The following is a 72,089-nucleotide window of genomic DNA, read 5'->3' on the forward strand; positions in this document are numbered from 1 at the left end:
TGGGCGGACCCTAGACTCAGGATGGCAGCCTAACTTTGGATGTCACTGAGCAGGTTTGACCTGGTCTCTAGATCTCCATAGAAACCATTATCAGTAGTGTGTAAATCCCACATACAGGGCCCAGACTGATGGCCTCAAGCCTTTAGGGAGAAGTAGCCCATTGCCCTTAACAGCAAGGAGCGGCCCTACCTATAGTGGGTCCAGTCAGTAGTCTGGCAACTGACTGCCTTCAGGGAGGATGTCTTTAAGCATCTGACCTCCCACCGTATACTGGCAAATAGCCTCTAAGGTTTGGCACGTCTTTCAGGGAGACAAAGCTGGGGAAAAGTCTCTTTATAATCCCACAGATGTGAACAGGTTTCAGAGGTGCTTCCAAACGAGGAAGCACTAGGAAAGAAGCCCTGGCCATCTGCTTTTGAAAATAAGCTAATGACAACCCAATGGATAACATATTGCATTGATTATAGCTCTACTGTGGGATGGGGCAGGGTTCTTTCCTGTTGTGCATTGAGTTGCCATGAGTTCGGGGGTTACTATATGGGTGGTAACAACAAAAGTAAGCCAAGAGATTATGAGTATATTTCTAACTCTGTCCCTAATTCTGTATAACTTTGTGTAGAACCGACACCATGGTACCTAATGGTGACAGCAACAAAAAACATGCCATTTACTGTGTGTAGGATTTCATTTCCCCATGAGAAATGATTTTTAAGATCTCTTCCAGCTTGGGCATTCTATATCTAGGGACAGGTCCTTATCAGTCTCCTGGTCCATATCCTTTAAGGAGAAGGGTAGATCTTCTCCATCTTTCCCCAAGGCAATCCCTTTGATGTAAAGTCTTACTTTCACACCCCACTGAAGAAAGTGAAAACAGTCTGCGCAGAGGGCTCCTTTAGCTTCATGAAACAGGTGTCTGTTTTCTGAGCTAGGAGAGATGATACTTCCAGGGTGTGCATCTTTGCCATTTTGTAGAAATGCCCTTCCTGCATATAAAGAAGTCAAGGTCAACTCATGTTGAAGGGCCAGGCATTCATTTAGACTATGATCTGGAACTAGTGATCAGGATGGGTCTTTACTGGCAAATTTCATTTCAAGACTAGGATAGCTTGCAACAGGCCCATTTCATCTTTGAATTGACATTCTTGTATAGCAATGGTATATTCATTCCTATGTCATATTACATTGAAAGTGTTTTGTGAACTGATTTCTATTTCTCTCTGCCTACTCATTTCAATGACGGTTTTATTAGAAAGGCATTGGCTCACACAATGAAACTTGAAGGATCATTAGTGAATCAGCAACAAACACAACCATTCCTTCAACTCTCTCCAGCCCAAGGAAAGCAAATATAGCTGTCCACCTTACCATCTCCTCAGCATTGTTTTTGTGCTGTACGTAGAGGTAAGATCTGAATAAGTTGGATGGACACGTCTATATATAGCAGAGAACTAGAAAGAATGAAGGTGCATTGAGAAATGAGCTTATAATATTTACATAACAGCCATTTATGACCTTGGGGGATCCAAACAATGGAGAGAATTCTAGACACAGGGCTGAGGTTTCCACTGCAGGATTCCCAGGACCATTAATGAGAATCGTGTGCCTGAATCCTGTAACATCTGTTGAGAACTTAGCCTGGAGTGTTCTCATTACTGAAACTTCAGGAGCTCACCAACAATCTATTGAGTTGGCCTATCCTTTTTCAGATAGCATTTATGTGTTCATTTTCTGTCGAATCATTGCAACATCCATTCTTCTTTTGATCTGACTCAGATTATTTTTGAACTAGAATAATCTTCCTCTTCATACTTCCTCTTCCTGTAAGAAGAAGAAGGGGCTGGAAGGGAAATTACATTCATGGTGAATGTTGGTTTAACTTGTTTGACACTGTCTTTTATATGACTCAAAACTCAGGACCATCAATTGATTCTGACTCATAGCGACTGTCCCTGTAAATATTTACAGAAGTAGAAAGCCTCATTTCTCTCCCTTTTTGAAAGGAAGACCATTTTAATTGAGCCATACATGGTCGTATTGGGAATGGAGTCCCTTAGATTAGCAAAGATGGGTGGTTTGAACACACACACAGAGGCACCCAAAAGAAAGGCCTGGAGATGCGCTTCTGGGAGGTCAGAGCCTTGAAATCTCTGTGGAATGCAATGCTCTTCCACCTGCTAAAAATCATCATGCATCAGAATCCTCTAGATGGCAAGAGAGAGAGCGAGAAAGAGAGAGAGAGAGAGAGAGAGAGAGAGAGAGAGAGAGAGAGAGAGAGAGAGAGAGAGAGAAAAGATTTCAACGAGATTATTTCAAAGTCTGAACTAGATTTTTTTAATGAGAGCATAGCTCATGTTCAAGAGTCCATCATAAGGAGGCGTGAAGAAGAGTGCCACTGTGTGGCTCTGTGTGCTGAATAAACAAGAGAGGGCACCTTGCCTTCCTACTCAGCCAGGGGATGAACCACGGAACTGGGCCCTGCTTTGCCCGGGCCATGAGTGGGCCCATCGGAGAGAGCATTGACAATGGCTTATCCTGGTGCCGTGTAGTTTGCAAACAAAGCACTCTATTTAGCCCTCTCCCCTTCCCTCGAAGTCTGTATCTCTCATCCTTTTGATGCCTCATGTTGCACTTCTTACGTGGGCACACCCCAGTGAGCAACAATGAGGACAGGCCCCTCTCAGGAGCTCGCCAAGTTTCAGAGAATTTAATCAGATCACGGACACTAGGAGCTGGCCAGAACGCATGTGAGCATTTGCCTATGTGTGTGTGACGTGCTTTTTCTTTCCCCCGCCAAGTTCACTGCAGTTTCAGAATTTATTGTCAAGGTTTCTCGTCACTGGTTTTTTTTTAAATAGAAATTTAAGCAAAATTCATGGGACACATTTTTCAAACACAAATAGGTTCTGTGAAATAGACTTATTTTATTTGTCCATCCTTCACTCCAGGGGAGAGCCATAAAATGCAATTAGGAAATAAAAGGTTCTGTCTTCCAGCTTCCATGTGAACTCTTCTCAAATGTGTATCCTATTTCACAAAATCTAACAGAATACCACATTAGGAAACCACATTTAAAAACACATTTAGGCGATACTACCTAAAGGAATAAAGGGTAGCGCAAAGCCAAATGAAGCCAAGGGGCAAAGTGAAACTCATGACACACCCAGGGAATGGAGTCTCTAGGGCAAAGTGTCAGGTTCCAGAACTGGATCTCCAACTTTCTAGGGAGGTATTTCCAAATTTCCCAACTGCTGTGCCATCGCACTAATAAATAAATAAATGAGGTCAGTAAGAGAAAAACAAGTACACACACACACACACACATACACACAAAGGCATCTACTAAAGATTCAGTCACAGAAGCTTTGACTTTTTTGAATTTATAGACGTTATCTCAAAATAGGATGTTGTGCTCTGTGTTTTATTGCTGTGGAGGAAAACTGAATGAAAACAGCAGATATTTAACTTTAATTGAAGCACATTTAGGTATTCTCGCTTTTCAGCTTTTTGATTTTTAATAAAGAATTTCCATCATTTACCAGCAGTATTCTGCTCTCCAAGAACAAATACTATAAATTCAGATCCATGGGGAATCATCTCAAATCACATCAGCCTCCTAATGGGTCGGTCGCATACTGTCTTTCCCTGTTGTTTCATTTTTTTCCCTCATTGCATTTAAGGTCCCTTTTCCATAATAAAAATCCTGATCTTTTCTGAATAATGGTCTACACTGCTCCTTCTCCGTTTAGCACTCTGAGTGCCGAAAACACGAGTCTTCACCTTGCAGCCTCCCACCTCCACTCTCCCGTGTGTGCTGTGCCCTACAGCAGAAGCCATGTCCCTGCTCCTAGAAAACACGGAGTCACACGAAGGTGCGCTCTGCCCTTTGACCAACATACCCATCCTCCATGCTGACGTGAGAAACCACCCCAAAGCAAAACGAGCCACTCTGCCCTCTAGTATAGAGTGGTTACTATTTTTAATATGAATTGTCATTATCTGTTTGCTATTATTCAGGGTTCAGGCGTGCATCTAGGATCTCCAGCTCAGATCAAAAGGATATTTGGTAAAATAGTAAATGAGCACATGGACATCGATTTTGCAACCCTGATCACTGAGGTCTGAGGTAACCTATTTTACAAAATGTTTTCAATCCTTTCAATCGTTTTCTGAACTCTGGGTCTTCGTGAATTTTTTAAATATGCTTGGTAAACTCTTTCTTTAGCTCTCCCTCAATGGGCCAGGGCCCTTTTCTAACGAGAGAAGACGGAGACACAGAGATTTCACTTACATAAAGTGTGTTTTGACTCTTGGTCTGGATGCTGCTGTATTTCTTTAACAAGCAAGATGGGCCTTTGCATGAGTATTAAAAAAAATTCTTTTTATAAAAACAAGACCACAGATCTGTGGGACATTTTGACTTCTGTGACCCATAGAATTGATACATCTTTGTTTTTCCCTCCCTGGGAAACTGATGCGCATTTGCTTTGCAGATGGTTCAGTGTGGGCCACAAACGGGAAGAATGGCTGTTTAAGCCCTCCTGGAGCCATCTCAGAAAACAGGTTCGAAGCACCGCTTCAGGAGGATCACAGCCTTAGCAACCCAATGGGGCACAGCTCTATGCCGACACGCAGGCATCGAAGGGGACTCAAGACGGCGAGCAACAGCGAGGACTTGCGGGGTTGCTCAGGACCATGCTGGCGCCGTCTCTGACATAGAAGAACTACCCAGCAGCACTTGGCAGAGGGCAAGATCACGGAGTCCAAGGTGCTCGGTTCTGAGACCAAGACCCTGAGACCCTGCCTGCTGGATCCTGGTGCTCTCTGCGAGTCGCAGACTGCCCCGCGCGTCTCCTCTCTTCTTTCTGTTTCCCCTTCAGCAAAATGAGGAGAACAACTTGTAGCATATGGAAGCATTTCCACACTGCAAGTTATTCTGAGGACGAAAAATGTGATTTGCAAATTCTGTCAAATGAAACAAGCCTTTCCAAATGCTACTATGATGTTCAAACACATCCTTGTGTGTCAGAAGTGTCCTGCAGATGTTAGATGGGAAAAAAAAAACAAAACCCCACAACTCTGTGGCTGCTCTTGCTGGCGTCCTGGCTCTGGACAGCCGGGAAGACCTCTTCAGCTGCTGCTTCAGTATCAGCAGCCATCTCACCAGGGTGGCTTTATTATCCTCAAATAACCACATGTTGCAAACAGCTGTATCACAAAAAACAAAAAGAGCGGCACGGACTCCATTTATAGGCAAAACAATACCAGTGGATCTGGACAAAACAAACAACTTCTAGCAAGAGCCCCCCTGCTCTCTTGGGCTTAGTTTGGTAAAGAGTGGATGGACATTCTAGCAGGAAGCATGGCAAGGGTTTTGAGTGGGTCTCTTTGGGTGCTCGAAGGTGGAGGGCTGGTGATTTCGCTGAAAGGAAGAACAGGATCACTGCAATACCAGATTTATGGTCGGACAGTTTGTGCTGCAAAGGACACAAAATGATGTGATTGATAAGAATGGGTTTTTAGCTCATTTCTTTCATAGAAGAATTAACTAGACAGTGAAGTCATTAATGGCTACACGGGTCCACTGATAGATGATGGAGATTATGTAAATATATATGACTTTGTTTGCAGATGAAAGAATTGAATTAGCTTGATTAGGAGATAGCAGTTAAGTCAGAAACCTTTCATCTTGGTAAGGCAATAGAGCATTCTCTAGGATCTTACAAGGAATTTATTTCCTGACAGATCTACCAAAGAGGAAAATACTTATCAAAACTAAATCAACATACTCTTTTTATAAGTCTCTTTTTGAAGCCAGAAGTCGATATGATACAAAGGAAAATGGAATGGAAGTAAAACTGCATCTATCAGTACAAAGGAGTTCACTTGAGGATACATTATTCTCCTACTGCTCATCTCACTGTCATTGAGTTGATGTCCACACACAGTGACCCTAGGGGACAGGGCAGAACTGCCCCTGTGAGTTTCCCAGACCGGAACTCTTTACAGGAACAGAAACTCATCTTTCTACTAAGGATCGGCTTGTGGTTTCGAACGGCTGACCATTTCGATCACAGCCCAATGCATAACCACTACACCACCTGGGCTCTTTTTTGTACTAAAAGCCCTAATGAAAGAAAGCAATCATCCTCTCTGTTGGTTTGGTTGTTTTAAGCATACAGAATACTTGCTCTTATGAATGAAGAAGTAACTGAGACTGAAAATTGTAGTAATAATAGGCAGCAAATTTGCTGTAGATTCTGAAGCAGAAATCCAAAGTAAGTTAATTACTTCTATAGTTAACTGATGGCAGAGCAAGAAGAACACTTAGAGACTATATCCAAAAAATGATTACTATATTATAAAATTGGCATTACCTCCAGGTATGGAATTTAGACTACAGTAGTTAAAAATACATCAAGGATCTCACCAGCGATACTACATGGCTTATCTTAATTCTTACAAAAACCCTGTCCAATATGCAGAATGATTCCATAATTTATGTCTTTAACTCCTTAAGCTCTGGTGACACAGATTGGTAATCCCCAAGGCTGACACTTCGAAACCATCAGTCAGTCATTGATTGGAAAATGAGGCTCTCTGCTCCTGGGAACGTTTACAGTCTTGGAAACCCAATCCAGGGTCACTAGGAATCAATTGAATAGCAGAGGGTGGGTTTATGGGATTCTTATCTGAGAGTTTAAAAAAACTGTGCTTTCTTGTTATTAGTTGTTGTCAAGTTGGCTTTTTGTTTTTTGAAAAATATCATTTCTTTGGGGGCTCTTAGAGCTCTTATAACAATCCATACATCAGTGTGTCAAGCACATTTGTACATATGCTGCCATCGTCATTTTCCAAGCATTTTCTCTCTACTTGAACCCTTGGTATCAGCTCCTCTTTTCTCCATTCGCTCCCCTACCCTTCCACCTTTAAGAACTCTTGATAATTTAGAAATTATTTTTATTTTCATATTTTGCATTATCCACCGTATCCCTTTACCCATGTTTCTGTAGTTCGTCTTCTTGGTTAGGGAATTGGGGGGTGGGTTATAAGTCAATCATTGTGATCGGTTCCCCTTTCAGCCCCCTCTCCCCCAACATTCCCACTATCCTCATGGTATCCCTACTCTTACTATTGGTCCTGAGGGTTTTATCTGTCCTGCATTCTATATCTAGAGCTCATATCTGTTCAGTGTACATGCCCTGGTCTAGCTAGATTAGTAAGGTAGAATGGGTTCATGATAGTGGTGAGGAGGAAGTATTAAAAAACTAGAGAAATGTGCATTTCATCTTTGCTACACTGCACCCTGGCTGGCTCGTCTCTTCCTGGTGACCCTTGTGGGGGAATGTCCAATTATCTAGAGTTGGGCTTTGAGTCTCTATTTGATGCTCCCTCATTCAAATTGAAATGGTTGTTTGTTTTGGATTCCTGATGCCTGATTCCTGATCCCATCCACACCTCATGATCACATGATTTTCTGAACCTCTTCCATGTGGGTTTTGTTGCCTCCCTGCTAGATGGATGCCTGTTTAACTTCAAGCCTTTAAGACCCCAGACACTACATCTTGTAATAGCTGGGCACCACCAGCTTTCTTCACCACATTAGCTTATGCATCCACTTTGTCTTCAGTGATCGTGTCAGGAAAGGGAGAATCACAGATGTCAGGTTATTAGAACAAATTGTTCTTCAGTTGACAGATGACTTTAGTAGAGGCCCAATGTCTGTCCTGCTACCTTATTACTTAACACACACACACACATATATACATACATACACACAGAGACCTATATTGCCACCATGATATATATTAATATATTTACTTATGTACATGCCAATGTTTTTATCTCTAGCCAGGTTGGTTTTGACTCATTGCTCATGTGAAAAGAACAAAGCAGTATGTCATCCCGCACTATCTTCGTAGTCCCTGGTATACTTGAATCCATACCTATAGACACTGTAATAACCCATCTCGCTGAGGGCCTCACTCACATTTATTGGCCCTCCACTTTGTTTGGTACATTGGTCCCACCAGATTCTGTGTCCAAAGGAAGGCAGTTGGAGTCTCAGAAAATGTTCTGTTATCTAGAGGGATTTCTATTGGGTATATTTCATAAGTTGAAATCTGTTCATTATAGTTTTCAACATCAAAGTAACATGAAAGTGACCGCAGTGTGGCAAACTAAGAGATGGCTGGTAGAACTAGGAGGGGATACCCCCGAAAAACTGGAGTTGTGCTGCAAAGAGTAGAGTTTTCTTTTTAAAATTTTCCATTTATTTATTTATTTTAAAAATAATTTTGTTAGGGGCTCATACAACTCCTATCACAATCCATACATACATCAATTGTGTAAAGCACATTTGTACATTCATTGCCCTCATCATTCTCAAAACATTTTCTCTCCACCCAAGTTCCTGACATCAGGTCCTCATTTTTCCCCTCCCTTCCCACTATCCCCTCCCTCATGAACCCTTGATAATTTATAAATTATTATTTTGTAATATCTTTCTCTGTCCCACATCTCTCTTCACCCACTTTTCTGTTGTCCATCCCCCCAGGGAGGAGGTCACATGTAGATCCTTGAAATTGGTTCCCCCTTTCAAACCCACCCTTCTTCTGCCCTCCCAGTATCACCACTCACACCACTGGTCCTGAGGGAATCATCCGTCCTGGCCTCCCTGTGTTTCCAGTTCCCATCTGTATGCATTTTCCTGCTAAGTCAACACCCAGCAACATGCTCTCATTTGTGTACCCAGTGGCGTCACCTGGGAAGTTTCTCTCTGGTCACAGTGAAAGTTTTTGTTAAAAGCAGTTTCGCTTGAACCTCATTTTTTGTGATGGCCGACACAGCATGCAGCTGTGGAATTCAGCTTCCTGCTCGGGAAAAATGCTGCAGAAACTGTTGTGATGCTGAGCACAGCTTACAAGGACGGCAAACTTGAGAAAAACTCCAGTGTATGAATAGCCTTCTCATTTCAATAAGGGTGAAATGTCGATTGATGACAAACCTCATTCTGGACCAAAAATGTCAACTCATAGTGAATTTGAAGTTTGATCTACCAGGTCAGACTGCTAATCAAGATTTACTGGTTCTGAAAAGAATTGCATAACAGTATGTGATTTAAAAAAGGATTGATTTGTGGCAGACAGGGAACTGTTTTGCCACATGACTATGCACCTGTTTACACAACCATCTCAGGGCATCAGTTTGTGGCAAAAAACAAGCATGCCTCTCTTGCCCCCCTCCCCGCCACCACACACACACCTGATTCACCTTACATCGCTCCATACCATTTCATTTTGTTTCTGTGAATGAAGAGGGACATGAAGGGACAGCGAATTGGTGATGTAGAAGAGGTGAAGAAAAAAATGAGGGAAGTGCAGTCAGCCATCCAAACAGATGAGTTTGAAAAGTGTTTAAGAATGGAATCACAGATTGGACAAATGCCTTAAGTGTAATGGAGAGTACTCTGAAGGTGATAAGGTTGTTTTGTAATATATATAGATATATATACACACATATATGTACATATACATATATCTCTAAATAATATTAATATACATAATATACACAAGATAATATACATATCTCTATATATTAAATACATAGCTTTCAACAAAACTAGTCTGGAGGTTTTTGGGCACCCCCTCATGTAGTGCAGGGAGATGAAAATCAAAGAGCAGTCACAAGTCTCACTGAGGCTGAAACCCAGGTCACTCCCTGAACCAGCAGCATCCGGTGCTGACATTTTGTACCTACACTGTAGCATTCAGCATACTCAGCACTGAGCATCCTGCAGCTCTATGAGATCTTTCAGCTCTTATAAAACTCAAAACTCAACTGATTGCCATTGAGTCAATGTGAGCTCACAGTGTCTGTCCCTCCAGGACAGGGTAGAACCACCCCTTGTGTTTGGGAATGCAGACCTTTCAGATCACAGAGCAACACAAAACTACCACATCACGAGGGTGCTGTAAAACAATCTGACCTGTGTCTGGAAAGGTTCGCACAGAAGTAAGAAATAAGTTAATACCAGAAAGAGGATGAACATTGAAGTGAACTTGGACTTTACAGAAGTTCACCAAGTTTACACAGTCGAAGCATCAATGCAACAGGCCCTGATAATAGTAACTTCTCAGCAACAAAGCACCTTGAGGTTCCTGGTGTCTCCCACTTTATTCTATCTCACGGGTTTGCTCGTTTTGCTTCCTTGTTCATCCTCAAATTTTCCTAATGTAAAATGCGTCCTCCATCCACTCGACAGTGATGAATACTATATTCAGAAAGCAGAATCACTACCCTTGTGGCACTAATCACGCAGATGGTTTGCTCTGCTCAATGTATGTCTGTTTCCCATGAACTAGTTTAGAAGAAATGAGTTCAGCAGCGTGCATGTCCATTTGTAAAACAATTAAAAACACATAAAAGCAATTCTAATGAGTACATTTTAAAATAGCTTCTGAATAAGGAAAAATGCTTTCAGATTTTTCATGCAACAAATGGATCATTTGTAACTTAATTCATATCAAATATGTGTGGTTCTACTGAAATAGTGAGCTCAAAAGAACAAACACCCATATTCTATTCAAGAAGCTTTGGAAACCAAGCTCACTGCCATTGAGCATAAGTCTGCACTCATCTGTCTCCTGAGGGGTGGCCACTGGTTTCCAAGTGCCCACCTTGAGGGCGGTCACCCACTGTGTGACCACTGTGCCTCCAGCGCTCCTCAGCACACAGCAGCTTCTCCTTCTTTGTGATTTAAATGCTCCTGCACGGTTTAAAATCTTTAAGGCAAGTTCATGTGTAGCACAGCAAGTTAGACATGAACATCGACTTGCTTCTCTGTTCTCCACCTTCATGTCCAGTCATTTCCTTGATGGTGGAGATCCCCCCACACACACCAGCTGAGTGTAAACCATGATATTCTTGTATTGACTTTCTTTGGGGTTTTCTCTTATCTATTAATTTGAAGCTCTGATTTCAACCTCTGCAATCCCCAACCTCCTTCAACAATCATTTCAAAACAACTCTTCATTTACATCAAATGAACATCCTCACTGTCAACTACATAAAACATGCTTATGCAGCCTTTGGGATTTTTTTCCCAGTATTGTGACTATATCAAACAGATGCTCTGCCCCCCTTTTCTTTATATGAACTACTCATTCCAAAACATCCCTGCAGAGTCCAGCTTTTCCCGAGAGTCAAAAGCCGAAAGGTTTCCATCAGCCCCACACGTCGCCCTCTCCCCTTTGCCTTTATTCCTGCAGTGTTAGCCATCTAGAGTGGAGCCTTCCAGTGGTGATTGGCAGACATGGAGGCAAACTCCTACTGACGCACATTCAATAGTTCTATCTCTAACCCCAAGGATAATTATTAGAGTTTATCTTATCTCTTTCATTTTTACCTTTATACCCAGATTTCATGGGCACGAATGTAGACATAAGAAACTTTTGAAAGCCCCTGGAATCATAATATTTTTCTGTGACATTCAGGTTTATATAACACGTTAGTAATATACAACATGCTAATCTCTATTAATCTCATATTTTCGGTTTAAAGTCACAGCACTGAAAATTATCTCAAAGGTCATTCAAACTGGCCATTCTTTTGATAATCTCTAAGAAGGACTAGTTTGAATAAGAACTATGTTGTGAAGGAGAGTTATATTATTTTTGTAAGGCAATTTGTTATGGTTCTTAAACTGATAAAGTTTGACTTTTGACTCCCAGAGTTTCGATAAATCATTCATCTATATTTCTGATTTGTAAAAGGTGATAGGAAAAGGGGTAATATTTATGGATGTATAAATTCTTTGGAGGAATTAAATAAAAATAGGAAAGGAAACCATGATGGAAGGCGTGGATTATTTCCTGTACTATTGTCTATTATTTAAGAATTGTTTGGGGTTTATTAATTCAATTATAATAAATGTATATTGAGCATTTAGGTGTACTATGCAGTTTTACAGTTTTCTAGGGCCTGAGAATAGAGTGATCAAGGAAACAAACTATTCTTTCCTTATGAAGTTTATGTTCAAAGAGGAGAAATACTTAATAGGCACAGTAGATAACTGCCTGGGTTATCAAATGCAGCTATGACAGACATACTACCAGAGGGTGGCTTGAAGGAACAGATATATGTTTTCTTGCAGGGCAGAAGGATGGAGGTTAGGAAATTCCAGGTGCAATAGCTCTAGGGAAAAGCTCTCTGTGTCCACTCTGGGGAAGGCTGTTGTCTCTTTCCAGTTTCCTCTTTCTGGGCTCCTTGATGATCATGTGGCATCGATTATCCACAATATCTATTTCCTTCTCAAATCAGAAGCTTGGCTTAACACATATCCTACATTGATATGATCTTAGTAATGTAAGGAATATCCTATTCTCAAATGGTATTATAATCACAGATAGACAGATTAAGACACCCCCAATCCCCCATCCCCCCAGCCCAGATTAAGTTTTACCACACATAGTTTGGGAGACACAATTCAATCCATAACAATTAATAAAGCCCAGCATAGTGGACGGGAGTGAATGCCAGAGAGAAAAAGCAATAAAGAGGAAGACTGTGAGGAAGGAAGGGTGACATCATAAATTGTGTTCTCAGGAAAAACCTGTACTGAGAGAGTAGCATTGACCAAAAGGCCCAAAGTTGGTAAGAAAGTTAAGTCAGTCAATGCCCGAAAGAAGAGTTTTGCAGTAGAAGACCAAAGGAAGTACAAAAGCCTGGAAGAAGGTCCCTGCCTACTATGAGCAAGAAATGACGAGGAAATTTGTGTCCCTGTTGTCGAGCCACCAATGGGGGGACATCTGGATGCAAGGACACTAGTTATATGGGAGGGTCCAGTTTGTAGTGAAGCAGAAGACCTTCCTGAGATGAGGTGCCACTAGAATGTCTTTAGTAGAGAGAGGGAATTGGACCGCCTGATGGACGGCAATCATCCAGGCTACTATGTAGAGAATATTAAAATCCTCATTGGCTGAAACATTGGTAGGACAGAGAAGGAAGACTTGCTGAAAGAAGACCTATTGGATCAAGGAATAAATGAATGTGAACAGAAGTGGACAAAATTGTCCCTTACTCTGCTCAGGCTTCACAAACTGGCCAAACAGAATTAGATGACTTAGAACTCTGGATGCGACCTGATGCAAGGGGCTTAAGTGGAGAGCAAATGCTTTGAGAATGATTGGGGCAGGGAATGTATGGATGTGCTTTATACAATTGATATATGTATATGTATGGATGGTGATAAGAGTTGTATGGGTCCCTAATAAAATGTAAAAAAAGAAAAGAGGAGAAAAAATGATTAGGGCAGGGACTGTACAGATGTGCTTTATACAATTGATATATGTATATGTATGAACTGTGATAAGAATTGTATGAGCCCCTAATAAATTGTTAAAATAAAAAAAAAGAACTATGGATGCTTAAAAGGAGGCAGAACGGGATGTTTTTAGCATGTTCTTGATAATTTTGCTCCAGGATTAATTATAGTCAGTTGGAGTACAGTGTTTAAATATTATTTGAATCCATTTCATTGATTTCTGGCAGGTCAGAATTCTACTTATAGAGAAAAATTTGAGGATGATTATGTTTTTAATAAAAGCTTTAAAGGGAAATGAAAAATTAAAAGAAGGCAACACATTCTATTCCCATGTGTGATTTCAAGTTTGAGTACAAAAGTGACTGAAGATTTGCTTCCCTTACCCGTGCTAGAATAAATACAAGAAAAGAAACAAAAAGAAATTGTTTTAGAGACCATGAATTAATTATATTAGGCCAAACAGTTTTCTTTAAAGAAACCAGTGGGAGTACAGTGCCGCACATTCAGCATTTCTAAAAAGGAGACGGTGATAGAAACAGGGTTAATCCAGGTAGTAGGATCTTCTGGAAATATGATGCGAGCTACCACTATGGGCATACAAACTTAAACATTGCCTCATGGGTTTATCAAGTTGAACCCAAGCATTGACAGAATCCTTATAACTTGCGGTCTATGATGCTAACTAGCTAATTGTTCTAATTTACTCCTCCACTTTATATCAAAAGTCCATGAAACCTGTGGGGAGATAAAATTTCAGAGGCACTGAAAATCTTATTGATAAATGTCCTTTCTCTGAAAGAAATACAGTCCCACCCATGATGCATGACCTTGAGAAAATTTCTGAAGCTGCCACAGTTCCCTCTGAAAAAGAAGATATCAGTGGGAAGTGAAGCAGACAAGAGGATGCCAATTCCCTCATCTCTGCAGATCCTTATCTTGCACTCTGAAGCATGACTACATTTAAAAGTTGACAGAAACATTCTCATTTGTGAAGGAAATCCTGGACAAGAAAGCCAGTGACAATTCTCCTGGACCAGTTCATATATACTGGTGTATATCTCCCCTTATCATTGAGAGATGACCAACCCCACAAATGCAAGAATGGGGAAAGGTCTAGGCAATGACACATTGCTTTGTGGAGGGATTGCGCTGAATTATAAATAGAAACAAAAAGAACCAGGAATCCCCTAAGGCCCCAGACGCCACACCCCTCGACAGTCAGGCACCATCAGCCCTCCCCGCCACACCCGCCTACTCACCCATCTGTCCTCAGCGACTGCATCACGGAGGCGTGCACCCAATGACATGATCCTTTGTTCCCTGATGCCTGACAACTGATCCCTTTGGCACCCCATGACCACACAGGCTTGCATGGTCCCCTAGTGGGCCCTGCTGCCCCCAAGCCAGATGGCTGCCCATTCACCCTCAAGCCTCTAAGACCGCAGACACTATACCATTTGATAGCCGCGCACCATCAGCTTTCCCCACCACACTTGCCCATCCACCAGCCCTGTACCCAGAGGTTGCACTGGGAAGGTGAGCATCATAGAATGCCAATTCAATAGAAGAAAGCATTCTTGCATTGAGGGAGTGCTTGAGTGGAGGCCCAATGGTCACCTGCCACCCCAACACTAAACTTATAAATATAGGCATATAGATCCACTTCCCCATCCTCACATACAAATACATTCGCACATGTATATGTCTCTATCCAGTCCTCCATAAATGCCCCTCATCTCCCAGCACTTTGCTCCATTTCCCCTAACCCTCCTCCTGTTCCATCACCATGATCAGTTCCTACCTGGGCCTCATCAATTCCTCTCGGTTACATTACCCTTGATCATGCCCCACCACGCCTCCCGCACCCACCCCACCACCAACCTGGATCACCCACCGCTCCCATGTCCCTGGGTTTGTCAACACCACTTCCTTTGCCCCACCCCACCCCCCCATCTGGCATCCCTCCGGAACTGTTGGTCCCGCCATCCTTCCCTCCAGATTGTTCATCCAGTCCATCTTATTCAGACAGATCTGTGGAGAAAACAACACGCACAAAAACAAGACAGCAAAACCAAGCAACAATATACAACAAAACAACAACAATAAACTACTGACAAAGAGCAAAACAAAACAAGAAAGAAAAGCTTGTAGTTAGTTCAAGGATAGTTTGTTGGCCTTTAGGAGTGTTTTCTAATCCAGTCTGTTGGGGCACCATATCCTGGCCCCAAAGTCTACCTTCAGCATTCCCTGGGGACCTTGCTGCTCCATTCCCTTGCTGTTCTGCTGCCCTCCACCAGTGCTTTGCCTTGGTATGGTGGGATCAGATTGGGTGCAATCCCCACACTGTATCTCTAGTGCTGTCCCCAAGCATGGCCATAGGTCAGTGAGGGGTGTCGTGTCTCATAGTGGGGCTGGCCATGTGGTCCGCTCTGTGGACTGGGTGCTCTAATTGGAGTCATCATCCTTAAGGCCCCAAGACCCAGGAACTGATGAAGGGGGAGTAGGAGAGAGTGGAGCACATCCTGGCCCACCAAGCCTTAAGGATGGCCGCCTGTTCACCCTCAAGCCCCCAAGACCCAGGAATTGATGAAGGGGGAGTAGGAGAGAGTGGAGAACATCCTGGCCCACCAAGCCTTAAGGATGGCCGCCTGTTCACCCTCAAGCCCCCAAGACCCAGGAACTGATGAAGGGGGAGTAGGAGAGAGTGGAGCACATCCTGGTCTTGGGGGCTTGAGGGTAAATAGGCGGCCATCTAACTCAGAAGCAACAAAGCCCACATGGAAGAAGTACACCAGCCTGTGTGATCATGAGGTGTCAAAGGGATCAGGTATAAGGCATCATCAGAACAAAAAAATCTTACCACAGTGAATGAGCAGGGGAGGGCAGAGTGGAGACCCAAAGTCCATTTGTTGGCCACTGGAGATCCCCTTGCAAAGGGGTCTAGGGGAGGAGATGAGTCAGTCAAGGTGTGATGTAGCAACAATGAAAAAATACGACTTTCCTCTAGTTCCTAAATGCTCCTTCCCCCACCCCACCCCCATCCCACCCCCACTATCATGATCTGAAGTCTACCTTGCAAGTCTGGCTAGACCAGTGGATGTACACTGGTGCAGATAGGAGCTGGAAACACAGGGAATCCAGGGTGGATGATCCCTTCAGGACCAGTGGTGTGAGTGGCGATGCTGCGAAGGTAGAGGGAGAGTGGGTTGGAAAGATGGAACCGATTACAAAAATATACAGGTGACCTCCTCCCTCTGGAAGATGGACAACAGAAAAGTGAGTGAAGGGAGACGTTGGACAGTACAAGATATGACAAAATAATAATTTATAAATTATCAAGGGGTCATGAGGGAGGTGGGAGGGAGGGGAAAAATGAGGACCTGATGCCAGGGGCTTAAGTAGAGAGCAAATGTTTTGAGAATGATGAGGGCAATGGATGTACAGATGTGCTTTACACAATTGATGTATGTATGGATTGTGATAAGAGTTGTATGAGCCCCTAATAAAACGATTTTTTAAAAAGAGCCAGGAAGAAACACATTGGGGAGGTTGTTTTTTATTACTATTTCACAATATCAAGACTTCCTATCCCTGAGCATGGCATGCACTCACATTTATGTCGGCTTCTTGCAATAGTTTTTGTTATGCTTTTCTTTGAAAGACTTTTGTACTTCTGGTTAAGTTCAGCTTTCGGGAGTTACTGTAAATGGTGCAAATGGAAGAAATGACGATGTAAAATAATCGAGCAGAGCTTTTCAAAGGGCAGCTCAAGAAGACAAAGTAAAATATTCCAATGAAATGTGTTAAGACCTAGAGTTAGAAGATGAAAACGGAAGAACCTGCTCAGCATATCTTAAACTGGAATTTAAAAAATTGAGCTTGACACCCCTGGCCTAAGGAATAATGGGAATTCTAGAACATTTCATTGTGTTTATGGGGAACCTGTACATGGATGAAGAGATGGTTGTATGAACAGAACTACATGATTTAACACAACATGGTTTAAAATCAGGAAGGTGTGCATCAGGGTTGTAAGTTCTCACCACACATTCAATCTTTGCACTGAGCAAACCGTTCGAGAAGCTGGATCCTGTGAAGAAGAACACAGCACCAAAACTGGAGAAAGGTTTACTAACAACCTGAGATATGCAGTTGACACACCTTGCTTTCTGAAAGTGAGGAGGACTTGAAGGACTTCTGATGAAGATCAAGAATTGCAGTGTTCAGTACGGATTACAAATCAAAGAAACCCAAAATCTTCACCCTGGACTAATAGAATAAAGTGAAAGAAGATTGAAGTTATCAAGGCTTTCGGCTTGCTTGGAATCCCAGTCAATGCTCATGGAAGCAGCAGCCATGAGATCTAAGGATGCATTGCATTGTGTTAATCTGCTGCACAAGATCTTTTAAAAGCACTGAAAAGCAAAGATGTCACTCTGAGGTCTAAAGTGAACCTTGCCCAAGCCATGGTATTTTCCATGACCACATATGGACATTGAACAATGAAGATTGAAGAAGAATTGATGCATTTGAATTACAATGCGGAAGAATATTGAAAGTGCCATGGTCTACCAAAAGAAGCAAGTGGTCTGTCTTGGAAGGAGTACAGTCAGAATGCTCCTTAGAGGCAATGGTGGTCAAACTTCATTTCATATACTTTGGACATGTTATTGAGAGAGACCAGTCCCCGGAGAAGGGTGTGTTTGGTAAAGTAAAGGGACAGAGAAAAGAGAGGAAGGCCCATAGTAACAAGATGATGGACACGGTGGCTGTAACCATGAGCACACCCCATGGAACTGGTGTGGGTATGGCACAGGACTGAGTAGTGTTTGTTCTGTTGTCCCAAAGGGAAACAACTCCGTGGCACCTAACAACAACAGCAACAATCATTGTAAACAGTATTGTTTGTCTGATTTCTTTTTCAGAGTTCTCTTGGTTGGTAGAAGAGAACTCTATGTAGTCCTTATTACCTGCCTCTTTGACGAGACTGCCTCTCAGTTCTAGGAGCTTTCATACCGAGTTGCTAAAAATTTTTGATGTTTAAGATCATGTCATCTGTAAATAAGGATTGTTTTAATACCGCCTTACCAATTGACAGCCCTTTTATTTCTATTTCTTGCCTTATTGTCTTGTCTAGGACTGCCAATAAATTACTGAATGGGAGTGGTGACAATGAGCACCTTCGTCTGGTCCCCATGCACCAGGGGAATGCTTTCAGCCGTCTGTACTGGAATTAAGGTTGGCTGTTTGTTTTGTGTATCTGCTCTTAATTATGCTGAAGAATTTTCCTTTTATTCTTATTTTGTTGAGCGGCTTTTTTTTAATCATAAATGGGTGCTGAAGTTTGTCAAATGCTTTTCTCTGCATTGATTGATACGCGCATCTGGTTCTTTCTCTTGTTTATGTGGTGGGCTACATTTTTTGTTTTCTAACGTTGAATCATCTTTGCCTACGTGGCCTGGATCCCATTTGGTCATGATTTTGGTTTTAATGCTGTTGGATCATACTGCGTAGGATTTTGTTGACAATTCTAGTGTCTGTATTTATGAAGGTGATTGGTCTATACTTTTATTTTTTGGTGACAACTTTGCCTGGCTTAAGGAGTCGTGGTGACACAGTCTTTAGGCATAAGGATGCTAACTGAAAGGTCCATGTTTGAACCCATCTACTGCTTCAAGACAGAGAGATGAGGCAATCTGTTTCCACAGAGATTTAATATCTTGAAAACCCTTTGAGCAATTTTACTGTGTCCTATAGGGTCTTTGTGAGTTGGAAACCACTTCTTGACAGTGGACTTGGGCTTTTTGGGTTTTCCTGGCTCTGATATTGGGGTTGCTTGCTTCATAAAGTCAATTTGGAAGTATTCCATTACTGAATTCTGGAAAAACAATGGAATAGAATTAATGTCAGCTCTTCTCTGAAGGGTCCACGGAATCCTCCTGGAAGGCCTTTGGGCCAGGACTTTTGATAGTGTTGTTGGATTGTTGTTGTTTTTGGTTTGTTTGTTTGTTTTCTAATTTCAGTGGGTTCTGTTGTCACATCATCCAGTTAATTTCTTATTTGCAGCTTCTGCTTCCTTTCCTTTGTTAAAATTGCCAGTGTTTGGTCGAATTTATTAATGGTTTCAAATAACAAACTTCTCGTATTATTTATTCTCTCTAATGTTTTTCTGTTTCATTTATTTTCACTTTTATCTTTATTGCTTCCTTTCCTCTGGTGACTAAGCTTTTATTGCTGTCCTTGTTATCAATTGTTGGAGTTGTTAAGGTGTTGGTTTGGGTTCTTTCTTCTTCTTTGATTTGAGTTTATTTGTATAAACTGACCTCTGATAACTGCTTTTGCTTTGTCTCAAATGTTCTGGTATATTATTTTTTCAATCTCATTTGATTTCAGGATTATTTTTTCTTCATCTACCCAATAATTTTTAAACACTGCTGTTATTTGGTTCCCATATATTCAATTTTATCCCTTGCTCTTGTATATTGTTTTATGGGAAAATGTCTATGTTAAACCATGCTGTTAGTGTTAAGTGTTTTCAAGTTGATGCCAATTCTTTTGCACAACAAAATAAAAGATTGCCTGGTTCTATTTGAACCCTTTTTTTTTTTTGCAGCCACTATGTCAATCCGTCTTCTTGAGAGTCCTCCTTTTATTCACGAACCCTCTACTTTACCAAGCCTAATGTCCTTTTCCAAGGACTTCTCTCTCCTGACAACATGTCCAGAGTTTCCCACCCTTGCTTCTAAGGAGAATTTTGGGTGTACTTCCAGGAAGACAGAATTGTTTGTTCTTTTGGCAGTTCAAGGCATTTTCAATATTCTTTCCCAATGCCATGATTCAAATGCATCAGTTCTTCTGCTTTCTTCCTTATTTATTGTCCAACACTCACATGCATTTAAGGAGACTGAAAATACCAAAGTTTGGACCAGCTGTGTTTAGTCCTCAAAGCAACATTCATGCTCTTCAATCCTTTCAAGAAGTCTGTGCGACAGATTTATTCCAGCAACATGTCATTTGATTTCTTGCCTGCTGTCATGAACATTGATTGGTGATCCCAGGACAATGAAACCCTTGACAGCTCCATTGTCATTCTCCATTTCCCACGATACAGTCTGTTGGTCTAACTTCAAGGGTTTGGGGTTTTTTCCCATTGAATTACAAAGGCTGCAAACGTTGGTTTTCATTAGCAAGTACTTCAAGCCCTCTTCCATTTCAGCAGGTAAGAGTGGGATATCTGCTCGTAGCTTGTTGATAAGCCTTCCTCCAAATGGATTCTACACTGTTCTTCCTGTAGTCTAGCTTCTGATTATTTTTCCTCAGCGTACTGATTAAATAACCATAGTGAAAAGATACAACTCTGACATACATCTTTCCTGATTGTAAATCATGCAGTATCCCCTTGTTCTAGTCAAGTGACTATCTATTGGTCTAACATGATGTGATGTAATATTTTCCCTTAATCAAAGTGGGACGGCCTAACTCCAGAGTGGAAGAATATTGCTATTTCAGTCGGGCCACCATGACTCTGTCATGTTTAAGTTGGGGTAGGGTTTGGCATAAAATAGATAGTTTGACCCAGAAGAAACATCAGGTTTGTCTACAACTGGCCCTCAGTGTCATTTGTTAGGAGGTGGTGGGAAAGAGTGTGTAGAATTGGAAGGGAAAGGACATGAGGTGGATACATTTTGTGTTAAAAAATATCATTACTGTAGCACAGATTTTAAAAAGAGTAAAGTCTTTGGTAGAATTATCTATTCTTTAAAACCAGTTAAAATAAAGCAAGAAAAATAGGTAGGGACAAAGCAAACCAATGCCCTTAATGATATTCTCATTATGAACAGAAAAGGAAAATAAATCAACTAGACATGAAGTTCATGAAATTTTGAAAAAATATAGCAAAAGTAGCCTAAACCAAATGGGGCATTAAGAAAATGAATAAAGTGTTTGCTTCGGCAACACATGTGCTAAAATTGGAACGATACAGAGAAGATTAGCATGGCCCCTGCGCAAGGATGATACGCAAATTCGTGAAGCGTTCCATATTTAAAAAAAAAAAAAAGAAAATGAATAAAAATTATGAAATGGATTAAAAAGTAATCCATTGATAAATCTAGGAATTACTTCCCCCAAGAAGAAAAAATCAAAAATAAGACACACATGAACATGGTTTTTAGGAGAATGAAACCTAGATATCTTTAATAAGGAATAAAAAGATTATATACTCTAAATGTGGATAATTTTTAAATAAAAGTTTATAATTAAAAAATCAATGTTTTCTATAAAGAATTCTAAAGCTTTATTTAAAGAACATTTTTGGAGGGATTATAGATCACCAGGACTATGGAGAAACAAAATATTTGACTGGATCAATAACGAGGAAAAGGGAAAAAATTCAAAGAAATTAACTCTAAAAACGACTCCAAGTGCACCTGGTTTAACAGACGTGTTCTTCCAGATTTTCAAGGAAAATAAATAATTCCTGAACTCTGAGCATTTTCTTCTATGGAATAAAAAGAGGAATTTTCAGTTTGTGAGTGTAATTTATATTGAATTCTGAAAATACCCATATCCACACACACCCTCAAAAACCAACAAAGCAATCTTAACATGAATATAGATATAAAGCTCTTAAGAAGATGATTCTAAGTACATTCAAGTAATTAATTAAATAATGATTAAATAACTACCTATGGAAGCAAAGCAAAAACGATGGGAGTATGTTCAAGTCATATATCATATAAATACATCAACGCCAAAAAATACTTTAAACTATCTATAAAAAATAGCCAACTCAAACATTGCCATAGAGTCAATGAAATTCATAGTGCCACTTAATGGACAGGGTAGACTGCCCTGTAAGTTTCTGGCATGGGACCTCCTTCCCAGGGGCAGAAAACACCATCGTTCTTTCCATAGAGCATCTCATGCTTTCCAGCCGCTCCCCTTGAGGATCGCAGCCCAACAATTAACACTAACACTACTCCACACCGAGTAGAAGCTAAAAAATGCCATCAGAATCAGACCCATGTCTGTGCTTTTGGAGTCCACTTTAAGATTTTGTTTTAAAAGTAGTCTCAATGGTAACTTTAAGCAACTTCAAAAGCCACTTCTCAATCGACAGTCAGCACCGACGTTGAAAAAATTAAAATCTTCCTTTACAATATTTCCAAAAAGAGTATAAGCGTTGTTGATATTATTAGCTAACACATTCTGTAAATGTAACCTACATTATTTTGGTGAATCTTCTTTCAATTGTCCAGGATCTGTGTGGGCATGGATTGTTCTTTTTTTTTTTGTTTCTCACACACAGGTTCAACCTGGTTAGTAAATTACTATGTTCTCTATCAGGATATTTGCAATACAATTAAGCATGAATAAATGGTTGGCTGGGGTCTATCATGGGAGCAGAATTTGACTATAAATGTGTATAAGAAAATTTTAAAGAGTGATGGAAACTTTTGCAAACTGGAATGCGTTCATGATTCCTCAACTACATACATCCGGGTGAATTTTATTCTGTAGATGTTGACCATCAGTACAGTGAAGTTCCAAAAAGGTGAGAGTGAAAAACAAGTCCCTTTTAAGACATATGAGATCATATTTTACAAAACATAACCAGATACTTTGAAAGTGTGACTAGAGCATTATATTTTCTTGGGAGAGTATTTAAGATGTAATCTTAAGGCCTTAATAAGGCTTTATGACTTCAAGTCTTTTCATCTAACCCTTATGTGAAATAGACTAAGAAATATGAAAAATCAAATCTCAAATGGCATAGTTTCAACTTCCTTTTCTTTTACACCAGGCACTTCCTATAACCTTTCTAAAGCCAAATCCTATTATATCCTCCTTGTTCCTCAATGACTTTCTGCTGCTTCAAAACAACAATAAAAATCAGAGTTGTCAGTAGCTTTTTATTGCTTCACTATATAATATAGATCATTTTAATCTCCTTTCTAGTTACTTTTAAACTTTTCTTACAACTATACTTCATATTTTCTCTTCTAAATAAAAGAAATTCTTTATGAGTTCCTTTCCAACCCTCACACTTGAGAAAACAAACCAACAAGCATGAATTTTAAAGTTGGAGTTAACAATTAAAATCCACTTATTTGATCTTTTGTGGAACAGAGAAGTCCTTAACACTCTCAGTGTTTCTGATGAAGACTTCTGGCCCCACAAAGCTCACCCTTTCTGAGGAAATCCATGGCACAACCTTTGTCAAGATCAAGAACGTGGGCAGACCGCAAGGGAGTAAAGCACTGTTGTCTCCCTATTGTGTGAAAGAACCGACTCCTCTCTTTGGCAAATACAGCATTCGCACACAGGGAATTGCCATTTTAAAAATGCTTAAAAGTCTGTAGTGGCCAAAAAGGGAGACATCAGTCAGTGGAAGGCATGAAAAAAAAAGTATAAATCATTAGGGGTGAAGGAAGGAGGGTGGAGGAGGGAGGGAAAAATGAGGAGCTGATGCCAAGGGCTCAAGTAGAAAGGGAATGTCCTGAGGGTGACAACAGAAGAGGTGTGCAAATGTGCTGACACAATGGATATATGTACGGATTGTGGTAAGAGCTGTATGAGCCCCCAGTAAAATGATTTTTTAAAGGGCAATGGCATATGTAATATTATGTAGAGAAAAACAAAATTCTGCCTTCCTGAGAACTTAAGACTATGTTTAGTTTTGAATAGTTTTGGGAAGGTTCGTGTATATATGAACTAAGGGAGAATAGATTATTTCATCCAAAAATCATTTTTATGCTCCCTCTCTGACCCCAAAGGATGAAGAGGGCATGTTGCTATTGCGTAGCATCGGAGTTAGGCTACAAGGGCTGATGGTACAGAACGTGCATTAGCCTATGAGGATTAAGGTCTAATTTTGGTCAATTCTTGGATCTTGACTGAGCTATGTAACTTACAACTTTTTGAGCCTCAGTTTTCCTCTCTGGAAAATGGGAGTTGTAAAACCTCCCGGGAGTATGACAGGGAAAATTGGTGATAATCCATGGAAGCCATCTCCCATAACGGGGATTCCCAGACATCCAGTATCTACGACGAATGATACTTACCCCCGACATGTCTCTTCTCCTTGAGCTCACACTTACAGGGTGCCTGTTCTCCTTTCCCAGGAGCTATGGTTTTCAGGGCCCTCAATAATCTGAAACCCCCGAGCTATGTAGGCAGCATGGTTTTCTGTGTCCTCTACCATTGAATCCTGGGTTCCCTTCAGGCGAAGCTAACCAGTTTAAAATGATCCGCTGCCCTCGTGGCTCACCCATTGGCCCAGAGAAGATCTGAGATGTCCTGCCTTTTACTTCTCCACTTCTGGAAACTCAGTGTCTTTCAAAGATCATTGCAGACAGGTCCATCTGAGCTGTGATTTATGCATTCTTAGATGCCAGTGCCCAAGACATTCAGAAAGACCCACCATGCAGGGCTCTACAGCGAGGGTGGAAGCATTCGTTCATTGAACACATATTTGTTGAATAGCTACTATTAGCTAGGCAATGTTCAAGGTACTGGAAAGGTAGAAAACAAAAGCAAATCCAGAACTCATTGCCACGGAGTCGATTCTGAGGCAGAGCAAACCCATAGGATAGGATAAAACTGGCCCTGGACATGTCTGAGAGTGCAACTCTTTATACGGCCCCCGCCACAAACAGACCAGGAGAGAAACTCTGCCAGTTGTTAGGAGTTACTTTCTTTACTTACATTTCTATTGTGGCAGGAACAACAGAAAAATATGTTCAAACAATAAATTACATAATGTATCCAATTGTTATTATAACCCATAAGATAAGACTATAGCTACAAGGGGGTATGGATGTGTACTATTAGTATTACAATTTTAATTGCAGTCCAGGGAGACCCTACGAACAGGTGACATTTGTGTAGAGATATAAAGGGATCGCGGGACGAACTCATACAACTACATGGAGAAATAGAGTTTAATGCAGAGGAAATAGAAAGAACAAAGTCCATGAACCACTGCATGGAAAATTATAGGGAGGTCAAGGAGTTCAGTGTGGCTGGAGCAGACTGAGCGAGGAGAACAAGGAGAAGGCATGAGATCAGAGGTGGGGGCAGTGAGGGTGATGGAGGAGAGGGGACTAGATAGTAGGTTTGGTGGCAAGTGTTTAGATTTGGACTTCTATTCTGAATGACACAAAAGGCCATTTTGATTAAGTGATGCAGTTTGATAGGCATTTAACAATTTTTTTGTAGTTGTTACGTGTTAAGCAAACTGTAGAGGTATAATCCCTAGAATTGAAGAGAGAACCCAATGAACTACAAACTCTTAATATTCACCCCCATTTATTGGGCCCTTCCACACCGAACTTAGGTTGTTTCAATGACTTTTAATTATTCGCTGGGAAAATGATACTATGCTTAAGGAGGCACATTAGCTTCTGTTTTGGAAACTTTATGAGCCCTGAAACTTCATGTGAAACGTGTGGTCATATATTGGAAAGATTATGGGAAAAGACCTAGAATCCTGGATCAGACTTCCCAGCTGAGACCCACTGAGTCTGGACAAACTGGTCCTGCTGAGGAGCCAGACACATGCGTGAAGCTGTTTTAGAGGTTCCATTCCAGTCAATATCTGATGCAGCCCCGTGATAGACCCCAAGAGACAGCAAGTGGGAAATTATCCAGGTGAGCGCCAGTCTCACCCAGGGATTCATGAGGAATAATTCAATGCTTGTTGCCTTCAAGCATCTCGCTATGTGTTACAGCACAACCAGTAACTGAGATGGGAGCAAAGGCAGAATCAGGAAAAACCAGTTGCGAGAGCAGGCTTTGGTGAGAAAAAGAAGTGATGGAGATGGGGAGAAGTGGTCAGGCTGTCCGTGGATTTCGAAGGCAGAAAATCTTCTGCCAGGCTGGGTGTGAAACAGGAGAGAAAAAAGTCCGGGAGGGCCTGACAGCCCCAGTTGATGCGAGGCTGAGGAGAGTCCAATCCGAATAGGAAGCCTGGGGTCTCGAGGCTTGGCCGCTCTCCGGTGGTCCCCCTGCAGACAGACTGGACGGAGAGGGAGAGTGCTGGCACGGTGCAGCTAGACAATAACAAGAACAACAGAGACCAAAGCAGAAGGTGGGAGTCAAATCCCACAGGATTTCTCTGAGCCAAGAAGTCTGGTTCCTGGTCTTTTATAAGGTGCCAGTGGCTTCAGACACAGGCCTCGCAGGAGTCTTAAAGCTACTGATCTGGCCTGGACACCACCTCACTCTCTCACTTTTCCTATCACCACACGGTTTAACACAAGCTTTCATTTATACCTTTCCTAGAAGTCTAATCTCTTTAAGCAAGCACTGTGGCCTTGGCTTCTTCAAATTGCCCCCAACACCTCCAAGAGTGTTTACATGTAAAAGGGGCTACATAAGCTTGCGGATTTAGACGGTGACTTCTTTTTACCACAAACGTTTTTGGATTCCTGGTGATTTTCCCCCACCTTTCTAGATCCATGGTGGTTCAGAGATAAAAGACAGTGTTGTTGTTGGCTGTTTTTTTAATGTGTGAAAACCCGCCTTTTGAAATGTCCCATGTCTTCAGGAAGCAGTGTATTATTTTGTCCATCTGGCATATGCTAAATGGTTGTGAAAATACAGGAAGTTCCTGTGAATTTCCTCAAAAAGAGAAAATCCTGACAGGCTTTGCACTATCTCAGATTATTCTGATTTGTATTATCACATTCAAAATGTGAAGCAAAAATACAAACAATAAAGAAAACAAAGTGGAACCTGATCATGTAGCATAAAAACTTCTTGCCTCTGCGGTAGCAAGGTGGAACATTTCTAAGAACCTAAGGCAGGAGTGAAAACAAAAACCAGGAAAGGTGTTGAAATACATGCAGTATTTCTGATCATTCTATCAACATTTTAAGAAGCTTTGCTAAAATATTTGGTTTATTTGTACCCTAGAATCATGAGTATGCGAATCCTAAAGAAACTTCGGTTATCTTCGTTCAGGATCTTCCCCATACAGACAAAGGAACATCGGTCCAAAGAGGTTCTGGTTTTATAAAGATCACATACCTGGTTAGAGACAGTAGATGCTAGACTCCAAAGTTCATCATTCTTAATCCAGTTTCCTTCTTATCATGCTACAGAAATATCGCTCATATAAAGTTACACCTTGATGCTTCCACAGTGGCACCCAGAGCCAGTGAGGGGACAGGAGGCAAGCTTCAGGGCCTGGTGACACAGGGTGAGGAGATGGGTTGACCTGGGTGAAGTAGGAGATAAAATAACAATGAGGTAGGGAGAGAAGCCAGAAAGTTCTACTTCTAAACGTCCTCCCTTCTGGGCACAGCTGATTCCAAGGCTTTCCAATCAAACATGGAATTTCAGTAGGGAGAGTCTTGGTTAAGCACCCTAGATACATCAAATCGCTCTGGTTCCCCAGTTACAGCTGTGTGCCCATAAGGAAGTTACATTATCTCTTTTCTTCCATCTCCTCACCTGTAGAAGGTGAATGCTAATAGCAGTAATGTGTACTTTAAAAGGCTCTTTTATTTTTATTTTTTTATGGGGAAAGCTTTTAAAATTATTATTATTGATTCAAATCCTTCACCAAATTTTTTCACTTGAAAATTTCTTTCTTTTTTTTTAACAATTTATTGGGGCTCATACAATTCTTATCACAGTTCATACATATACATACATCAATTGTATAAAGCACATCTGTACAGTCTTTGCCCTAATCATTTTTTTCTCCTCTTTTCTTTTTTTACATTTTATTAGGGACTCATACAACTCTTATCACCATCCATATATATACATACATCAATTGTATAAAGCACATCCATACATTCCCTGCCCCAATCATTCTCAAGGCATTTGCTCTCCACTTAAGCCCCTTGCATCAGGTCCTCTTTTTTTTCCCCCTCCCTCCCCTTTCCCCCCTCCCTCATGTGCCCTTGGTAATTTATACCTCGTTATTTTGTCATATCTTGCCCTAGCCGGAGTCTCCCTTCCCCCCTTCTCTGCTGTCCCTCTCCCAGGGAAGAGGTCACATGTGGATCCTTGTAATCAGTTCCCCCTTTCCAACCCACTCACCCTCCACTCTCCCAGCATCGTCCTTCACACCCTTGGTCCTGAAGGTATCATCCACCCTGGATTCCCTGTACCTCCAGCCCTCATATGTACCAGTGTACAGCCTCTGTCCTATCCAGCCCTGCAAGGTAGAATTCGGATCATGGGAGTTGGGGGAGGGAGCATCTAGGATCTGGGGGAAAGCTGTGTTCTTCATCGGTACTACCTCGCACCCTAATTAACCCATCTCCTCTCCTAAACCCCTCTATGAAGGGATCTCCATTGGCCGACACTTGGGCCTTGGGTCTCCACTCTGCACTTCCCCCTTCATTTAATATGGTATATATATATACATATATACATATACTTATATACATATACACAAATATACACATACATACACACACTTATATCTTTTTTTTTGCATGATGCCTTATACCTGGTCCCTTGGCACCTCGTGATCGCACTGGCCGGTGTGCTTCTTCCATGTGGGCTTTTTTGCTTCTGAGCTAGATGGCCGCTTGTTCACCTTCAAGCCTAAAAGTCTCTTTTAACCATTACGGTTTATGTGTCCTTTTCCCCTGCTTAGCCTTTTATTGTGATTTGGGTAAAAAAAAAAATAAAGTACATTGGTTTTCCATGGAACGATTCAAACATATTTTGTTTTGCAAAGTGGATTGCAGTTCCCACAATGTAACAGCACTGTTCCCATGTTTACTATTTCCACTGGTCTTTCCTATTTCTTCCTGCTTTGGGAGATTTGTTCCTGAGCAAATGTCATCCTTTTACTAGAGGATTGATTGTTCTAAAGAATGGTCACCTCCTGGGGTGCTGGTGCTATTGTTTACCTTACAACCCTGCCTACTGTTTGGCTGAAAGTTGAGCCAGGCTGAGCTTAACTGCAGGCTGGAAGGGCTCTAAGGGTCATGTCTAGCATATTGTAAACATTCAGTAAATATCTGTTCAATAGATGAACAAAAAAAATAACTTGATCTACTTCATAGTAACAAATGCCCACAGTCCTTGAAATATTCCCGTCGACGTAGCACTCTGCATAACACCATTTATCCTGTTATCTTTGTCTTGGGAGAGTCCCACTCTCCCATCCACTGGTGGAGGATAAGAGCAATCTGGGTAGGGTGCCTGAACTTCAAACAGCCATTTTTCCACTGACACTGTGATCAGAAGCACTGTTGCCATGGTTCCAGACTTAGAGCAAGTTCTTACAGCCAGTCCAAATGCAGGGCCACCTTATATCACAGAGTCCCCTGACTTCCAACTCAGAAGGCACTGCCAAGTGGAAACCGCTTCTCAGGGAGGCGTTGCCGGCCATTGGCCTTGCATTGTTGTTCATTGGTGAATGAAGAAGTGCATGAACTTCTGCTATGAGAGAATCTTTATGAGGTGTGCTTATTTGCTTGCTTTAAACTCAGCTTGCTCAGCTACTGTAGTTACTTGAACCCTTTCTATCGGATTGCTAAATGACATCAGAATTAGCATAGAGATTGTATGATATTTTTCCCATTGACTCCTGCTAGCAATACACAATGAATACATCTTATATTCTGAAGGGTCTACATAAATATATGTATAAAATTCCATTGTTAAGTCAATTCTGACTCACAGTCTCAGAGCAGACCTGTGTTCTGTGAGCTTTTTGATGACTTATTAGCCAGGTTGATCTTCAAGGTACTGCAAGATGGACTTGAAAAGCCAACCTTTTGGTTAGTAGTTTAATTTTTCAATAGTTCGCATCCCTCGGGGACCCCCATATAGGTTTGCCATGGTTGGGTGCCATCAAGTCCGTTCTTACGACAGGACGAAACACTGCCTGGCTCTGCGCCGTCATCGCTTGCCTGAGCAGGTTTCTGTGCTGGAGCCCATTGTGGCAGTTGCTGTGCCAATCCATCTCATGGAGGACTTTCTCCTTTCTTGCTGCCCTTCTCTTCTACGAAGCATGATGTCATTCTCCAGGGACGGGTCTCACCTAGCAACACTTCCAAAGTATGTAAAACAGTTTCCCCATCCCTACGCTTCTTTAAGACATGCTGCTGGTTCTTTAGTCAGTCTGTGCTACTTTCAGTATCCTTCATCAGCACCACAGTGCAAGTACATGCATTCCTCATCAGCCTGCCTTATTCAGTGTCAAACTTTCACATGCATGTGAGGTGACTGAAAATACCATGACTTGAGTCAGGCCCACCTTAGCACTCAAAGTAACCTCCCGGCTTTTCAACATTTTTAAAAGATCTGTGCAGCAGATTTACCCAGTGCAACACATTGTTTGGTCTCTGCTCCCATGAGTATTGCTTGCTGCTCCCATGAGCATTGCTTGCTGCTCCCATGAGCATTGCTTGCAGATCCAGCAAGACAAAATCCTTGACAATGTCAATCTTTTCTCCATTTAATGTGGTGTTACCTTTAGGTCAAGTTGTGAAGATTTTGCTCTTTTTTTTAACATTGATTTATAATCCATATCAAAGGCTGAAATTGTTGATATTCACTTTAAGCAACCCAGATGACTTCATCTTCACATCTGGGTTTTGATGGTACAAACTGGCAAGGTTGCTGCAAAATCTATGAATCCCTGCATTGCATTGCGTTCCAGAGTGCCTGTGAACTGTAGTATGCTGGTCTGTCTAGTGATGGAAAGTGAGGTGATGTCCATTTCTTTTCACTATTGTGACTAATGCTGCAATGAACATGCAATACACTTTGCATGTACTCATCTCATGACTCTTATTTCTCTAGGATGTATATATACACCTCATGGTCAAGTTTCTGGATCATACAGTATTTCTCTTTCCAATATATGAAGGAAGCACATACTGTTTTCCACAGTAGCTGCACCATGGTACCATCCCATCAGCAGTTAAAAGGGCTTCAACCTTACTATGCCCTCACCAATATTTGTTATTTTTGGTTTATTTATCTTTTTACCTTTGTTACTATTTTAATTTGTATCTCTCTAATGGCGAGTTGTCACAAGAATGTATTTATGTGTTTTCTTGGACTCCTGGGTGTTTTCTTTTTCTCTGATGAGGTATCTCTTCTTATTCTCTGACCTATTTTTAACTGGATATTTGTCCTTTTATTGTTGAGGTGTTGAAATTTCCTATGAAGTTTGAAGATTAATCCCTTGTGTGATAATCCATTACCCAAATTTGCATCCTGGTTTATAGATTCTGACCTTGCGGCTAGCAGTCTGACCATACCACTAGGCCACCTTGGCACTTTGTAAACCTAGGGCTTATTTTCTTACCAGATACAGTTGGTGGTTACAATTTCCATCTCTTTAAATAAGCATGATGCCTTCCGGATCAGGATTGCACTCTTCGTAGAAGATTTTGAGTAGTATTAAGCTTTTCCAATGTTATGCCTTCCTATCCACAAACGCAATCTATTGCTCCACATATGTGGGCCTATTCTGATTTCTTGTACTAATATTTGGTAGTTTTATTTGTATAAGTTTTTTTGTTTATTTCTAAATATCTCATCCTTTGGGTGGGTTTTGTAAAGGATATTGTTTTTTGATTTCTCTCTCACACTTCCCTTTGAAGAAAAGTCTTATCCCATTTGCTAATTTTGGCCTTGCCTTGTTGAATCCTACCATTAGTTCTATGGGTTTTATTGTTGTGCTCTGGGATTTTTTATGTATAAGATCATATCTCTAAAGTAGAGATAATTTGACTTCTTCTTTGCCACTTTGGATGATTGCATTTCCTTTTCAGATCTGAATGCTCAGGCTAGGAATTCTGATGCTATACTAAGTAGGAGTGGTGATGAAGAATGGCCTGGTCTTGTTCTTGTTCTTACAGGGAATGCCCCCAGTCTCTCTTCAAGGAGGGTAATGCTTGCAGTGGGCTTTGTATCCCCTTAGTTATGTTAAAAATAGCTACCGCAGGCATTGTTAATTTCAGTAGGTAGTGTTTTTCTTTTCTTTTGCCCCTCCCTTTTCTAGGCTTTTATATTTTTTGAGGCACAGTTTCTCATAGGACTCATATTTCAGTGTATTCTGTTGTGACATCACCTATTTCAGTTATTCTTGGTTTTTTGCATCTTCTTTTCCTGTCAAACCTGCCAGTGGCTTGTCAATATTATTAATCCTTTCAAAGAACCAACTTCTAGTCTTTCTGATATTTTCTACTGTTTTATTTATTTGCTTGGTTTTTTATTTATTTCTGTTAGAATATTTACTATTTCCTTTCTTTTGATGGCTGTAGGTAATTATCCCTCATTTTTCTAATTGTTGGATATATTAAAGGTACATTTTATTTTCTTTTTTGATATGTTTTTTATAACACTATAAATTGTCCTCTGAGTACTGACTTTCCTGTGTTCCAAAGATCTTGGTATGTTGTTTTCATTCTCTTTTGACTTAAAAAAACTTCTTTTCTACTTAATAAGTTTAAAGCAGGGCATTATTCAGTGTCCATGTGTTTTATTTTCCCCTCTTTGTTTGGTTTCTAATTTTTCAGTATTGGGTTTTAAATTTTATTTAGGCTTGCTTGGTGCCCTGGCACATGCTCTATTATGGAGAATGTCTCCTCATCAATCATTTGTTGTTAGGTGGAGAGTATTTTAGATATCTATGAGGTCAAGTTGGTTAATTGTGCTTTTTATTTAGTTCTGTATCTTTATTGAGTTTCTTTTCTAGTTGCTCTGTCCTTAATAGAAAGCAGTACAGTAAAGTCTTTACTATTATTGTGGAGTGGTCCATTTCTCTTTTCAATCTGGGTACAGTATGACTTCTGCATTCGGGACTCTTCCACTGCTGTGTAGATATTTATAAGGCTGATGCGCTTTGGTCGGATTGGCTCTTACTTCGTTTTTGCTGTAGAGTTGATTCTAGCTTGTAGCAATTCTGTAGGCTAGAGTAGACCTGCCTCTGTGGGTTTCTGAGAATGTAAATCCAACTGGGGCCAGAAGCTTCATCTTTCTCCCATGGAGCAAAAGGTGGTTTTTAACTGCTGACATTGTGGTTAGTTAGCTTAACACATGACCTACTACAACACTAGGACTTACTATTGTTTAATGTCCTTCCTTGCCTCAAAGTCTATTTTATCAGAAATTAATATTGGCACTCATGTTTTTTAATTGCCATTTGGTTCTTCTATGTTTTTCCATCCTTTGAATTTCAAATAATTTTTGTCATTGTGTATAAATATGTCATCATTATATAGCATATTAATGGTTTATGCTTTTTATTCATTCTGCTACTGTCTTCAACAGTGCATTTAATCTATTCACATTCTATGTAATTACCACTAAGTGATGAATTTACTACTGTCATTTGGCTGGGTTTTTTTCCCTTTGCTCCACATATTTTTCTAGCAAAATTCATGTGTTTTTTTTCGTAGTTTCTTTTCTTAAGATTCTTATAATTTATATTGTGTTAGGTCAGATTGACTAGAGACACAAATCCAGAGACACTCATACATGTATAAGAAAGAGCTTTATTCACTCCCTCAATGCATGAATACTTTCTTCTATTAAATTGGCATTCAATAATGCTCACCCTCCTGACACAACTGCTGAAGTCAAAGCAGGTGAACAAGTATATATGGTGAAGAAAGCTGATGGTGCCCGGCTACCAAAAGAGATAGTGTCTGGGGTCTTAACAGCTTGAAGATAAACAAGCGGCCATCTAGCTCAGAAGCAACAAAGCCCACATGGAAGAACACACCAGCCTGTGTGATCACGTGGTCCCGTAGGGATCAGTTATCGGGCATCAAAGAACAAAAGATCTTTGGCTGCACACCTCCATGATACAATCGCCGAGGACAAACTGGTGCATAAGCAAATGTGGCAAAGAAAGCTGATGGTGCCCGGCTACCAAAAGAGATAGTGTCTGGGGTCTTAAAGGCTTGAAGGTGAACAAGCGCCCATCTAGCTCAGAAGCAACAAAGTCCACATGGAAGAAGCACACAAGCCTGTGCGATCACGAGGTGCCAAAGCGATCAAGTATAAGGCATCATCACAAAAAAAATCTTACCATAGTGAATGAAGGAGGAAGTGCAGAGTGGAGACCCAAAGCCCATTTGTCGGCCGCTGGAGATCCCCTCCCAGAGGGGTCTAGGGAAGTAGATGAGTCAGTCAGGGTGTGATGTAGCACCGATGAAGAATACAGATTTCCCCCAGATCCTGGATGCTTCCTCCCCCCAACTACCATGATCCGAATTCTACCTTGCAAGTCTGGGTAGAGCAGAGGTTGTACACTGGTGCATATAGGAGCTGGAGGCACAGGGAATCCAGGGTGGATGATACCTTCAGGACCAGGGGCGTGAGGGGCGATACTGGGAGAGTAGAGGGTGAGTGCATTGGAAAGGGGGAACCGATTACATGGATCTACATGTGACCTCCTCTCTGGGGGACAGACAACAGAGAAGGGGGGAAGGGAGATGCCGGATAGGGCAAGATATGACAAAACAATAATCTATAAATTATCAAGGGCTCATGAGGAAGGGGTGAGCGGGGAGGGAAGAAAAAAAAAGAGGACCTGATGCAAAGTGCTTACGCGGAGAGCAAATGCTTTGAAAATGATTAGGACAAAGAATGTACAGATGTACTTTATACAATTGATGTATCTATATGTATGGATTGTGATAAGAGTTGTATGAGCCCCTAATAAAATGTTAAAAAAAAAGAAAGAGCTTTATTATGTACATTTAACAACCCAGCCTTGTTCAACTCAAGTCTATAAATCCGATACAGTCCATAAGACTGTCTTCAGACTTACACAGGCATGTGCAATGATGCCAAATGCAGGAAGGACACAGGTCGGTGGGTGCAAAGTTCTGTGGATCCAATGGAGGTGCCTCTGGTAGAAAACAGGGTCACCTAGCAGGAAGGTGAAGACGGAGACGGAAGGAGGTTCCCCGTACCCTCCTTACGAGAAGGTCACACGCACAAGAACCATCAAGACTGTGACAAGATTGATAGACTGAATACCACTCCTACACTTTTCTATCTCTTCAAATTGACATGAAATTATGTAACTACCACATATAGCATTGCTATTGTTTTAATGTTTATTGAATATTTATAATTTTCTTTTCTCTCTCTCTTTGTTGGGTGTGTGTGCTTATGAATTCCCCTTAAAGCTTATTTGTAAGTTATTCTCATCTTCTCTGGGTTAGAACCGTTTGCTCTATCTTTTTTAATTTAATTATTTTCATTATTACTTTAGTCAACTCCATCTTTTTAAAAATGGTTTTATTAGGGGTTCATACAACTCTTATCACAATTCATACATATATTAGTTGTGTAAAACACATCTGTATATTCATTGCCCTCATCATTCTCAAAACATTTGCTTTCCACTTAAGCCCCTGGCATCAGGTCCTCATTTTTTCCTTCCCTCCCCCCTTCCCCACTCCCTTATGAGCCCTTGATAATTTATAAAGTATTATTTTGTCATATCTTTCCCTGTATGACATCTCCCTTCACTCCCTTTTCTGTTGTCTGTTCCCCAGGGAGAAGGTCACATGTAGACCCTTGTAATCAGTTCCCTCTTTCCAACCCACTCTCCCTCTCCCCTCCCAGTATCGCCACTCTCACCGCTGGTCCTGAAGGGATCATCAGCCCTGGATTCCCTGTGCCTCCACTTCCTATCTGTACCAGCGTGCATCCTCTGCTCTATCCAGACTTGCAAGGTTAATATCCTCTTGGCTTCCTCTGTATTTAGTTTTTTGTGGCTTCCCCAGATGGTCTCATTTGTATGTTAGTTCTCTTCATGCATTCCCCTAAATCATTCGTCCTCCTGAAAATTAGTATTAAGATGTTTTTCATCAGTTTTGTTAATTCCATCTTTTATTTCCTTTTGTAAAAAATCTTTTTATTGGGGCCTCATAGAACTCTTATCACAATCCATACATACATCAATTGTATAAAGCACATTTGTACATTCATTACCCTCATCATTCTCAAAACATTTGCTCTCCACATAAGCCCCTGACATCAGCATCTCATTTCCCATCTCCATCCCCGCTCCCCCCTCCCCTGTGAACCCTTGATAATTTATAAATTATTATCTTGTCACATCTTTCACTATCTGAAGTCTCCCCTTCACTCACTTTTCTGTTGTCCATCCCCCAGGGAGGAGGTTATATGTAGATCCCTGAAATCAGTCCCCCTGTCTACCCCGCCCTCCCTCAGGACCAGTGGTGAGAGATACTCGGAGGGTGGATTAATTCTGTTTTATGCTAATTCAATGCAATCCATTTTTCTTCCGCTCCATTATTTATTTTTTGAGTTTTAGAATTAATCTTCTAGATTTCTACTCCTTTTTTTCTTCTGGTTTCTAAATTTCCATTTATTTTGTCAGTCTCATCTTGTATTTTTTCTTGAATTATTTTAGAGTTTCATCTGTTTCAACTCTGATATGTCTCTTAATCCATTGAAAGCACCTAAAAGCAATTCTTCTGAATTCCTAGTTCCAATAATAATTCTTCCTCTGGAAGATTTTTTGGCCCTGAATTTTGGTCACTTGTTTGAGGCAGCTTGGCTTGTGTGGTTTGTGTATGTATGTGATCTGAAGTTGTCTAGTGTGCCAGAGAATGTTGTATTATTGTACTAATTTGTGGATTTCATGTTTGGTTGTTTCCCCTGATCGTTTGTGTTGTTTGACTATAGCAGGATAATAGTGTTATCACTTTTATGAATGGCTATTTCAAGGCCAAACTATCCCATGCAGCCAGCTCCTAGAAAGACTTACCGATATGTTGCTCTCAGGTTTACAAACTGCATAAACAAATGTAAGGGTGAAAGCAATATATGCCTTTATAGGAGCCTGCTGCATAAACTATAAACTAATGCAAGTGCAGACACAGGTTAACCTGAGAATAATTAGCAATAGTTGGGCATGACAACATTCATATACTTGTGAATAGTCATCACTGGCTGCTAGTGTAACAGCACCACTATCCTCAGCTCCTGTCGCCTGGTGGATTTGGTAGTAGGTATGAATGTGGGCATGAGCTTCTGATTGCTGTTCATGCAGAGCAGCCAATGGTAGGATGGGTATCTGTGGGCCACCATCCCCTATCCACCCAGGGGCATTGGACAGGTGGTGCCATTCAACCAGGGAGTGGGGTAGCACACGTGGTGGGCATGTTTCTGCTCAGCAAAATAGAAAGATGGGTCATGGAGGAAAAAAGAAAGGGAAGAGAAAACAGAAGAGGAAAGAGAGGAAATACTTGCCTGACTTCTGATTACTGATTTGGATGCACGTGGAGTCCTGAGCAAATAGAACCTATAATTTGGTTCTTGGCCCAATGGGAATACTGCTTGCAAAAGTTAAATTGAAAGCTGTGGTAGCTAGATGATTTTATGTCATTCTGAAGATATATGGAAGAGGAGGGGTGGAATTGAACCTGTCAATCAGATCACAGCCTGGTGATGTCTCCTTAGGAAATAGCCTTCTTGTAAGCAGGGAAACTGGGCAACTTCATCTCTCTCTCTGCCTCTTCACTTTGCTACCTGCTGGAACGCTACTTCCCTCCAGGACTGCCCCTGGTGTGCCACCCAATCCTGAGAGCTCTCAGTGTCCTTCCCTGTTTCCACCAACCTTGGATCCACACAACTCTGCATCCAAAAGCTTGTGATCTTCCTGCTTGCTGCTGTATTTTTCTGCACCTCTGGCCTGGAGCTACATGAGTCTTAAGAGGAACGTATGGACCAACATTGGACCTATGGACTTGTGTTAGACAGGGCTGGGATACCTTCTGGATGTATAACTATTTCTTGATATAAAGGTCTTCTTATACATAGAGGAGTGTCACTGGATTTGCTGCCCTAGATCACCCTGCCTAACACAACTGCACTGTGCTGGTTGACCATTTGCCACTCCAAAGATCTCCTTGTTCTCTGTTTTCATTCAGTCTCGTCTCATCAATATTTGACATATTTCGTTATCCTTTCCTTCGAAACTGTGGGTTCCAGGATAGTCACTTATATTGTTCCCTTGATTTTCAAGTCTTCGTTTTAAAGGGTCTGGATAATGTGTCCGCCCAGTCTGTAATCCTGCACCCTCCAGTCTTCAGAGGGCTTTCAAGATGGTTTGTCAGAAGTAGGCCACCAGGCTTGCCTTTTGAGGTGCCTCTGGGTTGATTTTAACCACAACCTCTATGACGTGTAGTCAAGTGCTTAACTGCTTGGGGTTCCCAGGGGTCCCCGTGGAAGAAATAGACCAGCATAGTCTGCGCATTCATCGAGATGTGCAGGGAAGCTCCTGGGGTCCTTTGACTCACAACAAAGTCATACGCAGAGGCACTGAAGTACAAAGGATGCTGCTAGAGAGACTAAGAGAACCCCCAGGTGGGCTTCTCGTTGTTTCTCGACTCCCTCAGTGAATGACACCTGTGTTCATTTTAAAACATTCAAACCTGCACAATAAAGCTAATAAAGCGTCAACATAATTTTGAGCATCACTTTCCCCATGGCTGCAACTCAAGCAGCCTAAGACATCATGTAGAAGTAATAGCACAAAGGAACAGTTTAGGGGAGCCTCTGGGTGTCTTGGCTATAGCTCACACTTCATAGTTTCAATATGACATTTCTACAACTATAAGTAGGCATGAAATCAGATATTTATAGCCATAAAATTTGTTGATTTATGATTTCTGTAGGGTCCTCTCCTCGGACATGAACATGCCTAAGATCATCAGAATGTGGCCTGGGGCGCTTCTGCCGCCTTTGTAAAGAACCAGATAATTGGTTATTTTTGTCAATAAGGCACAACTGGTTTGGATTTAACTGAAGACTGGGAGTGGGTTTTGTCACTTGATAGATGACTCGGTCTTCTTCGGCAGTTCTCTCTTCCCCGAAGGAACACTTATTTCCTTGGTTCCATCTCTGCAAACCTTCCAGCACGCCTGGGGGTTGGCCTCTTGTGTGCCCTGCACCCCACAGGAGAGCTCCCTGATCAGCTGCTCCTGGTCTGACAGATTGTCCAACAGTCATGGTGTGTTTATGAAGCAAGAAGCTTCCCTGATGCTTCTAAAAGAGGGAGGTGATGTCACTGTTAGATTCTACAAGCATAAGGTTAGCAAAGGCTTGCGTGTGCTTACTTATTAATCAAAGAGTCTGCATCTATGTATAGGTGACATCTGTCTGTCTTCCAAGCACACATCACTTTCCAAAACAATCAATGGCTCTTTTCTAATTTACTAGCCCTGACAGGGGCTGAGTATCCAGTAAGCAAGGTAAGCACAGAATGGAGAGTTTTACTGTAAAATCGCTCACTACATATTAGTAAGCACACTAAAGCCTGTGCTTACCTTGCTTATTGTGTAACCTGCCCCAGGTGATGCAGTTCAACATGATCCCTTTCTCACAGACTCAGAATCTTGGCCTACTGCATTAGGTTTTGGTGTCAACTGGGTTGGGTTGGGTTGGGGTTACAAATGGGTTGGCAGCTAAGGTCTACTAATCTCCCAGAATGTGACCTAACACATTAACTAAGGAATGGGATTTACTGTGGGATGTGAGATCATTCAACAAAGGTTGTAGCAGTGCATTACGAGAGAGCTGCCAGAGGTTTGGGTCAAATTCAGAAAGAATGTGGTAGAAGGGCTGTGCATATTGATGTCAGGTGGAGAGTTCAAAGCAAATAATTCCATAGAGTTGTTTAGATGTGTCTTATTGAGTGTGCGAAGGCTGTTATGATCCAACTATGTGGATCATAATGAACTATGGACGGCCTTGAGAGGAAGGGGAATTCCAGAACACTTCATTGTGCTCATGCAGAACCTCTGCATAGATCAAGAGGCAGTTGTGGGAACAGAACAAGGATAAAGTACATGGTTTAATACTAGGAAAAGTGTGCATCTGGGTTGTATCCTCTCACTGTAACTTATTCAATCTGTATGCTAAGTAACTAATGAGAGAAGCTGGATTATACGAAGAAGAATGTGGCATCAGGATTGGAGGAAGGTTTATCAACAACTTGTGATATGCACACGACACAGTTTTACTTCCTGAAAGTGAAGAGGACTTGAGGCCCTTGCTGATGAAAATCAAATATCGCAGACTTCGATATGGATATTATAATTCAAAATAAAGACAGCTGAAATGCTCCTCACACGTGAACCAATAGGTGATATCATGATAAATAGAGAAAAACATGGAAAGTGTCAAGGATTTCATCTTGCTGGAATGCACAATGCTCATGGAAGCAGCAGTGGAGATGCCAAACATTTGTTGCGTTGGGTAAATCTGCTGCAGAAGACCACTTTAAAGCAAGAATGTTACTTTGAGGACTAAGGTGCACCTAACCCAAGCCATGGTATTTTCCATTGCTGTAAATGCATGTGAAAATAGGATATTGAAAAAAATTGGACTTTGAGTAAGGAAAACCGAAGAAAAATTATCTGCATTTGTGTTCTCTTGTTAGTCAAAAATATTCAAAGCATGTGGACTGTGAAAAGAACAAACAAGCCTGTCTTGGAAGAAGTTGACTTGAAATTTTCCTTAGAAACAAGGATGGCAAGACTTTGTCTCACATTCTTTGGGCATGTTATCAGGAAAGGCCTGTCTCTGGAAAAGGACTTGGTGCTTGTTAAAGTGGAGGGGCATCAAAAGAGGAAGGCCCACTCCAAGATGGATTGACACAGTGGTTTCAGCAACAGGCTCATTGCAAAGTTGGTGTAGAACCAAGTGGCATTTCATTCTATTGTACATAGGGTCTTTCTATGAGTTGAATCAATTTGATGGCACCTAACAATAGCAACATCACTCACTGTGAAATTCTCCCGCAGCATCGTGTATCGGTTTGAACTAGGGTGGGAGGAAAGTCAACGGTGCAATTCTGTATTGCAAGGATAAGCTACATTTAAATCCACACAAACATAACATTATGAGACTATGTGATGGGCAACAATTATGGAAGCAGCCAATGAATGATGCTCTTCTAGTGCAGATACAAAACTGGTGGTGAGGAGAAGTGGACTAGAGATACAGACTGGCTTTCTCTGGGTTGTGTGACAGCACAGCAACAGACAGACGTTAGCTATGTTTGCTTTCCTTTACCCCTGCTACATCAGTGGTTCTCAAACCTGTGGATTGTGACCCTTTTGAGGGGTATAATGACCATTTCACAGGGGTCGCCTGATTCCTAACAGTAGCAAAATGACACTTATGAAGTAGCAACGAAAATAATTTTATGGTTGGGGGGTCACCACTACGCGAGGAACCATATTAACGAGTCGCGGCATTAGTAAGGTTGAGAACCACTGTGCTAGACAGAGTGAACTGCTTTAAAGATTCAGAGATGTAGTTTCCAAAGTAAAAAAGGGTGCAGAAAAACCAGTACTAATATTTCTTAGGAGATTATTTCTATGTAAATAATTTTCCCTGATTAATTGTTAACTTTCTATTGTGAATTAAGTGGGAGTGTATCTGTTAGATGATTGCTTTTACATTCAACAAATTATCTCATCAAGTCTACCAATGGCTTTCTTTGTCCCCCACCCCCCGACTATTCCCTCCCCATCCCACCATCTTCTTGTCGGATATGATCCTCACCTTCATCCAAGTTAACACCTGTCTGCCCTCAACTCTATGCTTCCCCATCTTTCCTTTCCCCTCCCACACCTGGTAACCATCAAAATCTGCTTATTTCAGTACGGAAAACTTCTCTTGCTTTCTATTTTGTGTCATAGTGGTCTCATAGAATGTGTGTCTTTTTGTGATTGACTAACAAGGCTCAGCATAATGTCCTCCAAATTCATCCATGCTGTGAGGGGGTTCACAGTTTCATCTTTATACCTTAACAGTTCATAGTATTTTTCATTATTACAAGCATCTAGCTAAGTCCTCTACGAGCATTGCTTCACCTAATACACAACAATCCTATGGTATAGTTACTTTTACCGTAGTTTATCTAACTTACAGTTCTACACTAATGTAATGGCTCAGAGAGATTATACCGTTAGAACAAGATCACCCAGGTAGGTCAGGGGCAAGGGTAGTTTAAAATTCCAAAGTCTTTGACTCCAGTGTCTGTACTCTGAACCACTTCTCTGGGTTGCTTTCCAACTTTATTCAGAAGCATTTGAAAATATAATTCTGTGTGGTTACAAATCATCTCAATGTAAAAGTAATGTGACAAGACTGTGGTGTAGCAATCATCTGGCATCTACTATCAAATTGACGCACCTTATTTTATACCCTGTCTCACGGTTTCCCAATTTGGATATTGGAGGAGATCATAGTTACATAACAAGAATCTATTTGAACTGTAAGGTCAACATTAAATTACAGTGTGTAGCAGAGAGAGAGCAACGCTGAGTCAGAATTGACTAGACGGTAGTTAGTGACACTGTATGACTTAAGCAACATCTTCATAAAACACTGTTGTGTGAAAAGTTTAAAGCTTTTGCCATGAAATTATCTGAAGCACTTTTTAAAAATAACATTTTATTGTAATTTGCAAGATGATTTACAGAGCTAATTGGTTGTCCACTCAATAATCTGTGCACATTTTGTTTCATGACTTTGATTGCAATCCCCATACAATGTAATGCATTCCTCCCTTGTCCTCCCTGTGCTTACTGCTTCCATTTGTCCGACTGTCCTATTCTTATTGCTTTTTGTGATTTGTCCGTGGGAAAATACTGCCCTTCTGATTTTGCATGCTAGATTTTTGTAACCTTACAGGTCTGCCGATAAAGCTTTGGTGGCATCGTTGGGGGCAGATGAGGCTATTTTCTTCAAGGAAGATTTACAACCTTGGAAACCCAACGGGACAATTCTACTTGGTCCCATGAGTCCACTCTGACTTGAAATTGACTCATGGGCCATGGGGTCTAGGCGTGTGTATTGTTTGACAGAAAGGGAACCTTGGGGTGTGTTTAGTTCGAGGCTTAAAGGGTGACTAAAGAATCATAGTTTGGGGGGTTTCCAGCTGTTTCTATCAGACCAGTAAACCTTACCTTCCATTTTACTTCCATTTTATTTTTTGTTTTTAACTTTTCATTGTAAATAGAGTGAGGGTGTCTAAAGCAAATCCATTTTCCATTTAATAATTCATACACGTTATGTTTCATGCCATTGATTGCAATCCCAACAACATTACTGTGCTTACCTCATTTCCTCTGTATGTTTTTCTTAAATACTTTAAAAAGAAAAAAAATGTTTCACATATGCTCCTACTTTCTAGCAAATTGATGGAGTTTAATTTATTTCCTGAAGAGTAGCTTAATAAACTCAGTAGCAAATTAAGTTTCACAGAAATTTTTCTAAATCTTGCTTTATTAAAAGCTACTAAATACATTTTCCCCATGGACACTTGTGCACATGGTCTGCTATTTCATATGTAATATTATCTATTGGGTAGCTATTTTGTTTCAGGTTGTGACATAACCTCCTCATTTTTCATGCTCTCTGTTCCTTAACCATGTCAGCAACAAATGTATAAAAAATGCTTGCAAGTAATAGACTATTTGAAGATATTTATGGAATGTTAAATGTGAATTAGTGCTTCTATGAATTCATCTATTAGGTAGCTTTATTCCAAAGTTTGACTAACGATCAAAGATAAGAGTTTTCTGTAAGTCCTGATAGTTATGTTAGATTAGCATAAATCAAGTGGGCAATAAACTTAGGCTTCCAAAACCACTGAAAACAATAAGAAGAGCTATTTTGATTAAGTTATTAATAAGATAAAGTATAAATAATTGGTTATATATCTAGAGCCCATAGAGTCATATGGTTGATGGAGGAAGGAAAAGGGATTATTTATTCTTTGGGGGAGGGGGAAAGATCACCACATGGAAGGAAAAGTCTGAGGATGGGAGATGACTGAAATCACTTCTATTTTGAGAAGAACCTAGACCAAACCAAACGCATTGCCATTGAGTTAATGCCCGTTCATTTCAACCATGTAAACAGAAGAGAAATGTTCAGTTGGAGCAGACAGCCTCACCTTTTTTCTGTGGAGCGTCTTGTGGATTTGAACCATCACCATCTTAGAGTTAGCAGTCCACTGAGTATGGATCCTTCATATTGAGAAAAAGGAAATGTTGGATGGATGATAAAACAGTAAGGTAACTTTATAAGTAAATAAGTGGAAGCAACTTTAAAAAGGACCAAGTTTTCTGTACTCAGACTTTCCTATTTAGGCAGGGTTATCAAATTTTCAGTTATTTATCATAGTGCTAACAATATGATATTGACAACAATGCTAGTGTTTGGTCATTTATAATGCATTTATATGATATATTAACAATATGATCACTTTTTAATGAAGGAAAAGAAGCTTATCAAGTTAGCAGAAGAAATTAAATGGGAAGGGTCAGTAAATAAATTCAACAACAAAAATTGATTTTAAAAATGATCTCAATAAGTTATAGAGAGTGACTAGATTTATCAACATGAAATCTAAAAGATTAAATGTAATATCCTTGTTTGTATCAAAAACCACCTCTGGATTTGATTTTTTCAAAAAACTAGATAAGAAAAACTTTGGAAGACATTTTCTTCAATAACAGGGTGTGCCATCCCAATGTAAACTACTGTTTATGAAAATTCATCATTCCATATAGAAATTCATTTTGCTTTGAAACTACTGATTTGTTGCTGTTTTTCTTTAACCTTTCTTAAATGCTGTCTTCATAGAATATTCAAATCATAATACAGTTGTCCTTTTTCAATTGTCTGTGTCAGCCGGACTTTTTTTCTTACTGAGAACCATTTCACAATCTTCGTTTCTGCTATCTGGAATCAATACTTTTTTTTTAATCATTGTATTGGGGGCTGATATAGCTCTTATCACAATCCATACACACATCCATTATGTCAAGCACATTTGTTGCTTTCTCCTCTGGATTATTTATACCACTTATCTAGATAGACATGCAGAGACAATAATAAGAACAAAAACAAGGCAGAACAAAACAAAACAACAAAAGACCAGAAACAAACAAACAACAACAAAAGCCAATGACACACAAAAAGGAAAGAAAAGCCTATAAATAGATCTAGGTCTCTTTGTTGAATTTTAGGAGTGTTTTCTGGTGAAGTCTGATGGGGTGTCATGCCCTGGCCCCAAAAGATGTTTTTGGTATTCCCTGGGGACTTCATTACTTTGCTCCCCTTGCTGCACTGTTGCACGCACTTAGCTTTTCACCCCAGTGTGGTGGGGTCAGATCAGGCACAATTCCCACGCTGTGCCTCCAGTGTTGCCCCTAGTAGCATTATGGGTCAGTGAGGGACTTCTTGTCTCCTGGTGGGGCCGGCCCTATGGTCCCCTCTGTGCATTGGTTGCTCTGAGAAGGAATATTGTCCTAAGGGCTTGGTGGGCCAGGATATGTTCCACTGTCTGTCCTTCCCTCCAGGATGTTTTCCACTCTGTCTCCTTCAGCCTCTTTGTTTGCTCCTGTGTGCTCTAATCAGACGTGCTCCTCTCCCTGAGCTGTAGCTTCAGTGCTGTCCTCTGAAGTGCACTCTTGGGGGGTCCATGTAGTTGGGATTGGGGCCAGCCCGACAGACCTCTCTATTGGTTCCCTGCTTCATTTGCTATGTTGCATTCATGTCTTGGCACACTGGGTTGAAGTCTGGTCCCTTTCTCCCTCTCCTGCGGAGATATAAACAATACCCTACCCTTGGATAGGTTAGTGCCCTGTTCCCCCACTAACCATGCCTTTTTTCCTTTTCTTTCTTTTCCTCACCTTTTTAGTTGGCTGCCATATATATCCCTAGATTGGGTCTGACCCTGCCATAGTACCTGGACCTCACTTGTTTAGTGCCTTGGGCAGAACTGACATTTTTACTATATCGAGACTTCTGATCCACAAGCATGGAACATTCTTCCACTTGCTGCCATCACACTTGGTTTCTTGTAATAATGTACTGAAATTTTCATCATACAAATCTTTTGGCTATTGTGAAGGGTACCACCTTTTGATTCCCTTTTCTGTGGTCTTGTCCAATATGTATAACAGTATGATAGCCTTCTATTTGTTGATCTTGAATCTTGTCCCTCTGCCATATTCCTCTATTGCTTCCAGTATTCCCCTTGTGGAGCTTTTGGGATTTTCCATATATAAAATCATATCATCTGCAAATAACAATAGTTTCACCTCTTCTTTCCACAGGCAAATACATTTTATGTCTTTTCTATGCCTTATTCTGTTGATTAAAACCTCCAGTATAATGTTAAATACGAGTGGGGACAAGGGCATCCTTGTCTGGTCCCTTTTTTCAGTGCGATTGTTTTAGTTTTTCTCCATCGACTACCATGTTGGCTGTTGGTTTTTATATGTAAGTTTATTATGTTGAGGAATTTTCCTTCCATGGAATCAGTGCTCTTAGGCTACAACCTGACCACCCATAAAAACCCAATTGTTTTAACCTTTTATCCAAACCATAATCCAAACTCCTTAGGTTTGTTTATTCATCAAATCCTCTAACACAGCGGTTCTCAACTTGTGGGTCAGGACCCCTTTAGGGGGGTCAAACGACCCTTTCACAGGGACCATTCAATTTATAACAGTAGCAAAATTACAGTTATGAAGTAGCAACAATAATTTTATGATTGTGGTGTCACCACAACATCAAGAACTATATTAAAGGGTTGCAACATTAAGATGGTTGAAAACCACTGCTTTAACAGAGTTTATCTGTGTCAATGACTACTGACTTTGGGACATCCGCTATCAATTATATGAAAACTCACAAGTCCAATACTAAACTTGAATAACAAGCATGTTACCCAAATTTCTATTTTAGCAGTCTTCGCATTATACCAGAATTATTATATAATTCTGATATGTTCAATTCCTCCAGAATCCACCAATCATACCAAATGCCCACTTCCACCAAAAGCAAGACCATTGTATCAGCTTCCACTTCAAGCTCTGTGATGCAGTTGGCCTAATTTTTGATCCATCATGCATTCCCATTTGGTCAACATGACCTCTGCAAGCCCAGGGCAGCATGACCATTCCAGAACAGTACTTATGGTTCCTGCAAGAATTGTCTTCTATATATAGACTCAATGAGGACTCTCTCTCTCTTTAATTTGGTTTGGGAAAATAATTGATATGTTTTTCTTTCCTTTTGTCAGAGTCATAAAATAAGATCATTTGAATTCATGACAACAAATAGAGGAGTGAATGAAACAGGGCCAGAGCTGTGAGGCAGTAATTCCATATAGGTAGCACTCTGTCAAACACATACTACAAAGAAAAATAGTTAAAAAGAAGGCATGCAACTGAAGCGCTGGACATGTTAGATGTTTTGAGAAGCATTTATAGAAAGGAAAGGAGGCCTGCTAGTGATTAAAGCATTGAGCAGCTTCTCATCAAAAAGGAGGCAGTTCGAACCGAGTAGTCATGCTTAAGGAGAAAGTGTCAGCTTCCACAAAGGTTTAGATTCTCAGAACTCCTCTACATGGGCGCTGCAGTGAACAATTTAATGTGACTCCTCTAACCAAAGTCACTAACTCTTTCTAAGGGCCTTTTTCTATATGGGTCTAATGAGAAGGTTGGGGGAAGATACTGATAAAATTCACTGTAATTGTGAACTGGATTCCCTGGAATGTCATCCTCTTGCATATGAGAAGCAGGAGGAGGGATCTCCTTACCAGAAAGAACCAGGAGTAGAGCCCATTCTCTGGACCTGAGATCCCTACACAATGAACCCCCTGGATCCAGAAGGCAGCTGTATGGTCAGTGGATCAGCAGGAGTTAGAACATAGAAGAGTGGTGAACTTTCAGACAAAGCCAAGTACTTCAGGGCAGGAGACGGGCTTATGAGGTGGGGTGCTTCAGGGAACTTCATTAGGGAAATTGGACTTGTGACTCATGGGCATGGAGTTGAGTGACTTCAGGCTGAGGCTTGCTAGAGGGCAGTGCCGCTGGGCACTTGATTAGATTTGCTGAGCCAGACAGCTAGAGCTGCGTTCTTCCAGGGCGAGCCTTACAGTGGAGTGGCATTCCCCTTTGGGCATTTATTAGCAGACCTGAAAGAAATTTGTACCATGTCCTGATAAACAACTGTAGCCTAAGCATTTTCTCACTTGCATTACAGCCTGGCAATTTCCTTAATAAATGCTTGAATCATGAATTTTACGGGTGAGTACTGTGTAGCCATTACAATGGATATTAGCATGCCGAGAGGGAAAATAGAGAACACGAATTAAGACAACAGGGTCATGATAATCAGAATTGATGCAATGGCAATGGATTTGGGGTTATTTTGGAAGGGACAGTAACTCACTCTGGGTTTGCCCTTTAGACTCTAGAAGACTACATCCCAGTGTTGAAGGGTTGTCCTGACTCCTCCTATCCTTTTTGGGCAAAATGACCTGCTTGGTTCTACAGCTCTGGAAAAGAGATATGTCCAAAATTTCTCTGATAAATAAGATTCCACTTTGTTAGAGTGGAAAGTATAAATGTAGGGTTTAAGAGAGAGAGAGATCTTTGGCTGCTCAAAGGTTTAGCAAGAAACCTGTTTTATATCCTTATGGTATAGCTATAACTAGGATTCCAGGCTACATTGAAAAGTGAAGCCATTTGCCTCTAAGGTCAAAGGTCCTTGCTTCCCATCACTGCATATCACCTACGGACACTCTTCATGACCCAATATCCCCACCACTTTAGTTGCCATTTCTCCCATTGCTTCAATGACTCCCAATTTCTGCCTCAAAACCGGATTCCAGGATAAATCTGAAATACATCCACACTGTGGTTAACTGCCATCCAACAGACCCCAATGCATGGAAACACAATACCTTGTCCAGCCCTGTCTTCTTGATCGGGTGTGGGTCATACTCCTGTGATAAATACATTTTCGCTTGATGATCTTTGGAATTAGACCAACAGGTCATTCTTTCTTGGTCATCTTAGCCTGGATGCTCACCTGAAACTTGTTTATCTTCAAAGCAACATGCAAGCCTCCGTGGAGTTATGGGAGGTTCCTGAACTTAGACTGTATTGACTGGCGAATGAACCACCTGGGCCTTCAGCTTGGCGAGCAGGGATTATGCCACTGAAGTACCACTGCCCCGATGAATTGTATTGATAAGCCAATGTACACATTAAATGTTTGCCACATCTCAACCTTGACAGGACATTTCTTACTGGATACACAGGTGAAGTATGACTATAATCTGGAATTATCAGTAATTCTCAATTGCGTTGGGGTATTGCTCCTTCAGAAAACATCACTTTCTGCATTTAAAGGTATTTCTGTAAGAGAGTGCTGAGTTTCAGAAAAGACATTCAACTATAATGTTTAGTCTGTAGAGCAATTGTATATAACATAAAAGGAGAACTGCAATGTCATGAATTATTTGATATGAACCTTGTAGTTGATGAACCTCCCACCAAACAACCTTTTCTTGATGAGTCTGGGTAAGAAAAGATGAGCGGAATAGTATGACTAAACTGTGAGTCATGGCTAACAGGATTGGTTGTCATAGTAGAAACTTGGAAATCTAATAATAGCACTGGTCAGTTCTGCCATCCTGCTGAGTTTTAAATGAGACATGCCAGCAGCAGGATGGGGAGCCCACTACCAACCAAGAAAGAAAATCAGGAGTGAAAGAAGGTCTTCGGACTCCTATATCCCTACACACCATACCTCGTCCGTCGCAGGACAGGAAGCTGCGGCACAGGGAAGAGACAGAGGAGTGGATGAGGAGCAGCCGCAGAATCATGAGCCCGAGCACAAGGCAGAGCAGTGGATTGGGAATCTCTGACTAAAGCTGAGCACCTTCAGACAGTTCCCTGGAGAGCTGGATTCGCTAATCCATAAAGTTAGAACTAAATGCCTTTAGACTGAGGCTTATATGGCTTCCCTAAAAGAGCTTTGTAACATTTCCCAAACAGGGCAGGGGCGAAGGGGCTGTTCAGCTTACAGGCTGAGGATGAGAGGTACACCTGTTGAGAAGAGATTGTTTTGACTGGAAGAACTGTGTCTGAGCATTTCTGATACTGACTTGTAACTTGTTCATGTTCATAATAAACCAGATAATTGTGAGTATGATCTTTGAGTTTTGTAATTGAATTCTGCATGGCAATGCAACGTGAATAAATCACATTGGGTTTATGCTTACCAGAAATTTACAGTATGTGTTATTTTTTCCAATTTTTAGTTAATTCAAATGATTCATTTAAGTCCATAATGGAAAGAGCAGGACCCTAGGTTTTTTTAAATCATTTTATTGAGGGCTCTTACAACTCTTGTTATAAGCCGTATATCAATTGTTTCCGACATATTCATTCATATATTCCATCATTCTTTTCTAGACATTTATTTTCCATTGAGCCCTTGGGATCAGCTCTCGTTTTCCTTCTCCCATCTCCCCCACTCCCAACGCTCATGTCCCCTGATAGATTGTAAATTATTTTCAAATCTCACTCCGACAGCGCTAGCTTTTGACAGCTGTTAGGGTGGGCTCCCCGTCCCCCATCCCCTTACTGTTGTGAAAGGTGGGTTCTTCTGTCATAAAAAAGCGGCAGTGATTTTAGCTTAGACGGTGAATGTAGATAGAAAGACTCAGCTTTTACATTGAAACACATCTTCCAATTAATTAACTGGCTCCTTCAGCTAAGGACAGAATCCATATAATAACATATCACCAGCCTCTCATTAAAAACATGGTACAACCGACATTTGGAACCCATGAACAATATTGGAGGAGAAAATGTCTCTTTACAATCACAGATTGTGCACATACATGTTTCTCACACTTCTTTCATAGAGAATGATACAAAGTGAGACAAGTCACTATTAGATTAGCCTTTCCTTTCTATGAGGAAAGCGGCTTTATAAAATATATAATTAACAGAGACTTTCACTCATGACTGAAATACTACTTTCTGTTGTTCCTTCGATCGCAAAGTGCGCGTGCCATCCTCAGTACATGGCTCCAATGAAGACAATGTATATGTGAACATGAATAGTTGCATAGATTCTGCATATGAGTGCCTATTTCTATCAGGATTACACATAGCACATATCTGTGTGTATTTATATCTACATGGGTGTGTACGAAATAGAGTTGAGTGGATAGATATATAGATGCATGCAGACACACAGACACACATCCAACACATTTTTTAATATAGTGCTTGCCCTGCCCTGGTAAATTGGAACCTACTTGACATTCTGTGTCTACTTTAACAAGAGATCTCTGTTTCCAAATAAGCAGTTCCTTCAATCGTCATGATTCACTTGGAGAGAGTCCAGGGTCAACACTTGACCCTCACTCCTAGGAGGTGAAAAGCAACACTCACCGATATCACCTTCCCATTTACATTTAATCAGTGCCCAGTCTGATAAATAAGTTCATCAGAGACATGCAAAGGGCCCTCACCCACTCTAAGTAAGCCCTGTTGATTGAAAGAGGTCCTGGGTGCCCTCATCAGAACCTTTTCTTCCCTCTGCCATGATGTCTGCTGATCAGCTTGATCAGCAAAGTGGAGCTTGTGAGGGGTAAGTCCCCGCAGGCATGACCTAAGTCAGAATGACATAGACTCAACAGAGCCCTGAGCAATAACCATGATAAGCCCCATTTCAAGAGCCATGGCCTATCTATAGAGCAGGAGATACCACCAGACACAAAAACAACTCTAGTTGCGCAGACAGTATGAGTCACAAGTCATTGCAAACGTGCACAGAGACATCCTGAAATTCTAAAACTTTGACTTCAGCAACAAACAGCAATTGAGTAGCCTTGTCTTAGCATGCTACTGCTTTCAAAAGTTGATAATGCCCACCATTTCTAAGCAAGGGTGATGGGAATTGGATCTCCTACACACGAATGGTAGAAATGAATTTGGACAACCCATTTGGTCAGCAGATTGGCTACACTTTGAGAAATCCGAACTGGACTAGTATTTTCAGCCGATGCTTCTACTTTTAAAAATCTGCCTGAAGCTAAACTATGTAACTTTAAGTATGCCTTTTGCTACTTTAAATGAAAGTGTCCAGAAATTAAAAACAAATAAAGAAGGAGTTGCTGGATAAATGGTGACATGTTAGCATTTTACCTTATGTATTGATTACAGAATCACTGTCATGTCAACCTGTGAAGTAAAAAATACCTCACAGAACAATACATTTTTAGAGTAGGCATCCATAACCTAACAAGCACCGAAGGCCATGATGAGTCAATAGCAGTCTCCCCTCCCACCCGGGAGACTTGGATCCAAATTCTGACCAAGGGCCCCATCTGCCAGTGGAGGTTTGTTGGCTGCTCTGCTGCTGAATGCACTGCAGTAGAGCTCTCATACTCAGACAACCTAGCAAGAAAGTCCTGGCGATCACTTCTAAGAAGCAACCAACAGTCCAAGTCTGCACCGGGAAGTGACATCTTTTTTCCCCCTTCCATTTTGCAAAGCATCTCCATGAGTCCGGGATGGACTCCATGCCATCTAAAAACAACAACAACAATATGAAACAAATAAAAAAGCATGCCTTTATGAACTCAAAAACATTAACCTGAAGCATGCCCCAAGCATGCTTATAAAGGTTAGCTGAGAAATGAAGTGGATTGAAAAGGAATAAATGAGACAATCAGAGCGACAATCTACATTTCTGTACTTTAAAACTTTTATAATCAACTACACTTATGACCTGATAACTCAACTTAAAAATAAGAAAATCTATCTAATCTCATGGATTGTAAAATGCCAGGCACAGTAAGTCTGTGAAGAAACAACGGAGATGATTCTACCACTAATCTCATATTTCCAGAGCAAGGGGACAGATGTGATTAACTTTGTGGATACCATCACTGTGCAGTGGATTTCTCTACATCATTACATCACTTCTTTTCTTTTCTGTCAATTGTAAATAGATGATACATGTTTTAAGAATGGGAAACATTATTTCTCTTTATCCTCGAAGTACTAAATATTAAGGAAGAATTCAAACTGGAGACCATCTGTGAGGTGAATCTTGAAGAATGAGGAATTTGGCAGTGGAGGAAGAAGACCATGGAAGTCTAGGCAGAGGGAATGGAATGTGTATTGGTAGCTATAACAATAGATGTCACAATCAAAAGCCAACCAATCGATGTGAAGTTGATTCTGACTTCATTCCTGGTGACTGTATGAGTGACCAAGCAGAACTGTGTTTCATAGGGTTCTCCAGTGACAGGTTATTTAGAAGTGGATGACCAAGCCTTTCTTCCAAGGCACCCCTAGGAAGACTTGAACCAGCAACCTTTCAGTTAGCAGGTACTGAATTTGAACTACCCAGGGGCTCCTATCCCTTTTATGGTTGAACCCAAGAGAAGTGAATACAGAGTCAACACACGCTGCTGAGGCAGAGCCAGAATTGCCCTGGGTCCCAACCCAAAGCCAACACTCCTTCCGATTTGCCCTAAAAACAAGGTGAGCGCCTCTGCTGGAGAGCAGTGGTATTTGCATATTACCAGAATCTCTAAATGGCTAAGGTTGTTGAAATAAAGTCAGATGATGAAAGTCTGGTTAGGGAGAAAAGTTGAGAGACTCTCCAACTTTAAGGAATTGGACATGTTTCTGTCATACAGGAAGGGACACTGATCATTTTCAATCTACAAGTGAAAATAACAGATATGTACGATAAAGCTCCCTCTGTTTTATTCATAAACACTCCATATCAAGATCCTGGTTAGAAGTTGCAAGACTTATTGACACCAAGCCACGTGCAGTATAAGGAATATTCTTTATGCTTTCAAAAGGAGTCCCAATATTGCGGCTGGGTAAGTGATGGACGGGTTAACAGTAAGGTCAGTGGTTCAGACTTATCAGCTGTTTGGCGGGTAAAAGTTGAGGCTATCTGTTTATCTAAAGATTTACAACCTGGGGTAAGGTTACTATGAATAGGAATCCACTCAATATTAAGAGGTTGTGCTCTTGGATCTTTTAAATCCTTCATGTGTAAGGCTTTTTTAAAGATGTAACATACATTGCTCAGTTGTGGACAATGATTTTTATACACTTTGAATCCATCCTACTAAATTAAATTAAATTTTCCTTAGATCCAGATTTTGTGCTTGTCATTTATTTTATCAAATTTACCTTTCATCCTGGTGTCCTCTTCCACTCAGGTAGATTGAATCATTAATTTGTCTACTAAGTACAACACCTTCAGCATCAAACTTCAGAACACTCAGTATAAGTAATGGAGACATATATTTATACTACCTTCTCTAGGTAGATGTCAGGGGGTGCTGGAAAATGCTTAAAAATGCATTTTCAGGTTTAAAAGAAAGGTTATGATTTGTAGCTTTTTCATTGTCTGTGGGGGGCAATGTCAAATGGTCCACATGATATCAGTGAATGCAGGTTTGGGAAGTAATGCAGTCAGCTTTCTCAAGGCGTTAGGAGCCCGTTCTAGACTCCACTGGGATCGCCTCATCAGCCTTTAGTCTAAAGTAATAGTTTGTACCCAAAAAATTCCTGTCACTTCAACCTCATTCAGTTATTCATTCTCTAGGTATTTAAAGGGAAACTCACCGCTATTGAGTCGATTCTGACTCAGAGTGGCCCTGTAGAATAGGGTACAACTGCCCATGTGTGTTTCCAACCAAGACTATTACTCTTTATAGCACTAAAAAGTTTCATCTTTCTCCCAAGGAGCACATTGGTGGTTTCAAACTACTTACCTTGAGGTTAGCAAATCAGTGTGTAGCCACTACTCTACCAGGACTCCTTGGTAAAGAGAAATAGATAATAATTAGTAATAATAATAGAGCTACTTGTAGAGGTACAGCTATAGGTTTGTCTATATGTAAATATATCATTTTATAATGAAAGGGATAGAGCCCAGTGTACATATATTTATATGTTAAGTATTAAGATAGCAGAAAAACTTTGGGCCTTTAGTCAAGGCCTCCATTAACACAAGAAGATTTTGTTTTAATAACCCGTCACTCTTTGATACTCACCTTCCCGACACAATCACTGAAGACAAAATGGGACATGAGAAAATGTGATGAAGGAAGCGATGGTGCCTGGCTATCAAAAAATGTAGTGTCTGGGGTCTTAAATGCTTGCAATAAAACAAGCAGCCATCTAGCAGGGAAGAAAATAAGCCTACATGGAAGGAACATGTGTGATCATGAGGTATCAACGGGATCAAGTATCAGGTATCAAAAGATCCAAAACAAATAATTATATCAATGTGAAAGAGGGGGCTTGGTGTGGAGATCCAAAGCCCATCAGTAGACAATTGGATACCCCCCTCACCTAGGGGTTACAAGGAAGGGACCATTCAACCAGGGTGCAGTCAGTCATAGCACCCACGAAACACACATTATTCCTGTAGTTCCTGAATGCTCCCTCACCTCCACTACATGATCCAGTTCTAACTTACAAATCTGTAAGTTAGAACTTACAAATCTGTAAGTTCTACGTTTGTAGAACCAAAGTACACACATTGGTACAGATAAGAGCTCTAGACACATGGATTTCAGGACAGATAAAACCATCAGGAATAGTAGTGGGAATAGTGATATCGTGAGTAGGGGGATGGTGGGCGTGGGGTGTAGGGAAGGGAGAGAAAGGGGAAACCCATCACAAGGTTGGATATATAGTAGCCCCCTCAGGGGATAAATGACAGAAATATGCATGAAGGGAGACAATAGACAGTGAAAAACATGCAATAACAATAATACTATATAATTGATCAAGGGTGGGAGAGTGGGGGAGGAAGGGAAAAAAGAGGAGCTGATACCAAGAGCTCAAGTAGAAAGAAAATATTTTGGGAGTGTTGATGGCAACATATATACAATTGTGCTTACTACTATAGAATGATGGATTTTTATAAGACTTGTAAGAGCCCCCCCAATAAAATGATTAATTAATGATCACAATAAAAGTACACAATGCCATTTGGTATTAAATGTTATGGGGGGTGGCATTAAAGAATAACAAAAGGGACAGAGAGCCTATGGGAGTAGAAGTGAGGGAGAAGCTTATATTTTTCATAGAGGGAGTGGCGTTAAGCGGGATCTAAGGATTCCTAGGGGCATAGTGGTCACATTGCTGGCCAGCTAACGGAAAGGCCGGCATTTCTGAAACCAACAGACACTCAGTGGTAGAAAGATGTGTCCTCGGTTTCCGTTATTCATTATGAGTCAGAATCTATTTGATGACAACAGTTTGCTATTTATTTAAAGCAAGGTTTGCATAAAGAAAGTTCTGAGATATCCAAAAAAGTAAGCTAGACAGAAATAATAAATCAATGTTTCCCACACCAGAAAACCAGCAGGTGTAAAGGTGTAAAGGTCTTGAGGCAGGAGCATCCTTGGCATGTTGGAAGAAGGGCAAGACCACTGGTAGAATTTAAGCAAAGTGATTTCCAAACTTCTCAACTTTAGAATGCTTTTCTTAATCCCTTCATTGCTTTCCAAAGACATAAAAATACTTTTACTTAAAGGAACAGTTGACATTATTCTCATTTTTCTTAGAGAAGAAATGATAGAGATAGAGAATAAATCAGAGGCCTAATTAGAGATGTAAAATTATGATCAGTCTCTGTTTTATATACACTGTAGCAAAACCCATGCCAACCTAGTTCTTCCCTGGCCCCTGAATGGGTCCAAGAACCACATGTTGGCTGCTTCTTACGTTTGTTTCAACATCTGCAGTTCTTCAGAAAATAAATTGTTCTCTGATATCCATCAACAACTGTCTTTAAATTGTGTGATGTGGTTTTCATTAAAAAGCTGTTTTTCTGGAGAAAAATTTTAATATCATGTTATTTATTTTTAATTCGCCAAACAAATATTTACTGAAGAAAAACTACACACTATAAAATGTGCACCACTTCCCCCAACAAACAAACAAAACAAACAAACAAGGTTATTATGATCAGCAAATGCATTTACCTCTTACACTAATGATCAAAAAAGTTTAGGGTGTCAAGGACGCATGAAACGCGTACACTCATCTGTGGCTCTCTTTCTGTGGAGACAATCAGACCAAACCCAGCCGTCCGGGCTGGTTCAACACAGGGTGCTCCCGGGATGCCACAGATTATGCTCTGGAGGATTTTCAAGGCTGAGCTTTCAGAAGTGGATCGCCAGGCCTTTCTTCTGATTGTTGCTGCCAACTTTTCTTTTGAAATTAGTCATGAATCACAAAATAATTTAAGTCTGTTTCAATTTCACTTTCCCTCCATTCAGAACACCGTTGAGAGCTGATGGGTAAAGAATCTTTAGGAATCTGAAGGGATTTTAAGACTGTACACCTTCTCTTTTTAAGCTTAAAGAAATAATTTAATTTTATTTATTACCTTTCCCTTTTCTTTGTGAAATATGGCACATATCAAAAAACAACAACAATGAACACTATTTGTAGTTACTCAGCCCATTGCATACAATAGTGACAATGTCTCCATCAACTCCCTCTGTGTGTGGTTCTTCTTCTCCTTCTCCTTCTCCTTCTCCTTCTCCTCCTCCTCCTCTTCCTCCTCCTCCTCCTCCTCCTCCTCCTCCTCCTCCTCCTCCTCCTCCTCCTCCTCCTCCTCCTCCTCCTCCTCCTCCTTCTTCTTCTTCTTCTTCTTCTTCTTCTTCTTCTTCTTCTTCTTCTTCTTCTTCTTCTTCTTTTTCACCTACCCTCCCTCCCCTTCCTGTCCTCTCCTAGTCCCCTTTCCCCCTCTCCCTCACTCTTGGAGTGGTCATAGTCTTCAAAGTCTTTTCCTTCTGTGTGAAAACCTTTATTTTCCTTTTGCTGCTGGAGATGTTTGTTTTCCTTTGCATTAATATTCCAAACCTCACTGTTAGGAAGTTGATGCAGCCTCATAGCAACGCTGAAGGACAAGGGAGAACTTCCCGGTGTCTTTGTGAGATTGGAACTCCTTACCAAAGTAGAAGTCTCATCTTTCTCACATACTAGTGTCATGAAATATCTATCTTTATGAACATAATATCCTCTAATTTTGTTAGGTCTTGAGATGCTTGACAGACTCATAATTTTTAAAGGATGCGTGATATTCTGTTGTGTGTATGTCCCAGAGGGTTTCTTTTCCCCATTCTTCCACAGTCAGGGTTTTTGATTGTTTTCATCCTTTTGCTATTACAAACATTACTGTGATAAACACGGTTATGCATACACCTGTTCATTTTTCTTCTTTATTAAGGGTAAATAGCAAGTCGAGAGACTGCAGGATCATAAAGCATTTATATTCGTGTTTGTTTAGGGAAGTCATGCTGTTTTCCAAAGTGGCTGTGAACTCTGTCATCCCACCAGTTGCAATCTCTCCAACCCCTCTCCAGCATTTATTGTTCTCAGCTTGTCTACCTCCTAAGAGCAGTACAGACTCAGGGAAACCCTCAGCGCAATTCCACACTGTCCTGCAGGGTTGCTATGAGCCAGAACGATGCGAGGCAATGAACCTTTCTTGAAAAAACAAACAAAACTCCCAGAAACAAAAACACAAAGCATGGAGTTCGAATTCATAGATGTCCTACTGGCCCTGCCATTCAAGTCACAGGGAAGGTGGGAACAGAATTCCCCTAAGGAGCGTAATGCGCTAAGGAGCTGAATAAAAGCAGAATTCAAAGTTGCACTTGTTGAAAGAAGAAGGGGCTAGAAGCTGCCTTGTGTGGGACAGCGCTTTATGAGAGATGGAGCCCCGGGGCATAGTGGTTTGCTATGAGTTGGAATCAACTCAAAGACAATGAGTTCAAGGGTTTTTACACGCAATGGAGAGAGGCGCTGGTATTCTTCTGCAAGGACCCTGGAACAGACTGCTGAGAGGCAGCTGACGCTCCCAGGCTCCTTTTACCTCCTTCCTTCTCACCTGGGAATCACCAGGGCCGCCTTCTTACTCGGGTGGTTGGGGTATTTGAAATCTTTGGGGTGTCCTCCCTTTGGCCCATAGCCTCAGGGATGCAGCGGTGGACAGTCAGATGGAGAATCGGAGGTGACAACCTTCTGAATAAGGCCTGTCCTTAGCATCTGTGCTGGGAAGTGACCGCCTGTGAGAGACTCAGAGCTCTGTTGCAATTTGGAATCAGAAGGGGGTGCAGGCTCCATTGGTGATGGTGTCCCTAAGGCTGGCTTGCTGTCCCTGAACAGCTGCTCATAAAGGTTAATGCTAAAATGCTAAATCACAGGGCCCTGGCTGACTGACTGACCTTGCCTTCCTATGGGATGACTCTCCTCTCAACCTTGTCTCTGAGAACCCCAGAGTGGGAGAGACAGCTTGCCCGAGTTCTTGAGCATCTTTTTGCATGGTCTCCCCACCCTGCACTGCCTGAGGCCAGGGATACCATCAAGGATGAGAAGAAGTCACAGCCAGAGACTCTGCTGTTTTGTGGACTGTGGTTTGGACTATAGACCACCTCCTCTATGGACAAGGAGAGGGCTTCTCGAGGGGTGTCAAGGAGTTGACAAGTTTGGAGGAGAGGCTATCTAGGGAAGCCTTAGTGACAAAAGGTTCTTACCTGATTTCAATAGCTCCAGACCAATAAGTCTGCCTCAAACTTCTTGAGAGAGCTGAAGGACCTTTTTGGAAAGCTGAACTTGAACCTAACCAGGTCATTTTTTACTTCAGAGCAAGGCTAGTTTCTCAGGTATTAAAGGAAAAGAAAAGAGAGTGAGAGGGGTATAAAAGGGAGGAGACGCAAAGCTCAGTGGATCCAGCTCAGATTCATGTAATTGGAAATGTGGGATGTAGACAGGTTTCCTTGCCAAAAAGGAAAAAAAACACTGCTGAAATGATACAGAGGGAATAAACCACAGGCCCCCAATTAACAGCAATACAGGACACTGTGAGGCCACACACACACACCAGGCAGCTCTCTGGACATTGTTAAAGGAAGCCAAGAATGGGGAATTCTCAGAAAACAGATAGAGACAGAAATGTGTAGGGGGAGGGAGTGTTGAGAAAGTACATTTCAAATAAGTTTGATCCATATGAGCCAGATGGAATAGTATTACTGCTCTCACACTGCACGTTGAGATAAAGCACATGTCTACACCACAACAAACATTTTGGTAAGGAATAAACGAGGGTGCATGTCTCAGGAACTTATCCAACACCCACGAGGTTCTCTTACCAGCCACTGGTCCAGCTGGGCCAGTCTGGTCCTCTAAGCTAGTGGACTATTTCATCAAAGCCATCCAAAACTGTTTGGCCCCAAGAGGGATTTTCCCAAGACATAGGACTGTCAGACCTGAATCCAGGGAAATCCCAGGCAAATTGTGAGTTGGTCATCTGATTTTAAACTCGCAGATTTAGGGCACTATCTGAGTGTTTGCTTCTTCCAGGCTTCTTTAGCCAAGATCCCAGCCTAGCAGATGGTGTCTGTTTCCCAGGTCAGTGACAAGGACTTGGCCTAAACCTCATGGAGACACACAGCAGACAGAGACTGAGAGAGATGTTTTCCTACCAAGAACTAGATGTGACCAATTAAGAGCCAGTGTGACACAAAGAGGTGCAGGAGAGAGAACAAACACATTCTCTCTCTTTCTGTTCAAAATGCCCTTCTGAGTCTTTGATAGTCTATAGCTTTGTACACCCTAGGAGGTACTATCAGGGGCCATTCTTCCTTCATCCATAAATATCTGGGCCTTGCCGATGGGACCAGATGGAAAATATCAGAGGTTTGTTGGCGAGTACATGTGAGATGCCCCTGTGACTCCTAGAGGCAACTTAAAAAGGGAGAGAAGAAACACGAGGGTGGTCGAGGTTAATAGCAAAGGCAGTAAACTTAGGCTTATGTGAGATTTCACTATTATGTTTAATGTGATATCATCAGTAATAATAAATTGCAGAGGCCAAAAGAAATGTGGATGATACGCAGTCCTGGTAGAGCTAAACAGTGTGACTCGTGAAGAGACTCATGATCCTTTTGTGGATTACTACGGGTCAGCTTTTGTTCTGAACGTGAGCATGAGTCTACTAGAACCTCATAGAGGTTTTATGAGATGTGTGCTATTACTGTCCATCCTACTTTGGACCGCAAGGCCCAGAGAGGTTCTGTGATTTGTTCCAGGTCACACAAACCCCTGGCTTCTCAGAGATTACAGAAGGGCCAAGTTGCAAGGAGGTGATGATGGCGAGTTTCCTGGAGCCAGACTGTTTTGGAAAAGGATCCTGGAAGTAATTCCTTATCAGTTGCGGGCTTGTTGTGATTGCCACATGAGAGAAACCTGGAGCAGGACCTGGCACGCAGCAAGTGATAAATAAATGTTGGCTCTTGATGGTTGTTGTTTTATTACATATATTACCAAATGCCTCACAAGGAGAAGCTGGGATTTCCAACTTAGTGTGATACTATAGTCTGAGCTCATATATTCTGCTCTTAATCGAGTCCTACTTTTCACAATCAAAGTCCCTGCTGCCTCTGGCTCCCATTCCAGTGCAGGGTAGTAAGCTAGACAGCCAGGGCGTTACTGCTCTGCCTTTTTCTTCTCAGGAGTTCTGTGCTCCCAGAGCATAGAATGGTTAAATGGCAGACATGCAGAGTTGCCAAAAAGCTCAATTGTCTTTCTTTGACATTTTAGGGAAGATTTCTGGTGTGATATCTTCCTATTACATTTTTAATAGAACTTTTAAGACTAGATGCATTTCAACATGTACACACTCGTGTTTTGTTACACTAGAATGGACCTTAGGAAATACCCCACGTAGAAGTCTTGACCTTGCTGGTTACTTCCCAGCCATCTCCTAATAGATGATACATGATTCATTTACATTTGGAAGCTGCCTTTTTTGGCATTCTGGTTGATCTGAAAGAATTCAATCTTCAGTTCTGTAGCATTTGACACGGCACCATATGTCTTTTTCAGAATCTTCTGGCATTTGACTGCTGTTCAATTGCTGTCTTTGCTTGAAACTAAGTGTTGAGATTGAATAGGTTTGCTAGTAATACTGCATCTTTTATCTCCTACAGAAACAAGGACATTTTGAAATAAATTTCCTGTGCTTGTGGTCATCTGTGATGGAAAGACTACACTGTAGTTTTCATTTTCCTGGGAGACTTGGTACTAATGCTATCTAGCAGTTTATTTAGCATTTTTACCCTCTCTCATAAACCAAGCATTACCCGACAGAGGCTGTTCCTTTAAAAAAAAAAAAAGCTTTGGCCATCACCATTTCAAATAATTTTCTGGGGTATTTAATGTTTATAGTAAAATTAAATAGAATTTTATTCTGTAACTGATTGGTTATCGTTAGCATAATTTTTTCCCTTTAACTTATACATAATATTTCTTGGAAATATTGCAATTACTCAAACACATTGTTCATTTTCTTCTTTTGGGACAGTGTCTTAAGTTACATATTTCTTAGCTATAGCAAAAGTCCATGACATATTTAACGTCACTTAAAATCATTTGCTTGCATGTAATCTTTTCATTTCAATATTTTTCCTACACGTGAAAACAATTGTCATAAAAGAAATAGCCTCCATAGAACTGATGTATTAGGCAAAATTTTAGGTTTCATTGTGACAAGACACAGCATTTGCAAGCTATGAAATAATTTAAATTGATTTATTTAAGTCAGACCTCACATGCTTACGGCCAATTAAAATGAAACCTCTTTTTTGAGTGTCAATTGGTAAGAACAATTTCAGATCACAAGTGGAGCCTATTCAAAGATGTTTCTGCGAGGATAAACTCTAAAGATTTCACTGCTATTAACATTCAGATGCCAGAATAAATATTATAAATTTTAGATGGGTCAAAATGCCTCTTGAAAATTTCTGATAAAGAAGCTAGGCACTTGAAATTGAACTGAGGATATTGGAAACATCCTGTAAGCCAGTGTCTTCAAATCAAGAGTGACTCCAAGGACAGGGGAGAGGGACCCAATAAGAATGGGTAGAATTGCTCCTGCCAGTTTCTGAGACTGTGTTATGAGAGTAGAAAGTCCAGGCTTCCTCCTGCAAGCACCTGGTGGTTTCAAACTGTGGACCTTGAGGATTCGACACCTGGTTACGCGACATGTTACCACTATACCACCAGAGCTGCTGGAACATACAATAGAATGAAATAAGTAAAAGTGGTGACAGAAAGATCCTGCTCAGTAGCCCAGAGAAAAGATAGGAGACCTTATCTCAGCTAAATTGACATTGCTTCATGGGTGTAACACAAACATTTTCATTTCCTATGTAGTTGAACCTTCAATATGGAATGCTACTCAATGTAAAGAAGGCTAAAACGCTCATGACTTGCCCAATAGACAACAAGGTGATGAGTGGAGGAAAAGTTGAAGTTGTCAAGGGTATTGTCTAACTTGGATCCACAGTCAATTCTCATGGGAGCAGCAGTTAAGAGATCAAAAAATGTGTTACACCAGGTAAATCTGCTGCATGAGACCTTTTTCATTCACTGCTAGTCAGTCAATGCTGTTTCACCGAGACCTCCTGGGAGTTTCCAAAAAAGTAACTGTTTACAGGAGTAGAAACCCAGTCTTTTGCCTGAGCAGGTGATGGGGGTTTTGAACTTCCGACCAGGTGAATGGCAGGTGAATGGCAGCCCAATGCACATCCACCACACCATCAGGAATCCATCAAGACATTTTTAAGAGTGTTGAAGAACAATGATGTCACTTTGAGGACTTGGGTGTACCTGACCCAAGCCATGGTGTTTTCAATTGCCTCGTAAGCAGTTGGAAGTTGACTTTTGAATAAGGAAGTTGGAAGAAGAATTGATGTCTTTCAATTGGGGTGCTGGAAAAGAGTGGTGAATTCACTGTAGACTGCTAAAAGGATAAATAGATCTGTCTTGGAACAGGGACAGAGTGCTCATTGGAGGCAAGGCTGGTGAGGCTTCGCTTAGATACTTTGGACACATTGTCAGGAGAGACCAGGCCCTAGAGAAGAACATCATGCTGGGTAAAGTGGAGAGGCATCAAAACAGAGGCAAGCCCTCGGGATGGATTGACACATTGGCTCCCCCAGTGTCCTCAGACATAGGAACAATTGTGAAGATGATACCCGATGGGGCAGTGTTTTGTTCTATTGTGCACAGGGTCACTATGGGTTGGAACTGACTCGATGGCACCTAACAACAACAACATATAGTTTAAAGAAATTGCTGAAATGTATCCCAGACAAGTGCTACTTTGGGAGTGGCTTGATCTGATAAATATAAAAATTCTCTTAACATAACTTCCCCATTATACTCACACACACACACACACACACACACACACACAGAGAGAGAGAGAAAGAGAGAGAGAGAGAGAGAGAGAGAGAGAGAGAGAGAGAGAGAAAGGTGATTGATAAAAAATATTTTAAACTATGCAAGGAAAAAATCAATAATATACATGAAGAAAAATCAATAAACATAGCATACTTGAGTATTAGGACCTAAAATTTGAGATAATAGGAAAATCTAGAAGAATGTAAAAGCTATTACAAAATAAGTGTGATTTCAAAGACAGATTCCTCTCCTCCCCACTATCATGATACAAATTCTGCCTTACAAATCCAGCTAGACCAAAAGATGTACACTGGTCCAGATAAGCTGGAAACGCAGGGAATGCAGGACAGATGACCACCTCAAGACCAATAATAAAAGCAGCTATACCAGGAGAAGGGAAAGGTAGGGGAGAAAAGGGAAACTGATCACAATGATCTACATATAACCCCTCCCTGGGGAATGAGCAATAGAAAAGTAGGTTAAAGGAGACATTGGGCAATGTAAGACATGAAAAAATAATAATAATTTATAAATTATCAAGGGTTCGTGAGGGAGGGAGGCTGAGAGACAGAGGGGGGGAAATGAGGAGCTGATACCAAGGGCTCAAGTAGGAAGGAAATATTTTGAGAATGATGATGACAACAAATGTACAAATGTGCTTGACACAATGGATGCATGTATGGCTTATCATAAGACTTGAAGAAACCCCCAATAAAATGATTTTTAAAATAAAGAAGAAAGAAAGAAAAGGCAAAGACATTTGTTCCCCTGCTGAAAAAAAAAAGACAGATTACGAAGAAAAATGTAACATTAGAAGGAAAAGGCAGTTGACTTTAAGAAAATGAATTAATTTTAAATAAAACTCTAGTTATTAAAATAAAAAAATACTTTAGTGGGCAAGTTGAATAACAGATTAAATTGAGATGTAGATCTCAGTAAATTACAATAGGGAGAGTTAAATATTATTTCTGTGTTGTTATTGTTATCATTAGGTGCTGATTAGCCCACTCTGATTCATATAGAACTACAGAGCAACGCACGCCCACCACAGAACACGGCGCTGCCCGTCCTGCACCCCCCCCACGAGGGCTGCTACGTCTGAGCCCAGTGTGGCAGCGGCTGTGCCGCTTCATCATGCTGAGGCGCTCCCTCTTTTGGGAGACCCTCTACCAACCATGATGTCCTTTTCCAGGGACTGGTGTCGCCTTATCACAGGTCTGAAGGAGGTGAGGTGAAGCCCCGCTAGCCTTGCTTCTAAGGAATATACTGTCTATACTTCTTCTGAAGCACATTTGGTTGTATCTCTGGTCATCCAGGATTCTTTCAATCTTCTCGTTGAAAGGTATCCATTCTATTTCTGTCCTCTTTCTGCATGGTCCAGCGTTTGCAGGCATATGTGCTTGAGTCCGACTCATCTTAGTCCTCAAAGGAGCCTCGTCTAGCAGAGCCATCCAATGGATTACATCGTTTTATTTCTTGACTCTTGGTCCCATGAGTATTGATATCGTATGGGGGTATCATAAATGCTTTATTCCCTATAATAATTATAAATCATAAGTAAAAACAAACACCACTCATATTCATTTTTACTTTTACTATGCTTTAAAGCAGTGGTTATCAAGCTTCCTAATGCCACAACCCTTTAATACAGTTCCTCATTTTGTGGTGACACACCAACCATAAAATTATTTTTGTTACTACATCATCACTGTAATTTTGCTACCGCTATGAATCAGGCGACCCCTGTGAAAGGGTCATTTGACCCCCCAAAGGGTCACGACCCACAGGTTGAGAACTGCTGTTTTAAAGGGAAAAGCCGTTCCTGGACCAAACTCCTATGAATGTTGCTATTGCAGATTCAAGCTGTTTGGTTTTGCGTGTTAACCTGCTTGCTAACGCCCCGACAGGCTCTGTGATAGTGATGTCTAAACTGTGGTGGGGTAGCTCGGGGTGTAAGAAATGTTAGTTGTCAGTGATAAGATATTCCAGGAAGTGTCATGGATTTAAGAACATGAAAAGATCCTGTCACCTGTGGAAAGAGCCTTTCTAGAAGAGTTAGCTAGCTGTGTGCTAGCTAGCATCCAATTCCCTTCCATCTCCTGTTTCTAGTTTTCTTCCTTTCTTAACTCATGCAATTCATTGACATGGATCATTAAAATAGTAACAAGTAACAGAAAATTTAGACACATGTAGTAAGAATGTGATACAATGACAAGCATATGGAAAGGAAAACAAACAAATTCACTGCAAAGATGGAATAAATTCTGACTCAGAGAGACCCTATAGGCTAGGTTAGAAAGGCACTTTTTCTAAGATTGTAATTTAAAAAATTCTATTGTGAACTGGGTGAAGATTTGCAGAGCAAATCCATTTTCCATTCAATAGTTTATGCACATCCTGTTTCATGTTATTGACTGCCATTCCCACATTATGACATCATTTTCCCTGTCTCCTACCTTCCTGTCCTAGCATTTCCTCTTTTAAAAAATTTCCAAAAGTTTTACTGACAAATAATCCACCTATCATGCAATTCAGTAGTTCAAACACATCCAGAAGTTGTACAATCATCACCACAGTCAGTTTTAGAACATTTTTGTACTCATCATTATTAGCTCCCAATTTCCCCACAACCTCTCCTGCCATACCTTCAATCAAACGCTAATCCAGCTAATGTCTCTATAGATTTACATATCCTGGATTTCATATATAGAAAAACAAACAAAATTTAACAACAACAAAGTAAAAAAGATAACACTTCAATCAAAAAGAAAGCAGAAAATATTAAAAACTAGAACAAATTTAAATGGGTCAAAAGAGAGATCAAATGATAGGGTGCTAAATTTTAACCTAACTGCATCTGCAACAATCCACTTTCCACTGCATTCTACATGATAGATAGTAAAGCCTTTCACACCCCTGGTCCATGGTCAGAGGGCATTCATCAGGGATTAACCCACATGTATGTTTTGTCACTTATCTTAACAGGAGCAAAAAGCTCCCTCTTTCTCCCAAGGAGTAGCTAGTGGTTGGGAACTGCTGACATTTTGAATACTATTCTAATGGATAATCACTATGCCACCAGGGATCCTGGAAATCACTGATTTAATGCTATCCTCCCAAATTTATAAATGGAATGTTATTGTAAAACCCATAAAATATTGAGCACTCAGCTTATTAAATATACATACCGTATATACTCGAATAGAAGCCGACCTGAGTATAAGTCGAGGTACCTAATTATTACCTGGGAAACCAGAAAAACTGATTGACTTGAGTATAAGCCTAGGGTGGAAAATTCAGAAGATATTGGTGAGTTTCAATAATCAAAACAAATGAAAATAAAATTACTAAAATTTGAGACATCAGTGGGGTAGTGTATTTAAATACTTATTTTAAATAAAAAACATAAATAAAAGGACAAGTCATTTAGCATTAGTAAACCAGCACAGTAAGTGGAAAATAGGTTCAACAAAAACAATAAGGTATCAACAATGAGACCTTAAGAGTACTATTCCCTGAACTCAATCAGCAACCAAGCTAAAATGTAAAGAGTTAAAATCCTTCAAAACTGGATTCCTCATCATCATCCGTATCCCACTGCAGAGCTTCAGCTGGTGTGAGGTCATCATAGACGCTGTCCTCACTAAGATTACCATCATCACTATCACTGCTGTCATTTTCATACAAAGCGCAGTCTTCACTGCCATCCATAGAATTACTAATACTACATTTCTGGAAGGCACATTGCACCATGTCTTCTGGAATGTCTTCCTATGCATCTAGACCCCACTTTGTTATTAACTCTATGTCAGGCTTCATGAGATTTCCTCCTTTTATTAGTCAGGCTTGACCAGATGACATCCATTCATGTACACATCCTTGGCACACGGTCTTTAAAAGGCTTATTCAAAGATACATCCAGAGGCTGCAGTACAGATGTAAACCCACCTGGAATAACAGCTAAAATAACTTTACTAGATTTTGCCATTTTTTTAAATGTCATCTGATAGGTAGGCTCTGAACATATCCCAAACAAGTAACGATGGCTTTTTCTTTAAGGCTGCTCCTGGTCGTCAGTTCCAAATTTCTTCCAGCCATTTTTTTGTTCTGTCTTCATCCATGCAGCCTTAAACATGTGCATGCACAGTAATTCTTGGTGGGAAATTGATCTCTTTAGACAAGGCCTTTCTTTTAAAAATAATAACAGGACGCAGCTTAGTTCCATTAGCCAAATATGATAGAACTGTAAGGTATGTTTTTTTTTTCATTTCCTGTGGTTTTGAGGAAAATGTTTTTTCCTCCTAAACTTGCCACAGTTCTGTTGCTAGGATGATCAAAAGTCATGGCCGTTTCATCCATATTCCCAATATCATCCAGATCATAATTATAAATCCTTCTTTGTTTTATAACAAATGACTGGAATGACATAATTTTTCCTCAAGGTCTTGTGGCAATTTCTAGGAAATCTTTGTTCTTTGTCTCAAACATAGTAGGCCAAACCTATTCATGAAGCGGGTACACCATCCTGTGGACGCAGCAACTTTTTCAATGACTGGTACTTTATATTTGTCATCCTTAGCCATTTGTAGAGCATGTATGTGGATTTCCATGCTTGTTATGCAGTAACCATTTTGACGACACTCCATAACCCATTTATGCAATTCACATTCTAGTGCCCCATAAAAAGACATTAAACCACGACGAGTTGTTTTAGCTTTTGGAACCTGTTCCAAGTCACCCTCACTTGCTTTTCGACAACACAGAATTCCCTTCTTGCAATACTGTTATTGCTCTCTTTTGCTCTTGACACAACCTTCATTTTGAAACCAGCCTCATATGACCAGAGTTTTTTGTTTTGGTTCAAGTGTATCCATTTCTAATAGGATAAAAACACAAGACTTTGAAAAAGAACTTTCATGGTAATGCTCCCCCCCACCCCCACCCCTCACCCCCACAACGTGTTAGCTGGGAGGAGGGGGGAAGTCTGTGCAGGTGGGGGATGCAGGATGTGAATTAACACAGAGACCAGAGGGGAGAGGCAGAGCGCAGCCACAGACACATTCTTACCAGTTCAGCTGTGAATCACTATGGGTACTTCTGACGGCTCTGAGTGGTTAGATGTGAGTAAACAAACATTGGAAGCCCTGCAGTGTAAACGGGGCTTTGAATGAACAGAAGAGAAATGGCAATCACCCGTGAGATAACAGGCGCTAGTCCTGTTACCCCTGGGGAGCCCCAGCGAGATGTTACACCTCACTGGGGTACCACTGACCCATGTATAAGCCGAACCCCAGTTTTTCAGCACATTTTTTTTTGTGCTTAAAAACTCGGCTAATACATGAGTATATATGGTAAGCATATTTATGTATATGTAAATAAATATATACACACCCCATGAAGGGGCTTCAAAAAGTTTGCAGAAAATTTAATTATCTTTCAATTCTCCTTTGCAAGAACAAGGATACATAGTTAATTGAATCTAAGGTTACACCTGAATAATAGTAAGGCAGAAAAACAATTTGTTGTTAGTTTTAAAAGAATAATGTGGTGAGATTTTCCAAGCATGTATTATTATATGCATGTCTATGAGTTTAGTATAAAACACAAGAAGCATCACTAATCAGTACGGAGATGAATAATTTAATAATTATTTGAACAAAATGGGTAACTTTAAAGCAACAGAAATATGATTATTCTCTTGCACATAAACCAAATAGATTAAAAGTTTATTCTTAAAACAAAAAAAATCCTAGAAAAAATGTAAACTAATTCCGTCTGTTCATTCATAGAACAATTTCAATACAGGTTGTTGGTGGGATAACTGATTGAGGTAGGAAATATTAGAATCAAGAAGGATGATATGTTTTATGATGAAGAGTGATTGAGGATAAAAGAATTTAGAATCTAATAAAGGGTTGGAATAAATGTGCAATACCTCAAATTTGTTACTGACTTGTTCATGTCCTATTTAATTCCAAAGTTAGACTTAATATAGTTTATGAAAATGTGTATAACTACAAAAACAAAGGATAAAGAAGAAATACAAGTCAATTTAGATAGGGTTGGCAATGAGAACTGAATAAATTCATGCTGTGAGCTTTAGTATAATTACTAACAGTGTACTTTAAATATTCCCCAGAAAGGCAGAACATTCTCAGTGCTTTCAAGTCAATTCTGACACATAGCAACCCTCTAAGACAGAATTGAACTTCCCCATGGGGTTTCCAAAGCTACAATATTTATGGAAGCTTACTCCCTCATGTTTCTCCCATGTAGTAACTAGTGGGTTTGAACATACAACCTATCAGTTAGCAGCCTAAATGCTTAACCCATTCTACAATTACGGGTAATATAAAACCAGACAGACAAAGAAACAATACAACAGCAAATTCATGCCATCAAGTCAATACCAGTTCAAAAATGACTCTACAAGACATGATAGAGCAGCTCTATTTTTTACCAATAATCACCATAATTTTTATATTCCATACTGTGAATGTTAGGCTTATTGTACCAACTAGGCACAAGAGGAACATGTGGGTGGAGTTTAATCAGGTTGCAGCTTGACTGGAGGGCAGCCGAAATAAAGATGGTTGGCATCTCATCTTTATCTTCTTTCCTGGTGATCAGACCAGGATGCTGCTTCTTGGGCTAGTAGGCTACACTACCTGTGGGCAAGCCATATGGATCATATAACTAGAGCATAAGGCTACTTTGAGACCTACTTTGCCATTCTGCTGGTGCATACGTCACTTGAGCATGAGTATGGTGGATCCTGCCACCTTGCATCATTTGGCTACTAGATCCCATCACGGCCTGCTTTGATAAGCTCCTGAGTTACTTACTATTGCTAAGTCACCCTGCTGTCTGCTGCTTTCAAGGCAGACGACCTGTCTTTCCTGAGGGAAGACTCCACTGTCTACTTCCTAGACCTTGGATCAGCAGCCCAAGTGAGTTGAACGACTTCCAGTATACTGCCTGTTCCATGAAAGTGAGTTGAACTGAGCCTTATATTCCTTCTCGCTATATAATCCCATTGTGTGTGTGTGTCTGTGTGTGTATCCATAAGAGGTCTAGTTTGCTTCTCTAAAGAACCCTGCCTAACACATATACCCAAATCAAACCACTGCTGTTAAGTTGATTCCATCTTGATTAAGTGACACTGTATCCTTGATGTTAAGTGAGACCATAGGACAGAGTAAACGGCTTCATAATGATTCTTGGTTGGAATATTTTTAATATACTATTTTTATTGACATACCCTACACATTCCAATAAATTCTGTTGTTCAATCCCATACCCCAAAGACATAGTCTTCTCCCTTAGAACCACTAATGTATTTGTATGATCATTGGCATTAATAATAGTGGCTTTGGGGTAGAAGCTTGGTTATTTAATCCCTATGCCACAGGATTCCTTAAATTTCATATCAGTGTCCTGGTGGTGGTTGTCAGGTAAGTGTAGGAATGTTAATAGCAAGGATGGTAGTGGTTTAAATTCACCAGCCCACTCTGCGGGAGAAAGATGAGGCATTCTTTTCCCATAAAGATTTTAGCCTTACAAAGCCTATGGGGCTGTTCTATTCTGTTTCACTGGCACCCTGAGAGATGAATCAGCTTGCCTGTACTAGGAAT

General features: G+C 40.7%; 1 non-coding gene across 1 annotated transcript; it reads left to right on the forward strand.

The window, feature by feature from the left end:
- Window positions 1–21,261: 21,261 nt before the first annotated feature.
- LOC142457473 (U6 spliceosomal RNA) lies at window positions 21,262–21,368 on the forward strand. The gene has a single exon (XR_012786202.1). It is a non-coding gene; the product is annotated as a U6 spliceosomal RNA (small nuclear RNA).
- The last annotated feature ends 50,721 nt before the right edge of the window (window positions 21,369–72,089 follow it).

The sequence above is a fragment of the Tenrec ecaudatus genome, chromosome 9, assembly GCF_050624435.1.
Source record: "Tenrec ecaudatus isolate mTenEca1 chromosome 9, mTenEca1.hap1, whole genome shotgun sequence".
In the NCBI taxonomy this organism is placed as follows: Eukaryota; Metazoa; Chordata; class Mammalia; order Afrosoricida; family Tenrecidae; genus Tenrec; species Tenrec ecaudatus.